Source organism: Molossus molossus, unplaced genomic scaffold, assembly GCF_014108415.1.
Source record: "Molossus molossus isolate mMolMol1 unplaced genomic scaffold, mMolMol1.p scaffold_m16_p_3, whole genome shotgun sequence".
NCBI classification, from domain to species: Eukaryota; Metazoa; Chordata; class Mammalia; order Chiroptera; family Molossidae; genus Molossus; species Molossus molossus.
In genome coordinates, this window is record NW_023425366.1 from 2,293,028 (window position 1) to 2,364,888 (window position 71,861).

Sequence of the window (71,861 nt, forward strand, 5' to 3'; positions counted from 1 at the left end):
CTGGGGAAAATTAGAGGTTTTTCAAATTTTTGTGTTTGTCAGAATGAAGTGGCATATTTGGTAAATGTGTCGATTCCTTGGCCCACCCTAGACCCATCAAATTGGAATGTCAGGCTGTGGCATTTTGATACGCTCCCAGAACACTCTGACGTATGTGGTCCGAGCCTGTCCAAGGCCCTCAGTGTGCAGTAAGCTCTCAGATCATAGGCCATGGCCGCCACAAGAAATAAGTGACATAGAGGCAAAAAAAAAACCCACCCCAAACAAAAACAATAAAAAAGATTAATGAAGCCAAGAGCTGTTTTTTTTAAAAAGATAAATAAGACTGATGAACCTTAAGCCAGACTCACCAAGAAACAAAGAAATGAAATCAGAAATGAAAGAGGTAAAGTAACAACTGACTCCACAGAAATACAAAGGATTGTAAGAAAATACTATGAACAACTATATGCCAACAAGCTGGACAACCTAGGTGAAATGGACAAATTCCTAGAATCATATAAGCTTCCAAAAGTGAATCAGGAAGAATCAGGAAACCTGAATAGGACAATGATAATGGATGGAATTGAAGCAGTAAAACAACAACCACAAAACAAAAACAAAAACAAAAAACAAAAAACAAAAACAAAAAAAACCTCACAGCAAACAAAAGCTCTGGTCCAGATGGCTTGACAGGGGAGTTATACCAAATATTCAAAGAACTAGCACCTATCCTCCTCAAACTATTCCAAAAAATCCAAGAGGAAGGAACTCTTCCAAGCTCTATCTATGAGGTCAGCATTATTCTAATTCTAAAACCAGATGAAGCACTATAAAGAAAGAGAATTACAGGCCAATATCCCTGATGAACATAGATGTTAAAATCTTCAACAACACATTAGCAAATCAAATCCAGCAATGTGTTAAAAGGATCATACACCATGACCAAGTGGGATTTATTCCAGGGATGCAAGGCTGGTACAATATTCACAAACCAATAAATGTGATGCAGCACATAAACAAATTGAAAAATGAAAGTTACATGATCATATCAGTGTATGCAGAAGAAGCATTTGACAAAATCCAACACCCATTTTTGACAAAAACTCTCAGCAAAGTGGGAATAGAAGGATCATATCTCAACATAATAAAGGCCATATATAACAAACCTATAGCCAACATCATACTCAATAGGCAAAAACTGAAAGCATTTCTCCTAAGGACAGGACCAACATAATAAAGGCCATGTATGACAAACTCACAGCCAACATCATACTCAATGGGCAAAAACTACAAGCATTTCTTTTAAGAGCAGGAACAAGACAGGGATGTCTGCTTTCATCACTCTTATTCAGCATAGTACTAGGAGTCCTAGCCACAGCAATCAGATGAGAAGAAGAAATAAAAGACATCCAAACGGGAAAGGAGGAAGTAAAACTGTCATTATTCACGGATGACATGATATTGTACATAGAAAACCCTAAAGACTCTACCAAAAATGACTAGATTTGGTAAGTGAATTCAACAATCTAGAAGGATACAAAATTCGCACCCAGAAAGCAATAGCATTTTTTTTTTTATCCTCACCCAAGGACTTTTTTTTTTTTTTTTTGCATTCATCTTCAGACAGAGAGTGGGGGGGGGGGGGGGAGAGAGAGAGAGAGAGAGAGAGAGAAACATTGATGTGATGTGAAAGAGACACATTGACTGGCTGCCACCGACACAACTCCAACCAGAGCCGGGACAAACTGCAACCGAGGTATGTGCCCTGAGCGGGAACCGAACCCAGGTCTCTCTGGACCGTGGGCCAATGTTCCAACCGCAGAGCCAAACCGGGCAGGGTGCAATGGCATTTTTATACACCGATAGTGAACTATCTGAAAGAGAAACTAAAAAAAAAGAGAAATTCCCTTTTGCCATTGTAACAAGAAAATTAAGATACTTAGGAATAAACTTAACCCACAAGGTAAAAGATCTGTACTCAGAAAACTATAGGACGTTGAAAAAAGATAGAGGAAGATATAAACAAGTGGAAGAATATACTGTGTTCATGGATTGGACATCATTAAAATGTCCATACTACCCAAAGCAATCTATAGATTCAATGCAATCCCCATTAAGATACCAATGGCATATTTCACAGATCTAGAACAAATACTCCAAAAATTTATATGGAATGAAAAAACACCCCAAATAACCGCAGCAATCTTGAGAAAGAAGAATGAAGTAGGAGGCATTACAATACCAGATATCAGGTTATACTACAAAGCCATTGTAATCAAAACAGCCTGGTACTGGCACAAGAACAGGCATATAGATCAATGGAATAGAACAGAAAACTCTGAAATCAACCCAAGCCATTATGCTTAATTAATATTTGACAAAGGTGGCAAGAGCATACAATGAAGTAAAGACAGTCTCTTCAATAAATGATGTTGAGAAAATTGGACAGCTACATGCAAAAAAATAAAATAAAATGAAACTAGACCATCAACTTACATTATACACAAAAGTAAGTTCAAAATGGATAAAAGACGGAAATGTAAGTCATGAAACCATAAAAATCCTAGAAGAAAACGTAGGTAGCAAAACTTCAGACATCTCACATAGCAGAATTTTCACCAATACATTGCCTAGTGCAAGAGAAACAAAGGAAAAAATAAACAAATGGGACTACATCAAATTTAAAAGCTTCTTCACAGCAAAAGAAACTTGCATCAAAATGAAGACGGAACCCACTGTTTGGTTGCCAATGATACATCTGATAAGAGATTAATTTCCAAAATATATAAAGTACTCATACAGTTTAACAAAAGAAAGACAAACAATCCAATTAAAAGATGGGCAGAGGACCTGAATAGACAGTTCTTCAAAAAGGACATACAAATGGCCAAGAGACATATAAAGAAATGCTCAACGTCACTAGTCATCAGAGAGATGCTAGTTAAAATGACTATGAGGTATCACCTCACACCTGTCAGAATGGCCGCCATCAATAAGTGAATAAGCAACAAGTGTTGGTGAGGGTGTGGAGAAAAGGGAACCCTACTACACTGCTGGTGGGATTGCAGACTGGTACCACCCCTATGGAAAACAATATGGTGTTTCCTCAAAAAATTAAAAATTGATCTGCGATCACTCCTAGGAATATATCCTAAGAAGCCTGAAACACCAATCAGAAAGAATATATGTACTCTATGTTCATAGCAGTGCTATTTACAATAGCTAAGATCTGGAAACAGCCCAAGTGTCCATCAGTAGATGAGCGGATAAAAAAACTGTGGTACATGTACACAATGGAGTACTATGCAGCAGGAAGAAGGAAAGACCCCTTACCCTTTGAGATGACATGGAGGGACCTGGACAGTATTATGCTAAGTGAAATAAGCCAGTCAGAGAAAGACAAGTATGACATGATCTCACTTATGTGGAATCGAATAAACAAAATAAACTGATGAATGAAATAGAAACAGAAGCATGGAAATATGGAACAGATTGATGAACATCAGAAGACGGGGGGGCAGGAAGAGATTAACCGAAGAACTGACATGTATATATACATACCCCATGGACACAGACTATGGGGTGGTGAAGGCCTGGGGTGGGATGGGAACCAGGAAGAGGGGGCAGAGGGAGAAAGGGAGGGGGCATCTGTAATACTCCCAGCAATAAAGATTAAATAAATAAATAAGTAAAATAAGGTCACAGTGTGGCCCTTCACTGGGAACATCCCAGAAGGAAGGAGCCAAGATATTTTGACACCAGATTAGAGAGTGAGTCTGAAACTGTCAGTTCCTTAAAAAGGCCTAAATAAGGGGCTTGACCGTTATGCGTCTTCTTGCTCTTCTTGCTCATCTTTAACTTTAAGAAACCATTTCATCATTTATTCAACCCACATACCATGGAAAGGCGAAGGCTCCCCATCACCAGACAGACGGAGGAGCCTGTTGAGGGGGTCCTGACGAATATTCTATTGAATTAGAGAGGGGTCAGTTTAGGGTTAGGTAAAGGAAGTGCCGGGCGATTAGAGAAGCAAAGTAGCAGAATCATTTCCTATGATCCTTGTCTTTCCAGTCTTTCCAAAGTTCCTAGTGAAAAGTCCAACTGTCTTAGCAGTGACTTCTAACATGACTTTTTAAACCTATGTTTCCTTCAGATGTGTAAGCTAATTGTTTAGTCGTTTAGGAAATTGGTGATTTAAAACAAAAACCAAAACCTCTTTGGCCTATAGAAGTAGTTTGTGAGCTGTCTGGTCATCCTGTGAGGCCGGGGTGGGGCAGGCTGCAGGGAGTGGGGTAGACTTCCGGGCAAGGATGTCGATGATGCTCAGCCGTTGCTCTATGAATTAAGCGGATGAAAAAGTGTCATTTGCAGAAGGTGCGGGGGCTGGAGGAATGAGTGAGGCCTGCAATAGACAGACACAGCCTTATTATTTTATGGTATAATTTGTCTTATAGAATAGTAACAGTGTTTTTCAGATATCTGGTCATTTAGAGTTGACAACATGTTTTCATAACTACATTCTCCTTTGATCTGCACAACATCTCTTTGAGAAAGGAATGGTATTTCCATCCCTTATATTTTGCTGAAAAAAATGAATTCATGTTGCCCTGGCCGGTTTGGCTCAGCAGTTAGAGTGACAGCCCGCAGACCAGAGAGTCCCGGGTTCGGTTCCTGCTAAGGGCAGGTACCTTGGTTGCAGTTTGTCCCCGGCTCTGGTTGGGGTCGTGCAGGTGACAACCACTCGATGTTTCTCTCTCTCTTCCTCCCTCTCTCCCTCCCTCTCTATCTGAAGATAAATGCAGAAATGTCCTCAGGTGAGGATAAAAGAAAAAATGATTCTTGTTAATCAGGAAGGCTGGTTGGTGCCTTATACCTGGGCTGATGGTGGAGGTGGGACTCGAACTCAGCTCTTTTGGCCCCGATTTCAGAGCTGATTTTCATACTCGCCTTGCTTCTCATCTTCGATCAGGGCAGTGCCTGGTGCCTCCCAGTGTGGCTTTCTCCCCGGAGGCCGAGGGACACTGGAATTTGACTGGAATTTCTTGCCGATGGGCTTAGACTCAGAGCCTTGATGCGAGCTGTTAGGATCACTTGCCTAACTCCTCACGTTAGAACTTGCCAGAACTGCAGGCAAAGAGGAGAAACAGGCAACTAGGTAGTGAGAGCTCATGTTCCCAAGTCTGGACTAAAGCAAAAAAACACGCACAAATGATTCTGTGTCTACTTCCCGGTCACTGGTCCAGAGCTCTGTGTGTGGTGGCAGTGTTCCCTGAGGGGTGCTCTGAGATAGATCTGGGGTTGGGGTTTGTGGTGGGTGCCCTGGCGTCCTATCCTGTCTTCTCACGCGCCCCCCACTCACCATTCTCATGGGGAATCTTTGCCCCCAAATCATAGGGCCGCCTGCAGGCAAGAACCTAACTCAATCAGGTGCCTTCACTTCATTCTTCTGAGCAATGTAGCTTTTGATAATCGCCTGTAACCCTGAAACTCCTTTACTATGAAAGCATCTTTATTAAGAATTGGAAACTTAGATGGAAGAGTCAGAGAAAGACAAATACCATATGATTTCACTTATATGTGGAATAAAGCACAAAATAAATGAACAAACAAAATTGAAACGGACCCATAGACACAGACAGTGAGCTGGTGGTTGGCAAAGGGGGAGGGTGGGGGGCTGGGTGAAAAAGGTGAAGGGGTTGAGACAGTAACTACAGTACAAGTCTGTAGTTACAACAGTCTCGGGGAGGCAGGGTGCAGCACAGGGAACACAGTCAGCAACACTGTAACGACCATGTGTAGAGCCAGGTGGGTACCAGACTGATCGGGACATCACTGTGTAAGTTGTGTACATGCCCAGCCACTGTGTGTACTCCCGAAACGAATACAAAATAGTATTGCTTGTCAACTGTCATTGAAAAGAAAACTGAGAGAAATGGAGAGAGATTTCTTTTGGGAAAACATTTGCTCCAAGACATAAGATCTTTTTTTTTTTCCTATCCTCACCCGAGGACATTTTTCCATTTTTTGTTCAGATACAGTGAGAGGAAGGGAGAGAGAGAGAGAAACATTGACGTGAAAGGGACACATCGAGTGGCTGCCTCCCGCACGACCCAACCAGGGCCGGGGACAAACTGCAACCGAGGTACGTGCCCTTAGCGGGAACCGAACCCGGGTCTCTCTGGACCGCAGGCCACAGCTCTAACCACTGAGAAAACCGGCCAGGGTGACATAAGATCATTTTTGAAGGATGAAGAAGATCTTCAGAAATGTAGACTGTTGATAATGGAAGTCACGATGTTCCCGTCGGTCCTCCAGACTCCTTACGAGGTGGGGAGGAGACCGGCGTCCGAGCTGTGTGTCAGAGACGTGCCTGAAATCCCAGGGCTCGGGCGTGGTAGAGCTGTTTCTACAAGTCCTGTGCGCTGTTCCCCAGCGTGGGCTCCAGACGCTCCCCAGAGCCTGTGGGGCTGACCTGTGACCCCTGACACCGGGCGGTTTGGCACGTGCGTTTCATCAGGGGCGAGCAGCCACCAGCAGCGCCGGCTTCTCAGGGTGGATTCGATGCTGCCTGACCCGACGCTGAAGGTCCAGGGCCCAAGGCAGTTAGTGGTGCAGTTGCCAACAGGGTGGGCCTCGGTCTCTGCTCAGACGCCACCCTGTCCTCACCTGCTTCTGCTGCCTCGGGCAACCTCGTCACCCCCACCAGGAGGCTCATGGGTGCAGCTCCACCCGACCTGCCCATGGACCGGGCCTCACTCGGCGTCTCCTGGTGGAGACAGGGAACATGGGGCCCGTCTTAAGCATCTCTCTGCAAGCGAGCCTGGGAAATGACGTTTCCGTGCTGACTGAGAATTCAGCTCTGACTCGGCCAGACTGTGCCAGGCCACAGGCAGAACTGCCGTCCGCGTGTCCTCCTGAAAGTAGCAGACTTCCAGACGGCGCCAAACCAAAACCAAAACCAAGCTAAAATCCAGGTCTCATGCACCCGAATGTCTCCATTAGCTTCCGGGGCGTGTTCGCCTGCAAGGCCGTCTTCGTCGCTGAGCTGTCTGTGCCTGTCTGGTGAAGAGGTCCGTGAGGAAGGCATGGGCGCCTGGTACGGTCTTACCCCACCATGAGGGTGTGGGACCTTTCCAGAGCCCTTCCTGCTTTGTCTCTCCAAGAAAACACGCTCGGAATTCGGCTGCAAGCAAGTATCATCTGCAGAGCAAAGTACAAATACCAGTGCGCATTGCCTGTTTGCTTTCCCGCTCGGTGCAATGTTCACGTTTAAGAGAAAGTTATGACAGTATTTTATCTTATTGTTGTAAGTATTACAGCTTTCTGCCCCTTTTCCCCCATTGACACCCTCCCCCCACCAGCCTTCACCCCACTGTTGTGTCCCTTGGTTGTGCATACATGCATATCGCTTCTATGGTGTATCTCTTCCCTCCCCCTTCCTCTGAGCTGTCAGTCTGTTCCCTACTTCCATGTCTCTGGATGTATTTTGCTCATCAGCTCATTTTGTTCATTATATGACATAAATAAGTGAGATCATGTGATACTTGTCATTCTTTGATTGGCTTATTCGCTTAGCATAATACTCTCCAGTTCCCTCCATGTCATTTCAAAGGGTAAGAGCTCTTTCTTTCTTACAGCTGCATAGTACTCCATTGTGTACATGTACCACAGCTTTTTATCTACTCATCTACTGATGGACATTTGGGCTGTTTCCAGATCTTAGCTATTGTGAAAAGTGCTGCTATGAACATGGGGGTGTCTATATTCTTTCTGATTGGTGTTTCAGGCTTCTTAGGATATATTCCTAGAAGTGGGATCACTGGGTTATGGCTATTCCATTTTTAATTTTTAGAGGTAACACCATACTGTTTTCCATAGTGGCTGCACCAGTCTGCATTCCCACCAGCAGTATACTAGAGTCCCCTTTTCTCCACACCCTCTCCAGCACTTGTTTGATGATTTGTTGATGGCGGCCATTCTGACAGGTGTGAGGTGATACCACATAGTCATTTTAATATGCATCTCTCTGATGACCAGTGACGTTGAGCATTTCTTCATATGTCTTGGCCATTTGTATGTCCTCTTTGGGGAGGTGTCTATTCAGTTCCTCTGCCCTTTTTTTTTTAAATTGGGTTGTTTGTCTTCCTTTTGTTGAGTTGTGTGAGCACTCTGTATATTTTGGAAATTAACCCCTCATCTGCTGTATCACTGGCGATGATGTTCTTTCAAACAGTGGGTTCCCTTTTCATTTAGATGCTGGTAAATGCACAGAGTGCACTGCATTGAATCAGGACCTGGTTTTCCTGTTTCTCCCACTGCAGAGGCTCCACGCTCTCCTTTGGATCCCAAGGTGCTGTGTTCCACCCACAGTGCCTCAGACGTGTGTGTTCAGAGTTGTAAAGCGCCCATGTGATCCCCTATGGCCGTTCTTACTCTCAGCTTGACGGCCGATGCGCAGGCGCAGCAAGGTTAGACCCGCCGGTCCCGCACAAAGCAAGCAGCCAGGCGGAGCTTCACACCCTCACCACCAACGTTGTAATGACAATGAACATGACTGTGGTGTCACCTCACACCTGCCAGCTTGTCTTCAGGTTCAGCTTGGTCCTTGCTCCCTCATGCTTCAACTCCCTGCTCCCTGTGGTCGCTGCTGGAGTTCCTGGTAAGACGGTTTCCCACCCCGGCCGGTGCGGTCAGGGACTGAGCGGCGGCCCAGGGACTGAGAGGTCCCGGCTCGATTCCTGGTCAGGGCACAGGCCCGGGTTCGGGCTCCAGGAGGCCGGTTGATGTTTATCTTTGTCATCCTCCATCTCTTTCTCCCTCTCCCTTCCTCTCTCTCTCTCAAAATCAATACAAATATATTTTTTAAGAAGGCTGGTTGTTCTGGGCTCGAGGTGGGGAAAGACAGAGATACAACTAGATAAGAATCCCATAGTGACTGTGCTGGGACAGTTTTTGTTGGTCTTAGAAGGGATTGAAGGTTCCCTCAAAATGAGTTGTTGGGGTTGTGAACTCTGTTGTGCGTATGTTCTTCCCTCTTCTGTGTGCTGTGGTTTACTACTGTTGTGGGTTTGTTACCCTCAGCTGATGTCTCTGTGTGCAGTTGTCATTTATCAGAGACACTGTCGATGTTAGAAATGCAGAGGTGGACCCTGGCCGGTTTGGCTCAGCGGTTAGAGCGTCGGCCTGCGGTCCAGAGAGACCTGGGTTCGGTTCTCGCTAAGGGCATGTACCTTGGTTGCAGTTTGTCCCCAGCCCTAGTTGGTCGTGTGGGTGGCAGCCACTTGATGTGTTCCTTTCACGTCGATGTTTCTCTCTCTGTCTCTCTCCCTCCCACTTTATCTGAACAAAATATTGAAAAATGTCCTCGGGTGAGGATAAAAAAACAAAACAAAACAAACATACAAAAAACAAAAACAAAAAAAGAAACGCAGAGGTGGTTGTTCACGCGTTCCTCTCCACCGTCTTCCTCTCATCACGTGTGGTTTTGACATTCAAAGGCCTTTATTCTTTCTTCCTTAAATTCCTGGGAGAGATCAGAAGGCTCCTACCCTTTTGCTATTTTTATTTATTTACAGTCAACTCTGTGATGATTATATTTTAAAAGTGAAGAACAGCACTGGCTGGTTTTCTCAGTGGTTAGAACGTCGGCCCACAGACCAGAGAGTCCCGGGTTTGGTTCCCACTAAGGGCACGTACCTCAGTTGCAGTTTGTCCCTGGCCCCGGTTGGGGTCATGTGGGTGGCAACCAGTTGATGTGTCTCTGTCACGTCAATGTTTCTACCTCTCTCTCTCTTCCTCCTGCTCTATCTGCAAATAAATGCAAAAATGTCCTTGGGTGAGGATTAAAAAAAACAAAAAAATGAAGAACACCATCAGCTGCTGACCGAGTACTTGATAGATGCTTTCCACCCCTCATCTTATCAATCCTAACAAAGCCCTGTGAAGAAGGTGTTATTAGGTTCATCATGCATCATGAGGACAGGGAGGATCAGAGACACTAAGCTAAGTCCCCAATTCCTTAGGTAGGAGGAGGCAGAGCAGAGGTTCAGATCCAGCCTGTCGGAATCCAGAATCTATAGCAGGACCGAACGGGTGTGCAGGCTGGATCCAGTGCACAAGTGAAAGTTTTATTTGAATGAAATACTGGCCAACAGTCAGAAATCGGGGCCTTGCATTTAAAAGTCTGCATTGCATCTTCTCTATTGAAAAACAATGAGGGCATTGTGCTCAGTGGGCTCACGCATATTCTTGCGTGGCAGCAGGCACCTGGCCCCGGGAAATGGCTGCTTCCCTTGGGGAAGGTGTATGCTCCCAGGTGGAAAGCCCCCCACTGCCGTAGACCTGGGGCGGCATGCTACCTCAGCCACCCGCGTCACCTGTGGGGCCCGTGTGCACACGTGATTTCACAATCCTCATGCTAGCCTCTAGAGATGGTGTATCTCAGGACTGGAATCCTGGCTTCACCATTTGCTAACTATGTGACTTGGACAAATGTCTTAACCCCTCAAGGCATCAATTTGCTCATCTCTCAGATGGGAACAAGAATGGGACCCGGTGACGACTTCTTCCAAGAAGGCCAGTGTCTAGTATTTCGGTCAAGATGGTGGAGTAGGTGGATGCTGTGCTCACTTCCTCCCATGACCACATCAAAGTTACAACTAAATGATAGGTTATCTGAAGACTAGCTGAAGAGAAGTCCCATAACCAAGGATATAAAGAAGAAGCCACGTTGAGACTGGTAGGAAGGGCAGAGATACAAAGTGGGCTGGCCCCACTCATGGTGGTTGAGAATTGGGAGTGATATCTCAGCTTCAGAGGGGCCCCTGAGGAGCAAGGGTCCCAGCCCATGCTGGCCTTCCCAGCCTAGAACACTAGAGCTGGGAGAAGGAACCCATACAACATCTGGCTGTGACAACCAGCAGGGACTCTGTCCAGGTGAGACAGAAGGCTGCTAGAAACCCAGGCATCCTCTCGCAGGCACTCACGCTGGGCTCCAGCAGAGGGACAGCGGCTGGGGGGTCACCAGAGACATACAGGAAGAAACTGAGCTGTGTGGCGTCAAGGTGAGGGCTGGAGGGACAGTGGCCATTGTCCCTATTTGAGCACTCCTCCAAGGTAGCTGGTAGGCGGGGGACATTTCTGTGTTGAGCCCTTCTACCACATGGTCAAATCTAAATCTGTATTAACCTGGTAAACTCCACCCTTTCCACCCTGATAATTCCCTGAGACCCCAACCCACCCAACTCAAGCACCTCCGAGGGATGGCAGCAGCCAGCCAGCTGTGGCCCATATTGCAGTCTTACAATAAACTCTTGAGAAATTCCAGTCAAGCTTGGGGGTGGGGTGGTGGTGCCAGAGACATACAGGGAGAAATGTGAGTTTTATGGCTTCAGGGCAAGGCTGGAGGGATGGCTGCCATTGTCCCCGTGTTGAGCCCTCCTCCCACGTGGCCAAATCTGAATCTGCATTAGCCTGGTGAACTCCACTAGCTCTGCCCCGACAGCTCTCTGAGACCCTCCCTACCACAAAGGTCTGCAGGCCTTGGGTACTTGGCGGCTGGCCCGGGTGTACCCTAAGACTTTTACTGATTGGCCTCATACCCAGCATTGGCGCTAAGTTTGAATTTCTATCAGCCTGGTAAATACCTCTCACCCTATCCCTCCCCAGTAACTACTGGAGGCTGTGCCTCACCCAAACTCATTACCACCTGAGGCTCTTTTAGTGGCTGAGCCTTGTGGCAGATCTCAGGGTACCTGGTGTCTTTTGTTGACCTACCTCAGGTATGGTACATGTGACAGTCAACCTCATTTCACAGTGTGGCCTCTCCCATGTCCATCCTGGTCCAGCATAGGCAGCGACCAACCATGAATCACTTTGTAGCTCCTAACAGGTATCCCCTGGCTGGCCACAGACCGTGTCTGGCTTTAGCCTGCACTGGAGCCCCTTCCTAGGGTCTTCAGAACCAACACACCTGGTGGCTTATCTCAGACCACAGCAGAGCACCACCTGATCAGCTCCACAAGTAGCACGACCAAAGGGTGGTCTCAACTGGTACCGGAGTCCACTGGGGTGAATTCTGCTCCATGGGGTTAGCTCCTGCACAGCAGCTCATAGGCTGTGGTCATGGCCAATCCTCATAGCCACTCAGTCTGTGGGTCAGTCCCACCCACCGACATGCCAACTGCATCAAGGTTGAACTGCATCAGGAGGGAACCCACACAAGGGACACTCCTGCAGTGCCTGGCTCAGGTGATCAAAGAGACTGCACCACTGGGCCCCACAGGACACCTACTACATAAGGCAACCTTGCCAAGACTGAGAGACATAGCAGATCTATCTAATATATAGAAACAAACACAGAGAGGCAGCCAAATGATAAGAAAAGAAACATGTCCTAAATAAAAGAATGAGAGAAATGTACAGAAAAAGAACTAAATACAGTGGAGGCAAGCAATCTACTAGATACAGGGTTAAAAATATTGGTTATAAGAATGCTCAATGAACTTACTGAGAACTTCAACAAAGAGACAGTAGGCATAACAAAGGACACAGAAACCATCAAAAAAGTCAGAAATGAATAATACAATAACTGAAACGAAGAATACACTAGAAGGAATCAAGAGCAGATTAGATAAAAAGAAGGATTGAATCAGTGATTTGGAAGACAAGGTTGCAGAAATCACCCATTTAAAACAGGAAGAAGAAAATGAGAATAGTTTAAGGGACCTCTGGGACAACATCAAACATAACCACATTCCTATCATAGGGGTACCAGAAGGAGAAGAAAGAGAGCAAGGGATTGAGAACCAATTTGAAGAAATAATGACTGGAAACTTCCCTAATTTGGTGAAGGAAATAGGCATACAAGTCCAGGAAGCACAGAGAGACCCAAGCAAGATGAACTCAAAGAGGCCTACACCAAGACACATCACAATTAAAATGGCAAAAGTGAAAGACAAATAAAGAATTTTAAAAGCATCAAAAAGAAAGATAGTTATCTATAAGAAAGCTCCCATAAGACTTTTAGCTGATTTCTCAACAGAAACTTTTCAGGTCAGAAGGGAGTGGGACAAAATATTCAAAGTGATGAAAAGCAAGGACCTATAGCCCTGGATGGGTAGTTCAGTTGGTTAGAACATTATCCTGATATACCAAGATCGTGGGTTGATTCTCAGTCAGAGCATATACAAGAATCAACCAATGGCCCTGACCGGTTTTTCTCAGTGGTTAGAGCATCAGCCCATGGAACAATGAGTTGTGGGTTTGATTCCGGTCAAGGGCATGTACCTCAGTTGTGGTTTGTCCCTGGCTGTGGTCAGGGTCATGCGGTGGCAACCAGTCGATGTTTCTCCCTCTCCCCACCCCCCACTCTATCTGAAGCTAAATAGAAAAAAAAGTGTCCTCAGGTGAGAATTGAAAAAAGAATCAACCAATGCCCTGGCCAGTTTTTCTCAGTGGTTAGAGCATTGGCCTATGGATTGATGGGTCTTGGGTTTGATTCCCCTTCAAGGACATGTGTCTGGGTTGCAGGTTCGATCCCCAGTCCCAGTTGGGATTGTGCAGGTGGGAACCAATCAATTTGTCTTTCTCACATTGATGTTTCTCTCTTCCCCCCTCCCTTCCACTCTCTCTCTCAAGAAAACACACAAAAACAAAAACAAAAAAAACAACAACAAAAAAAACTCAATGGAAAAATATCCTCAGGTGAAGATTAACCAAAAAAAGAAAAAAAAAGAATCAACCAATGAATGAATGAAACAAAAATTGGTCTCTCTCTCTCTCTCTCTCTCCCCCCTTTCCTCTTTCTCTCTTAAAAACAACAACAAAACAAAACAAGGACCTACAACCAAGACTATTCTACCCAGCAAAGCTAGCATTTAAAATTGAAGGAGAAATAAAGAGCTTCCCCAACAAAAAAAGGCTAAAGGAGTTCATCGCCACCAAACCAGTATTACAAGAAATGTTAAAGGGAATTCTTTAAGAAGAAAACCCCCATAAATATAAAAAATAAAATGACAATAACTACACACCTATCACTAATCACTTTAAATGTAAATGGATTAACTGTGCTAATTAAAAGACATAGGCTAGCTGAATAGATAAGAAAATAAGACTCATACATATGCTGTCTACAAGAGACCCACTTCAGATGGAAAGGCACACACAGACTGAAAGTAAAGGGATAGGAAAAGATATTTCATACAAATAGAAAGAAACAGACAGAAAAAGCTGGGGTAGCAATACTTACATCAAAATTGACTTTAAAACAAAGGCCATATTAAGAGACAAAGAAAGAATTGTATAGTAATAAAGTTATCAATCCAACAAGAGGAAATAACCATTGTAAACATTTATGCACTCAGCAGAGGAGTACCTAAATATATAAAGCAAATATTGATGAACAAAAAAGGAGAAATCAGAAGTAATACAGTCATAACAGGGGATGTCCACACCCCACTTTCATCAATGGATACATTTTTCAAACAGAATATTAACAAGGAAACAGCTACCTTAAATGGCACATTGGACCAGATGGATTTAATTAATATTTTTATAGCATTTTGTTCTAAAGCAGCAGAATATCCATTCTTTTCAAGTGCGCATGAAACATTTTCTAGGGTAGAGAACACATTAGGACACAAAACAAGTCTCAATAAATATAAGAAAATTGAAATCCTATCAAGCATCTTCTCTGATCACAATTGCATGAAACTAGAAATCAATTACAAGAAAAAAAATAAACAAACACCTGAAGAATACATAAATACATGAAGGCTAAATAACATGCTACTGAAAAAAAATGAATGGATTAACAATGAGAGCAAGGACGAGATAAAAAGATACCTTGAGACAAATAGAAATAAAAACACAATGACCCCAAAATTTATGGGACATGGCAAAAGCAGTCTTAAGAGGGTAATCAAGAAATAAGAAAAATATCAAATAAACAATCTAAACTTACACCCAAAGAAACTAGAAAAAGAACAAAAAAGACAGCCTAACATGAGTAGGAGGAAGGAAATAATAAAGATCAGAGCCAAAATAAACAAAATAAAGTCTAAAAGGTAGTACGAATGATTAATAAAACCAAGAACTGGTTCTTTGAAAAAATAAACAAGATCAATAAACCTTTAACCAGATCATCAAGAAAACAAGAGAGAGAATCCAAATAAAATCAGAAATAAAAGAGGAGAAATGACAACTGACACCACAGAACTAGAAAGGATTATAAGAAAATACTACAAACAATTACATGACAACAAATTGGACCATCTGGAAGAATTGGATCAATTCCTAGAAACATAAAATCTTCCAAGGCTGAATCAGGAAGAAACAGAAAATGTGAACAGACTGATTACAACCAACAAAATCAAATCAGTAATTTAAAAATTCCTGAAAAACAAAGTCTTGGTCCAGATATATTCACAGGTAAATTTATCAAACATGCGAAGAACAATTAACACCTAACCTTTTCAAACTATTCCCCAACATTCAGTGATAAATGGGATCATTTTTTCGTTTCTCTTTCTGTGTGTTCATTATTGGTATATAAAAATGCCAACATTTTCTGGATGTTGATTTTGTATCCTGCTGCTTTGTCAAATTCATTGATTAAATCTATTAGTTTTTTGATGAAGTCTTTAGGGTTTTCTATGTACAATATCTGTCATTGCAAATAATGACAGTTTCACTTCCTCCTTTCCAATTTGGATGCCTTTTATTTCATTTTATTTTTAAAACTTATCTTTATTGTTGAATGTATTAAGGTGTCTCTCCCTTTTCCCCCATTGACCCCCTCCTCCCCCGTCCTGCGCCCCCTCCTGCTTTCCCCACAATTGTTTGTGCCCATTGGTTGTGCATATATGCATAGAAATTATTTGGTTTATCTCTTCCCGCCCTCCTCACCCTTCCCTTTGAGGTTCATCAGTCTAACAACAAATTTGTACTTCATAATTCCTTCATCGTTTTCACACATCCTCCCAGCTCCCTCCCATTTAGCAAGCAACAAAACGTTCTTTGTATCTATGAGTCTGTTTCTGTTCTGCTTGCCCATTTTTGTAGATTCAACTGTTGACACATATGAATTTATTACCATTTTATTGTTGATATTTTTGTTCTTCTGCTCCTTCAAGAAGACGCTTCACCATTTCATGTAATACTGGTTTGGTGGTGATGAACTCCTTTAGCTTCTTCTTGTCTGGGAAACTCTTTATATGTCCATCAATTCTAAATGATAGCTTTGCAGGATAGAGTAATCTTGGTTGTAGGTCATTGCTTTTCATCGCTTTAAATATCTCTTGCCACCCTTTTCTGGCCTGAAAAGTTTCTTTTGAGAAATCAGCTGACAGTCTTATGGGAGCTCCCTTGTAGGTAACGAACTGCTGTTCTCTTGCTGCTTTTAAGATTCTCTCTTTGTCTTTAACCTTTGGCATATGTGTCTTGGTGTGGACCTCTTTGGGCTCATCTTGTTTGAGACTCTCTATGCTTCCTGGACCTGTATGTCTGTTTCCTTCACCAAGTTAGGGAAGTTTTCTGTCATTATTTTTTCAAATAGGTTTCAATTTCTTGCTCTCTCTCTTCTTTTGGAACCCTCATGATGCAAATGTTGGCACACTTGAAGTTGTCCCAGAGGCTCCTTACGCTGTCCTCATTTTTCTGGATTCTTTTTTCTTGTGCTGTTCTGATTGGGTGTTTGTTGCTTCCTCATATTCCAAATTGATAGTTTGCTTCTTGGCTTCACCTACTCAACTATTGATTCCCTGTAAATTATTCTTTATTTCAGTTAGTGCATCCTTTATTTCTGACTGGTCCTTTTTTATGTTGTTGATGTTCTCACTAAGTTCCTTGGAGGTCTCCTTAAGTTCCTTGAGGTCCTCACTAAGTGCCTTGAGCATCCTTATAACAGGTGTTTTGAACTCTGCATCTAATTGATTGCTTATTTCCATTTTGTTTGGTTCTTTACCTGAAATTTTGTTCTGTTCTTTCATATGGGACATGTTTCTTTGTCTCCTCATTTTGGCTGCTTTCCTGTGTTTGTTTCTATGTGTTAGGTAGAGTTGCTATGTCTCCAGGGCTTCACAGGGGCCTATTGTAGTAGGTGTCCTGTAGGGTCCAGTGGCACGGCCTCCCTAATCACCCCGGCTGGGCCCTCAAGGTGCACCCCTCATGAGGAATGTCCACCCTTCTGTTGTAACTGAGCGTTGATTGCTGTTGGTATATCAGTGGGAGGGATTCACTCAGGCTGATCAGCTGCAAGGACTGGCTGTGCCCACTGACCACTGGCCTCTGACTCTCTTGGAGGATCAGCTGTGCAGGGCCCACCACACAGCAAGACTTACTTCAGCAGGGCTCTGGTACCCACTGAGTTCACTTCTTGAGTGTATCACTTGTGGAGGTGGTTGGGTGATGGTGCTTTGCTATGGTCTGAAGCTGTCCACTGGGTGGGCTGGCTCTGGGGCAAGGTCAGCCACTGCCTGTGTGCTACCCAGGGCCACCAGGCATAAGCTACAGAGTGATCTGCAGATGGCTGCTTCTTGTGCTGGGCTTGGAGGTGCCCAGGAAAAGCCAAGTTGTGAACCAAGGCTGGCTGCTTCTAGGGCCAGGCCAGGGGCCACTTAATGAGAGGTATGGGGCTCACTGAGACCAGATGCTGCTTGTTTGAAAGATTTTAGGAGAATCTAAAGCAGGATCCAAGACAGGCCAATCCTATGGTAAAGCTATTGGAAACAGCTAGGGTGGGCCTGAAAGTTGGATGAGGCAGGGCCTCAGGGAGTCACCTGGGTGAGGCAAACAGTATGAGCCAGATTGCTGGAGTCCCGAATATGGCGGCTGCCTGCCAACCTCATGGGGCAAGGGCTCACCAAAGGAACAAGGCCTCCCACAGCACGTCTGTCCAGGAGAAAACTACCCCTCCATCTCTCACCCCAATGCCAAACAACTCAGTTCTTCCCTCTATGTCTCTGGTGCCTTTCAAGCTGCCTCACCCATGCTGGAGCCTGGAGGGAGCGAGTCCCAGTAAGTCTGTGTGCGGGCCCTTTAAGAGGAATTTCTGGGGCTTCAGAAGCCTCAGTTCCCACTGGTTTTTACAGCCAGAAGTGATGGGGATTCTCTTCCTGGCACTGGAACCCTGAGCTGGGGAGCCTGGTGTGGGACAGGGACCCCTCACTCGCCAGGGAAGACCTTCACAGCTGAGGTGTCCTCCTGATTTTATATATCACAGGTGGGTGTGGGACCAACCCATCTGCACCTCCACCCCTCCTACCTGTCTCCATGTGGCTGCTTATTTAATTTTGTAGCTGTAGGATTTCCACTCAGCTTGATTTCAGGCAGTTCTGAAGGATACTTGTTCTGTCATTTAGTTGTAATTTTGATGTGGTTGTGGGAGGAGGTGATAGCGCATTTACTTACATGACATTTTGACCAGAAGTCCTCAGGTTTTTGGATGCCTTTTATTTTTTCTTCTTGTCTGATTGCTGAGGCTAAGACTTCTATAGTATGTTGAATAAGAATGGTGAAAGTGGACATCCCTGTCTTGTTCTTATTCTTAAGGGAAATGCTTTTAGTTTTTGCCCATTGAGAATCAAAGGAAAAAATTAATAAATGAAACTACATCGAACTGAAAAGCTTCTGCACAGCAAAAGAAGCAAACATCAAAATGGAAAGGGAGCACACTGTATGAAAGAACATAATTGCCAATGATACATCAGATAAAAGGTTAATTTCCAAAATATATAGAGTGCTCATACAACTCAACAAAAGAAAGACAAAGAACCCAATTAAAAAATGGGCAGAGGACTTAAATAGAAACCTCTCCAAACAGGACATACAAATGGCCAAGACATATGAAAAAATGTTCAATGCCACTAATCATTAGAGAGATGTAAATTAAAACAACAATGAGGTATCACCTCACACCTGTCAGAATGACCGCCATCACCAAATCATCAAACAACAAGTGCTGGCGAGGGTGTGGAGAAAAGGGGACCCTAGCACACTGCTGGTGGGAATGCAGACTGGTGCAGCCACTAAAGAAAACATTATGGTGTTTCCTTAAAAAAATTAAAAATTGATCTGCCCTTTGACCCAGTGAGCTTCTAGGAATATATCTTAAGAAGCTCGAAACACAAATTAGAAAGAATATATGCACCCCTATATTTACAGTAGCACTTTTCACAATAGCTAAGATCTGAAAATAGCCCAAGTGTCCATCAGTAGATGAGTGGATGAAAAAACTGTGGTACATGAACACAATGGAGTACTATGCAGCTGTAAGAAAGAAAGATCTCTTATCCTTTGAGATGACATGGAGGGACCTGGAGAATATTATGCTAAGTGAAATAAACCAATCAGAGAAAAACAAATATCACATGATCTCACTTATTTGTGGAATATAATGAACAAAATAAGCTGATGAACCAAGTAGACCCAGAGACTTGGAAGCAGGGATCAGACTGACAAACCTCAGAGAAAGGGGGAGGGGAGGAAGAGATAAACCAAAGAACTAATATGCATATATGCATAACCAATGGACATAGAAACAATACTATGAAGGGGGAGTGGAAGGGGGCAGGAGTGGGTAGGAGGGTGTCAGTGGGGAAACATCTGTAACAAAAATAAATTAATTAATTTTTAAAAACCAGATTGCAAAAATGTAAAAAAAAGAAAAATTTAAGAGGAGGAAAGGCTTTCAAGCTTATTATATAAGGCCACCATTTCCCTGATTCCAAAATTAGACAAAGACATTACAAAATGAAACAAACTTATAGGCCAATATCCCTGATGAACACAGATGCAAAAATCCTAAACAAAATATTAGCAAATTGGCCCTGGCCGGTTTGGCTCAGCGGTTAGAGCGTCGGCCTGCGGTCTGGAGAGACCCGGGTTCGGTTCCCGCTAAGGGCACGTACTTCGGTTGCAGTTTGTCCCCGGCCCTGGTTGGTTGTGCGGGTGGCAGCCACTCGATGTGTTCCTTTCACGTCGATATTTCTCTCTCTCTCTCTGTTCCTCTCTCTCCCTCCCTCTCTACCTGAACAAAAAAATGGAAAAATGTCCTCCGGTGAGGATAAAAAAAAAAAAAGAAAAAAAAAAAAAAAATATTAGCAAATTGGATATAGCAATAAGTTAAAAAGATCATATACCATGATCAAGTGGGATGTATTCTGGGCATGCAAGGTTGGTATAATATTTTCAAATCAATAAATGTGCAACACCACATAAACAAAATGAAGGATAAAAACCACATGATCATATCAACAGATGCAGAAAAAGCATTTGATAAAATTTAGCACTGATTTATGATAAAAACTCCCAGCAAAGCGCGAATAGAGGGAACATACCGCAACATAATAAAGGCCATGTATGACAAACCCACAGCCAACATCATACTCAATGGGCAAAAACTACAAGGATTTCTCTTAAGGTCAGGAACAAGGCAGGGATGTCTACTTTCACCATTCTTATTTAACATAGTACTGGAAGTCCTAGTCACAGCAATCAGACAAGAAGAAGAAATAAAAGGGATCCAAATTGGAAAGGAAGAAGTAAAACTGTCATTATTTGCAGATGACATGATACTGTATATAAAGAACCCTAAAGATTTTACACACACACACACACACACACACACACACACACAAAACTACTGGAACTGATAAGTGAATTAAGAAAATAGCAGGATATAACATAAACATTCAGAAATCTATTGCATTTTATGCACCTATAGTGAACTACCAGAAAGAGAAACTAAGAAAACAATCCCACTCACAATTACATCAAAAAATAAAACAAGCTAGAAATAAATTTAACCAAGGAGGTAAAGGACCTGTATTCAAAATCCCTATCAAAATACCAATGGCATTTTTCACAGAAGCAGAACAAATAATCCTAAAATTTATATGGCACACACACAAAACAAAAACAAACAAACAAACAAACAAAAAACAACCAAATAGCCACAGCAATCTTGAGAAAGAAGAGCAAAATTGGAAGTATTACACTATCTGATATCAAACTATACTACAAAGCCATAGTAATCAAAACAGCATGGTATTGGCATGAAAACAGACACATAGATCAATGAGACTGGATAGAGAGCCCAGAAATAAACCCACGCCTATGTGGCCAATTAATATATGACAATGGAGGCAAGAATATACAATGGGATAAACAGAGTCTATTCAATAAATGGTGTTGAGAAAATTGGGCAGATAGATTAAAAAAAAAAACTAGACCACCTTCTTACATCATTTACAGAATTAAAGTAAAAATAGATGAAATCTTTAAACATAAGACCTGAAACCACAAAATTGCACTTTCAGAGGCTGACCTGACCATGAAGTGGCGTCTGTAAGCCTCTGCCTCACCTTCCAGAGGGTGAGAATCTTGGAGATCAGCTGGCCGAGCATCACGGTTCTCAGAAGAGGCCAAGACCAGAGAGCCCTGCGGCTGCCCACGGCAGGTCTCTGACTGGCCACGTTCCCATCCTCACTGGGTTGCACATTTACTAAACAACGGTGGGTTTCTGTTTATTTCGACAGGTGGGGGGTTCTTGGAGTCCAACATGTGGCTGGCGTGGGGCCCTCCTCACTCCCCTTTAAGCTTAGCTTTTCTGCCCCACAGACCTTGCTTAACAACGTTTGAAGAGGGCTGTTCTCTCTCCCCAGGGCGACCCTGGCCCTGCGGCCCCCATGAAGACCCTGCTTCCCGGCCGTCATGTTTTCCTTCGCTGTGACTCGCCCGAGGTCTGGTTCCCTACTGGCTCACTTGTTGCCTTGGGCTGGTTGCCTGCGGTAGTTTCTAGTGATACTCTGATGCTGCCAGGAGGTGAGGGGAAGGGCCCCGAACGGGCTTGGTCACTGGACAGGCAGACTTGGTGATGGAGGGGCCTTCTTTCTCCCTGGGGGAGTTGTGGGTCAGCAGAAGCTGCTGACAACTTTTTCCAGAGTGGAGTAACCCAGAGACAGCGCCCGCAGCCTGTCACCTCTCTTGTGGTTCCTGTTTTGGTCCCTAAAGGACATTCTCAGCCGCGTCTCGCTGGGAATACAGCGACATCCATGACACTCTTCGATCTGTGTGCTCAGAATTGTTTTAGAAAGAACGTCTCGGAAGAGGGCTGGGAGGAAGGAAGAGAGGGTCTTAAAAAATATCCCTTTCAAAATATTTGCTCTCTTCTAAGTATTGAAAAGGCACACTATAACCCTCTCTTTCCCCAAGTGATCTCATAGCTATTTATTGAGGGGGGGTGGGGGGAGGACAGGGGAGGGGGATACCAAATGTTTATTTACTTTTCTAAAGGAGCGTCTTTGCTGCGATGATTCCTGGCACTATCATTTTCCTCTGGCTACAGGGGCGCGGAGACAGAGCGACACCCCAGAGACATGCCTGGGGTCAGAACAATCCCCCCGTCCTGAAGGGGGCTTGCAACATTCTTTATCCCCCTGCAAACGTCCTTGAGCTCTGGAGACGGAAGCGAGAGCGTTTTCACTCCTCATGCAAAACAACCATCTAAACATAATAGATGACATCAGCTTGGGCTTTTCAATTCCTGGATGGCAGCGGCTGCGGATCCCGCCGTCCTCCTGGGTTGCATAAACTGAAACAAGACGGCCTGGCAGGGGCCGAGCTGCTGCCCCGAGGAAACCGGTGACGGAGGCCCGCGGGCCACCGCGGTATAAAACGCACACACGTGGAGGCTGTGCCGCCACTTGGGACGGCTGGCTGCTGCCACCAGCAGAGACCACCCGGAGGAGCCGCGCCCCAGCCGGGAAGCATGCGGACCAGCCTGCTGCTGCTGGCCGCCCTCCTGGCCCCTGCGCACGCGGGGCCGGCCTGGAGCGCCAAGTACGCGGTGGACTGCCCCCAGCGCTGTGACAGCCGGCGGTGCGCGGGCGGCCTGAGCTGCCGGCGGAGGGTGATGGACGACTGTGGGTGCTGCTGGGTGTGCGCCGCCGAGCGCGGAGCCACCTGCTACCGCACCGTCGCGGGCGTGGACGGCATGAAGTGCGGCCCGGGGCTGCGGTGTCAGTTTTACAGGGAGGAGGATGAGTTTGGTGACGAGTTTGGTATCTGCAAAGGTAAAGAGTGACGCTCGCCTCTCCCCGCCCAGGGCACACGGAGGGTCTGCGCTAGCGTGGGCGGCGAGGCCCCGTCCCCCCTGTGAGAGAGGGCTGTGCAGGTGGGGTAGGGACCCGGCAGGTGTTGTCAGAGGGACAGAGGGTCACTCTGCAAACAGCAGCCCAGCCCGGTGGGCGAGGAAGCACAGCGTTTCACTCGTTCTATTTGGGAGATTTTTTTGCAAAGTTACATTGGAAGATTGTGCTGCCTGTTCTGGAAAACTTTTGGAATTTGACAGGTAATCTGTGTGGGTGCCCGGGGCTCTCTTTTCTAAACACAGTGGCTTCGGAGGTTGGCACTAGGTCCCGTCGCAGGGCTGTCTAGCCCTGGCTTAGTGATTCTTTGATTTTGAAAGGATCCCCAGGATGGAGGGCATCTCTCAAGGTTAAATACTTTTTTTTAAAACATGATGCACTTTGAGAAACAGGTAGGCTTAAGTCATCTCATAAAACGACTCATGTTCTGGGAAGAGTGTACCCTGAAGTGTGAATCAACCCTCCTTCCACCTTATTAAGGTTTTTGGTCCCTAGGAAAATAGCAGAGGTGTAAAACAAGCACACATAACAGCAAAGAAAAAGAAAAATGGGATGTCTGTGAAGAATGAGGTCTTTCAGACTTAAAGAAAGCATGTATTAGGTTAAAATTACAGCTAAATAATGCTGTTAAGCATGTGTAGAATTGATTTCAAACTTACTGATTATAGTTTAAAACATTGAGAACCAGTTGAATGATCATTTTAAAGTACTCTATAGGGACACCTCATGCTGTCGTCATTGAGAGCTATTGCTAAGGTGTAACATCAGTTTATAATACGAGGAAGCTTTTAAAGTTATTAAAGGGACTGGGGGGTTTCTGAATGACTCTTATATTTAGGCACTTAATCCACTTGTATGCTTTTATGTCTGGGAATCATGCAGTGAGAACTAACTCATTAACTCTCCTACCTTGTAGACAAATACCTCACCAACCAGTCGCCTTTTAATGCGTAACACATACTACAGGTTAGGAAACACATGCTTGAACTTTTAGGAGAATTTTGGTTTTGTAGCTCAGTTTATTTTTGCTATAACTAGGAAAGGGCAGACTGTTGAGGAAACAGTTTCCCTGGTGAACATTCGCAAACGTGTCCTTCAGCCGTGTAGGGTCCGCACTCTCCGTCACTGACAGGGCGCGTCCGCCGGGGACACAGCACTTGGTCAGGATGCAAGTGGGAAGCGGTCAGCACAGCCACCCTCGGGGTCGGCCAGTCGGGCAGCGACTGCCTTTCCTCTTGGCACAGAGCGCCCTGTGCGAACCAGCAGGCGGGGGTAAGCACGTGGGCGGCGGCCCCCGGGTCCGAGCAGCCTGTATTCCCCGGCACCAGGTTGCTGGGAACAAGATCTGTTGGAGCCAGTGTGGGGACTGCTCTCCTTGGCTCCTTCAGACGGCCCCCATCGCGTGGGACGCCCCCTCTGCGGAGCCCGTGAGCCTGTGAGCGCCGCAGTCCCCGAGAGAGGCACTTCATTTTGCCTCCCAGGCTCCCGGCGCAGCCTTTTTAGGAGCACCCCTGTGGAAACTGGATGGTAGCTGCACATCAGGTGTCTTCTAAACATCCGCGTATTTGGCATCGTGCTGCCCAGACACGAATCAGTGAGCCAGGACATATTTACTGAACACCTGCTGCGTCTGCCCAGGGCATACAACAGAAGTATAAACGAGAATGTGGGTAACGTCTTAGTTTCCGGCGTCGCTGGAGACAGAGTCAAATCCCGACCCTGGGTGCTTCCCTTTGAGGGGCCTTTTCAGCATCTCCTTGAGGGACTGTCCTTCCCAGCAGAGGGCCCCCCAGTCTGACGGGCACTGGAAACAGCGTACCTACCTACATCTCTTTTGCAAATATGTTTCGTTTCTCTCTCTCTGTCGGTCTGTGGGGGGTAGATTGGCACAGACACAGATCCTCACAACTTGTTTCTCTGCCCACGTGTGACGGTCCATGTACAAGGATGTTCTCAGGCGAGAAAATGCATATTCTGCACCTAGTATGCTTGGCTCTGTTACATGCTGTTTGTCTCATCAAAACCACACACTTAATTCATGAATTGGTCCTCTTTTTCTCTGTTGTGCATGCTTCAGTCTGAGTGTGAAATCCCTGGCTCTCTGAGTGTTCAGGTTTGGTAGATGCTACATAAATTCTCAGCTGGATTGTTCATTTAGTGCAGCCCCCCCCCCCCCCCCCGGGCTTTTTTAGTGCCCCGGGGAGTTAGGTCAGCTGGTCTGCATTTCCACACAATCCGTCGACAGGGTTGGAGCAGACTGAGGGCTGATGTCCTGGTGGAGAGCCGGGTGTGGCCCTCTTGGCCCCTGGCTATTTGAAAGCGCTTTGCTATACACTGACAACAGTAAGCTGTCTGGGAACACAGTGGACTCGGAGAAGCACCCCATCTTTTACACGCTCAGGGGCTGATGCACGCATCTGTTCGACGGCCCACCTGCGCTGTCACAGAGGTGCCCATGAGAACCGCCCTGGCGTCCAGGCAGGATGAAGGCTGGCTCAAGGGTGTGGGTTACATGCAGCTGTGTTCCGCTGAACGTCAAGCAGGACTCAACAGTTCACTGGGGAAACACTGGTTAATTAAAATTATATAGGTTTCAAGTGTAATAATACAACACTTGAATGTTGTTCTATAATACAACATCTGTATAAGGTATTGTGTGTTCACCAACCACAGTCTAGTCTCCTTCCATCACCATTTATCCCCCCTTTACCCTCTTCTGCCTGGCACACCCCTTCGATCTGGTCGTCACCAGGCTGCTGTCTACGAGTTGCTGCTGCTGCTGTTGTTGCTTAATCCCTTCACCTGTTTCACCCAGTGCTGCAACCTGCACGCACAGCTGTCAGTGTGTTCTCTGTGTCTATGAGTCTGTTTCCATTTTGTTTGTTTATTTATTTTGTTCATTAAATTCCACATTTGTGACTTCAAGTTTCAACTTTCAAACTCTGTGGTTTTCTTTGGCGAACGGGGCTTTGTCTTATGGTCAAGATTCAGGAGGCTTGTTCGGCCCCGAGGCTGTGCTCACAGGGAGTGAGGGTGCGGCTGGTGCACAGAGCTTCTTCTCTGACCTGCCTTTGCCTTCAGACTGCCCCTACGGCACCTTCGGGACGGACTGCAAAGGGACCTGCAGCTGCCAGCTGGGCATCTGCGACAGGGTGACCGGCGAGTGCGTGACGTTCCCCTTGTTCCAGCACCCAGGAGCCAAGTCCGCCGGCGGAGCTGACCTGCGGGCAGGTAAGCCTTGAGTCCGGGCAAACTGCCGGTAGCCTCGTTTTCCCGTCGGATAATTGCAAAGGCTGACACGTGGGCTAAGGTGCTGATCTGGGTGACTTAGTTTCCTTTACTTTACCCGGGGGAAGTGGGTGCTGTTGAGTCAGGTTGCTGCTGCTGTTTTTACAAAAGATCTTATTAATAATTTTGAAGATTATATAATTTCTCATAAAATGTACCCAGTTTTTATGGAGGATAAATAAGGTCAATTACCCCCCCCCCAAAAAAACCCAAAACCTATACTGAAGAAAAAATAAAGCATGCAAAATTCTTTAAATTCTTCAGTGATCTGCTCCATATACGTGCTAGACAAAGACACTTCTCCCAACTTCACGTAGAAAAAGTGCTCCGAGGAATTTATTGGACGAGGTTTAAGAGCCAAGACAGAAAATATAAAACATTTTTTAACCAAATGGAAGCATTTAAATGGAATAATTCCAGGCATGTGTTTTTTATGGCCTTTGGAGAGGATGAGAGATTGTATCTATGACTGAAATTGGGGATTATCGCTGATCCTTTGGGTGAAATGGTAGCCATGCTTGCACAAGCTCGTTAGCCCGGGAGCATTTCTTACACAGGCTGTGTGAATGTGAGAACACAGAGCCTGGAAGATGGGGAACACACTCCTTCAGTTCCCTTGTTCAATAAGTGGCCAGCACAGAAAAGCTTCATTAAATTAAACATTGTTCATTTAAAACAACATGTAGCCACAGCAACTTCTTATATATAAATACTTGACAATCCAAATCCATTTTATTTAGGCTTTTTCCTGGTCCTTTGCAGTTCAAATTAATTAAGAATGGAAATATTTGGCAAATGTGTTCATCTCCAGCCCCACCTCCTCTTACACGCTGTGGGCACAGTTCTGTGCATCAAGATAAAGGGGAAATGCTCACCTAGTGGGTGAGCAACTGTGTGAATATTTGATCTGGAAAGCGAGGTCATTATTAACATTTTAAATACTCATGAATTGTCCCTCTAGTCCTTGAAAAGCAAAAGGAAGGAAGGTTGCATTTTTTTTTTTTATCCTCACCCGAGGACATTTTTCCATTTTTTGTTCAGATAGAGCGGGAGGGAGAGAGAGGAACAGAGAGAGAGAAACATCGATGTGAAGGGACACAACGAGTGGCTGCCACCTGCACGACCAACCAGGGCCGGGGACAAACTGCAACCGAGGTACGTGCCCTTAGCGGGAACTGAACCCTGGTCTCTGTGGACTGCAGGCTGACGCTCTAACCACTGAACAAACCGGCCAGGGCGGAAAGTTGCATTTTAAGACCTAAATTATTTTTTATTGAGGAGACCTTCACCTAACATAAAATTAACCATTTTAAAGTGACTAGTTAGGTGGCATCTAGTATAGTCTCAAGGCTGAACAGCCTCCACCTCTAAATAGTTCCAGAAGGTTTTCCTCAGCCCCAAGTAAAACCGCAGCTCCAGTAAGCAGTTGCCCCGACTCCTCACATCCCTCCTCACCCCACAGCCACCAAGCTGCGCCCCGAGACCAGATTCTGAAAGATTTGAGGCATTGACTGCGGGTTTCACACCCAGGGTACAGCTAAGGCTGAAACTGCTCACAAATTTCTTTTCTCCTATTTGTGGGCTTAAAACCAAGGCTGGAAAGAACTGGAGAAACAACTTTCTTCTCCTTCTCCACTCATTTAAGGTGGAACCTAAGCTTTTCCACCAAGAGAGAACTGAAGCCCTGGTGAACCTCTGCTGGTGTTCGGGGTGAGCGTGGGAGGCCCCTCCTTCTTTGGAGGGGCCCCGATGAGTCTCACCCCCATCCCCTCACCCGCCTCCCCCCAGGACCCTGTGCGGGCTCCTGCCCAGTCGCTTGCAGACTGCGGGTATCGATCGTGACCGCTGCAGGGACAGATGCCTTGGAAACAGATACTCTGCTGGAGGAAGTGACATCATAGGGCACACAAAAAAGATTTCTCTCCCCAAATTAGGTACCAAGATTCTTATTAGACGTTTATGAAAAAAGCCTGTTCTGACCCGAGGTGTGTCCTCGCGGTAGTAAGGGAGCGAGGAGAGGAGCTGCGGCGTGATCTCGAGCCCCTTAGGGGGCTCAGCCCCGCCCCGAGCGCGGACACCCCGGAGGCGGGCGGGGCGCGGACACCCGGGAGGCGGGCGGGGCGGACACCTCGGAGGCGGGTGGCGGAGGCGGGTGGCGCGCGGACAACCTGGAGGTGACACCCCGGAGGCGGGCGGGGCGCGGACACCCCGGAGGCGGGCGGGGCGCGGACACCCCGGAGGCGGGTGGGGCGGACACCCCGGAGGCGGGCGGCGCGCGGACACCCCGGAGGCGGGTGGGGCGCGGACACCCTGGAGGCGGGCGGGGCGGACACCCCGGAGGCGGGCGCAGCCGTTCAGCTGTGCGTCTCCACGCGGGACTCTGCGGGGTTCCCGCGCTGCGGTTCACAGGAAGGGTTTGGGGCCACGGTCCTGCCGGGCTCTCATCACCTCTGCACAGGCCTGTTTGGGCCCGGCCTTTATACATGGCTCCAGGTTCATCAGCACAGGGGCCCCCGGAGGTCGCTCCACACCTGATTGTCTTCTCTGACTTTGTACCTGTTAGTGTTGGCAGGCCAGCTTCCTGGCAGCCCCTCTCCGGTTGTTTCTCTCTCTCTAAGTCTCTCTCGCGAGCTTTCCAAGACAGGGAACTCACAAGCAACCGTTTTGGGGGAGGGGGAGGGAGAGGGGTGGTAAGGTGTGCATGCTCCAGGTGTTCACACACAGGGTCCCAGGTCGCCCTGGTCCTGCAGCATCCAGTCCACCGGCCGCTGCTGGAGCAGACCCCTGGCTCCTCCCGGGAAATGCGCACTGTAGGAAATTCTAATTATTACAAACTCTTTTTCTTACGGAGTGCAAGAACTCTCTCTATGAAAGTTTGCCCTATGGTCTGCCTTCTGAACCACACCAAGAACCTAAATGCCAGAGAGAGGGAACATCTCGCTTAGAGACCTGTGCTGACAGCATTTGCTCATCCTGTGTGTTCATTAAATGCCTATATGTTCCAGGCACTGGTGTAGCAGCCAACAGAACACAGTTTCTGCTTCCCGGGGCTGATATTCTAGGGGCGGAGTGAGATTATGCAGAAAAAAGGGGGGGGGGGGACATGCATGTACAAGATCATGTCTGGGGATGGCAGGCGTGTGAAGAGAAACGATTCAAGGGGGTGCTATCTGAACCCACTCAAGATCTCATTGTAAATCCATGTACACGGAAACAGGACGGACGGGACCTGGCTTTGGAGTTACAAGCAGCTGTACCTGATTCGCATTCCTCTGTTTCAGAGCACGGCGTGGGGTCTGGAGACGGCAATGCTGTGACCGGAGACCTCGGGAAAGAGAACGCGGCCCGGTCTCCCGTGAGGAAATGGTTAAATCCACGCTGACCTCGGTGGGCTTGCCAAGAGAAGACCATTTTAATGATCATCCAACACACAGCCAACATTTTAGGAATTGTTTAGATGATAGTACATGGACATGTAATTTTTAGAGACCAAGTATGATTCATGGTGGGTCAGGAAAAAAAAAAGCAGGCTACTAACAATCCATAAAATGCACATGACTGAACACTTAGATATTTGTTAAATATTTGAATGCATGTAGATGTGTTAAATAAGTCTTTATAGCAATGCAGAAGAACTCAAAATGCAATGTATGTAGGCAGGTCAGCCAAAGAGAAGGGCAAAGCTGAAGGCCACAGAGACTCCCCGGTTCCTTGACTCGCCTGTGCACTAACTCGGATCCCCGGGGGAGGAAGAGGTCAGAGGTCGGAGCCAGAGAAGGTGGGGGCGGGGCAGGCAGTATGACAGTTAGGTATCCCTTGTCCTGGTGTCAATAGAACTTAACTGTGCTGCTTTTTACTTTGGGAAAAATAAAAACAAACAATCCCTGAAGGCAGTGGTATGTGGGGAGCTTGTGGGAGTTGGACTAGCAGCCTCGGACCGAAGCGAGATTCAAAGCAGCACTTCCCGGGGGTCGTATCTGAAGGGTGGTTGTGGGCAGACCTGGGTTCCCAGAACGCCCCTCAGACTGACGGAGTTGGGAAGTATTTTGCCCATTTTCGGGAGGTGTGAAGGTAAATATTTATATATTTTTGTAAACACTCGTTAGTACAAGGCACCCTCCGTGCCTATATGTATCACTCTCTGGGGAAAACGAACATCACCTGGTTTGTTTCAAACGGCTAGAACGCAGGTGTGACTCTATCAGATTCTCAAAGATCCAAGGTGTGGAAACTTTGTTATTAATAATTATGGTAATAAATAGTATAGCAATAAAGCATAAGAGAAACCTATAAAATGCAGTCACTGGATTTATGAAATGTCAAAAATTGAGCAACAGAGAGAATTTATTTAACAGTAAGTGCAGTGACTTCAATGAGTTTCTAATGTAAAGGAGAAGATTGCGTTGGGGGAGGTTTGGGAAAGAGCCGAGCAGCAGGCATGTCAGCCTTCTGTTCCCCCTTTAACCGGGGTCGATGAGCCGGGTTCGAACCCTGGGGAGGACCTCAGCGTCAACAGCTCTGCTGTACGAGACTGTACTAGGAAATATTTGCAGAAGTATTTTATTTGGAATAAAGACTTATTTAAGAACTATTTCAATATTTACCTATATTTTATTCTCAAAGTTTGCCAACAGAGTTGTAGACGTGTGTGTCGAAGGGGTTTGAATGTAAACTGAATAAGCTGTTAGAATTTGTTTTGAAAGGACAAGTTTATGATTGTTCAATAATAATAATAAAAACAAAAGACAGCTGTCCCAAGTCCATTTATGATTTCGTTCAGTTGTTGAAAGTTATTTAAACGGTCTGTTCCATGAATAAGAACTCCTTTATTCATATTAAGGGGCAAGTTTGTCAACTGAATTTCCTGCTACAGAGAAGCATCTTGTGTCAAAATGTGAGACTAGAATATTTATTTCTTCGCCTTACACTTTTGGTCGACTTGTGCCTTATATCTTCCTAACAATTGTGTCCCAGTGTATCAACCCATACTACAGAGGCGAAAAAAGAAAACAAAAACAGATGTACACTTCTGTTGGCGTTTGAAAGTGGTTTTGCTTTGAAAGCAGACGGACCTTTCAGTGCCGGACACAGCAGACACGCGGCGTTGGGGCTTGAGACCAGCCTACCCTGGAAGAGCACGCGTTCACCCAGCCTGCTGGGGAAATGAGGACCACGTTCTAAGTGAATTGATACAGCACAGAAGAAATGTGTATCTGTATTAGGGAAAATATCCAGTGGGCCTGACTTACTCTTTTTCTTTTTTAAAGAAATGATGTAAAATGAAATGTTACTACTAATAGGAATAGAAAGCAATAAAATCTTTGCTTTCACCCATGTGCAATGAAGCTCTCAGGGAGTGAGGTTACTTAAAAATCTGCTGCCTTGGCCAGAAGCCTGGGCCACCGTGCAAATGCCCCTGGGGTGGTGTGGACAGTGGAACACGAGCTAGACGAGGAGGTACTTACTCTGTTCCCAGCGCTGCAGCAGCACCTGTGACTGGGAGCCATGGAGTCAAACCAAGTGGGCTCATCTTCTCCCAGTGGCCAGTGCGTTTCCAGCTGCCAGCTTCAGGCCAAGGGGGCTTCTGTGCCCTTTGCCCCAAGTGCTCGCACCTGTCTGTCCCGAAGGGTTCTGCAGTCTTCCTGCTCTTCACAGCAGTGGTCTCTAAAATGTTTGCATTCTGCACACTTTTTGATTGCAACATTTTTGAGCATGCAGTTTTAAACTATATACATAGCATAGCTTTAATACGCTATGTTCTTTGTACAACACTCGAACTAGAAACTTTTAAAGGGATAAGAAATAAGTATAAATAGTAGTTCTGAGATTCTCTTTCTGAACCCTAATGGACCATTCTGGGAAACAGCAGAAAAGCAAATGAAAATGTCAAGGTCAGTGGTCTCCAGGGAGGCCCAACCTCATCTGATACTGAAGAGAAGCAAGCTGGCATGTATTCCATATAATAAATACTTCTGGAATGGATAGAGGGGTAGATAGGTGGGTAGAGGAGGGATGAGAAGAGGGATGGATGAAATGGGATGGAAGGGTGGGTGGATGGATGGATGGATGGATGGGATGGAAGGGTGGATAGATGGATGAATGGATGGATGGGTGGGTGGATGGATGGGAAGAGGGATGAATAGATGAATGGATGGAAGAGGGATGGATGGGATGGATGGATGGATGGATGGATGGGAAGAGGGATGGATGGATGGATGGATGGATGGATGGATGGATGGAAGAGGGATGAATGGGATGGGATGGAAGGGTGGATAGATGGATGGATGGATGGATGGATGGATGGATGGATGGATGGAAAGAGGGATGGATGGATGGATGGATGGATGGATGGATGGAAGAGGGATGAATGGGATGGGATGGAAGGGTGGATAGATGGATGGATGGATGGATGGATGGATGGATGGATGGATGGGAAGAGGGATGGATGGATGGATGGATGGATGGATGGATGGAAGAGGGATGAATGGGATGGGATGGAAGGGTGGATAGACAGATGGACGGATGGATGGATGGAAGAATGGATGGAAGAGGGATAACTAGATGGATGGATGAAACAAATGACAGGCCTTCTGTCTCTAGCAGAAGAGTAGCCACTAAGAGAGCTTTCATCCGCCAGCTCCCCGTCTCCCTGATGGCCGTTTGTCCTGCCTATTGGGATAGGAGGTGACTGAAAAACCGGCGAGCATAGGTAGAGTTAGTAGTGCTGTCCAGAGCAGCAGAGAAAGGGATGCTTCTCCCTCAGGCCCTGGGGACATCACCAGTGGTATCAGAGTGATTACGGTAATTTCCGTGATAGGCAGATTGGGTTGTCGTGTGTGTGTGTGTGTGTGTGTGTGTGTGAGAGAGAGAGAGAGAGAGAGCAGTTTGGGAGGACTGTTGCTTCCATCTTGCATTTTATTCCTTCCCTATACCCTGAGTTCCCTAGGGGTGAAGGACCCTCAGTGCGCCTACATAAAGATGTAGTCCATCAGCACATGGATATTTAGGAGAGAACTCATTATTGCTGATCACCCAGCCACTCATGCAGGTCCTTCAGCAGAGGCCTGGCTGTAAGGGAGGGCATGTTATAGAACAGTGGTCTCAGAGCTTGGTGAACATCTGAGTCACCTGGGCGCCTTGCTGGAACACACCTTGTGATTCGGTGATTCTCCATCGCAACAGGTTCCCAGGTGAGGCAGGTGCTGCTGGTCCAGGGGCCACACTGGGAGAAGCACAGATCTAGGGAACCCCAGATTTGCCTAGAAGGGAGGTAAACTGAGGGGTGATGAAACCAAGCATTGCTGACCTTATGAAAGAACGCACTGCAACATTTCTCAACCTGCGGTTCATTCCATGTTGTTGTTGTTGGAAGAAACTATCTACGCAGCTAATGCAGCTAAATGTCAGGGAAACTTGAAGCTAAACTGTGAGGCCTTTGGGGACAAGGAGAAGAAGACCATCAGAGGAGGATGGAGGGGGAGACCCAGAGCCTCTGAGAGTACTTGAGGAGCCTGTGGTCTCATAGAAAGAGAGACTTTCAAGAAGAGTGACCAGGGGCGCCATGTGTATGGGGAGAAATACACACATACAAAAATGGTTGCAACGTTTCACAGTACTTAGAAATTGTAAGTAATCCAAAAAAACGGTTGATAAGGTATTGGTTAAAGAAATGACAAGGTAGCCAAGAGCTGACTATGATTTGGGCCCTGAAATGGATGAGGTGTGTGTAGAGTGACTGGTGTAGACCGTGCTCCCCCTGCTCAGAGGGTGGCGCTGTGCCGGAAGCCGTCGGGGGTTGTGGCTGCCACGGAGCGCACCTGGACTTTCTCACCCACACCAAGTAAGGTACAGACGCCTCCATCTTCACGACTCCCTTCCACCCAGTTTGAGAGCAGCTGCCTTTTAAAGTGACACCTCTGCTGAGTTTCCCCTCGAACATTCACTTTAGTGTCCCCAGAAACAGCAACCCTCTTTTTGCATTGCTAGGCTCAGTCTGCACGATGTTTAAGTGAGGAGACACAGTGCAGCTGACTCTTGGTATGTTTTGCCGCAAGTGGTTGAAATGCAGGTGTGCAGGTGATCTCAGGGAGCCTGCCTGCAGCCTTCAGGGTGCAAGGGGTGCAAACAGTCACGTTGTCCAGACAACGGAGGTGCAGCGCTGTCGGGGAGACGCTCAGTGCGGGCGCCCTGGGTGTTCCCACTGCATTGTCCGCTTTAGAAGCTACGGCGCCACCTGGGCGATCGTATTTTGTGTGTGTGTGGGGAAACATATCTATATCTATATCTATATATCTATATCTATATCTATATCTATATCTATGTCTATGTCTATGTCTATGTCTATGTCTATGTCTATATCATCTATATCTATATCTATATCTATATATCTATATCTATATCTATATCTATGTCTATGTCTATGTCTATGTCTATGTCTATGTCTATGTCTATGTCTATGTCTATATCATCTATATCTATATCTATATCTATCTAGATAGATATATATACAAATTATATATATAATTATATATAATATATATAAAGAGATGTTAATGCTTATCTTATTCTTTATATGTTTAGCTATTTTATAAAAATTTTTCAGTTAGTTTAATAATTGGGGAAAAGAATAAAGTTCCCTCCACTTTTGAAATTGTAAATTGCAGCAAATTTAGACAAATGAGTGGTTTGCTGCATAAACAGTGACTTAGAAACATAACCCTATATTCCAGTAGTTTCCGAGACGTTCTTCGCCCTCTTGGCACTTTGTTAGGCATGGAAACAGATTTCAAACCAAGTAAAGGTCAAGAATTGTGGTTTCTCATGAGTACTGGAGAGGCCACAAGGGACGGTTGTGCACAGCACACTGCTCCTCTGGACACGTTTTTGGTCCCACAGAAGCAAAGCCCGTGACTCCCTAGGAAGGACGGAGAAATGCACCCTAAGTGCATATTGTAAATTACGATATGTCTTCTGCGCCTATGCCCAGAAATGCTGGCTGCTTGAGAGGGTGGCCAGGCCACCAGGGTTTTAGAAGTATTTCCTGGCACCTGTGAAGTTGGTAAATATTTCCTGTTTTTGTTGTGTCTGGAGAAAACAGGAATTAACATCTTGGAAGTGATTATTCAAAAACCATCGGGAATGACCTCTGCATAGGCAGTTCCCAGTATCAGCTTCATTTTCTTAAAAATCTATCATAACATGTTTCTCTTAAGGGAAAAATGCAATTGTCATAATCACGTGACAATTATTGAGTGGTGGATGGTCACCCTGATGGCCAGGAGGACCGGCACCTGTGCAGGTCATGGGCCGTGCACCACGCATAGAGCATTAACATCAATCCGATTGCGGTATAAACCTTCAAAAGTAAGCAAAGCTGAGAAAGTGAGCAATACACATCCTTCTGATGGCTCTATGCTCACTATACATTGAAAAAGTTGGAAAAAAAAAGTTGATGACCTTAAGTACTGTGGAGGGACCCTAGAGTCTGTGAGTCCGAGGGAGCCAGGATAACCTCCCTGCGACATTCACTAGCTGCTGACTCCAGCTGTCGCGTAGCCACGCTGCCCCTCGGCGTCCTCCGGGTAAAGTGGGGGCAATGGCTAGGAGCAGGGTCGTCAGGAGCGCACATGTTCAGTGTGCGCTATTTTATGTTATCACTGTGTCACACATATATAGGTACATGTGGATACAGATAGGTATAGGTATAGGTATAGGTATAGGTATAGGTATAGGTGTAGGTGTAGGTATAGGTATAGGTATAGATATAGATATAGATATAGATATAGATATAGATATAGATATAGATATAGATATAAAGATATAGATATATAGATAGATATAGATAGATATAGATATAAATATAGATATAGATAGATATAAGTATAGATATAGATATAGATATAGATATAGATAGATAGATAGATAGATAGATAGATACAGATACAGATATACATATAGATATACTGAGCTTTCCAATAATGGCAGATAATTGAAGTGTCATGATACAAGCCAACCTCATTTTTTTTTTTGTATTTCAGGTGTCCAGTAATGGCAGGAAGACTGAAATACTTAAACTGTTTTACGTTACACTAAGAAGACTAAGTGAAGGCTCCAAAGAACATCGATGGGCTCCGTAACAAAGCTGAAGCTGTCCGTGAGAGGTAAATAGCGATGCGTCAAATTCAACGAACATCATTTGAACCGCTCTCACAATTCTACAAAAGAAACGACTATTTTTAAAGAACAAATAAGCGTTCTATTTAAATCTGCAAACAATAATTAGCATGTTCCCAAAAAGGAAAAAAGAAGCACAATGCTCCCGGAGAATGCAAGGGAACCCTGAGAGCACACTTCCCCGCGCTATTTTTAGCGTCTATTCCTGCCTTTTATTTTGGGCCGCGGCGCTTCCTCTGCAGTTTCCCCTTAACCGTTCATACCTTTCTTTCTTATATAAGCATTTTAAGCTGCCTTTTTTTTCCACCTTCAAAGGAAACTAGGAAACTCAAGGGATGTTGGCCAGTTCAGAAACCCCTGCTGGTCTTGGCAGCGTTCTTGGTCTGAAAACAACCTAGAAAAGCCAGGGTCACAGTGGCCGTCTAATCGTTTAATGAATCAGAGCTGCGGAGGGAACTGAGCCCGGAGACCAGTAGACGCTGAACACCTTCTTCGTGAACCTGCTTCATGCCGTGCAGAAGCTGGGGCATGAGAAGGCAGACTCTGTTTCCATACATGTATACAGGAGCAAAGTCCAGTGGGAAGAAGCAGGCAGGCGGTCCAGTAAGTCTGGCCGGGGCCAGGCCACCTCGTGTCCACGAGCCGTGGGCAGCGTGCGGGAGGAGCGCCCCCCTCAGAGCCAGAGATGCAAGTTGCGCCCCCATCTTTGCAAAGCCCAGAAACCGGGGAGCCGGACAAACACAGCTGAGACCCACAGGCCCACAACCGCAGGGTGCGCGTGGGTTTGTGGTTCTTCGGTCACAAACAAAACGAGACAGTGAACAAGCGTCAGTGAGAATGTCATGTGCTGGTAGAACACGAGGTGCCTCCCCAAATGGAAGAACAGAAACCCCGCGAGTCCACAGGCTGGGAGGTCCCGGTGCCGGGCACACGGGCGTCCACCTGGAGTCCCGCCGCCGGGGAAGAGGCAGCCCTCGGTCACATTCCTGCCTCTTCGAAACCCTTTTCTGGGGTGCTCCTCTCACACCCTGGGGCCCACTTTAGTGACCAGCTCAGCTGTGACCAATGTTCTTCCCTTGCGGGCGGGTTACCTGTTTGGATGTAGCCACAGCGCCGGGAGCCCAGTCTGGCCAGCGCTGCCTGGCACCGGCCACGCTGTGTAAGATGACAAGGCCCATACCCCGCAGGGCTCGGGTTGGCAGGAAGGGGAGCCCTGGGTAACCAAGGAACTCGCCAGGTGTTGGTGAGTTAGGAAGCTGGGGCCGCCCTAGGTCACCGGTGCTGTTGGTGCTTTTGAGCGAAGCATGGGGTGTGCATTCAGGGTCTGCGGCAGCTGAGGCTTCTCAGTGAATGGAGCAGGGACCTCGATGGGATCAGCGGGGGGTCAAGAGCTGTGGTGATGGGACACCGTCACTACTTGACCCGGTTAGCTGTCTCGTGGGCTGACCATCGATTTTTTTTTTTCTTTTCTTAAATGACTTTACTTGGTGTCAAAGGCAAAAACATTATTCACAACTGCTTTAAGAAAAAATTCTCACCCTGGCCAGTTGGGCTCAGCGGTTAGAGTGTTGGCCTGCGGTCCAGAGAGACCTGGGTTCGGTTCCCGCGAAGGGCACGTACCTCGGTTGCGGTTCGTCCCCGGCCCTGGTTGGGTCGTGCGGGTGGCAGCCACTCGATGTGTCCCTTTCACGTCGATGTTTCTCTCTCTCTCTCTCCCTCTGTCTCCATCCCACTCTGTCTGAACAAAAAATGGGAAAATGTCCTCGGGTGAGGATAAAAAAAAACGACAACAACAAAATAAAACTCTTTGTTCTTCATCTTGAAATATAGTTTTAGAAAACCTTTTCCATTGCAATTCGACCCAAATGGCTGCAACTGAGCTGGAACAGGACAATCCTGTGCAGAGAGAACGATGACGAAAACGTGATAAAACATTAGCATTTGGGGACTCCGGGTGAAGGGCACGTGGAAACGATTTTCTATTCTTGAAACTTTCTCAAAAGTCTGAAATTAAGTCACAGTCGACGTGGAAGCAGTGATTATGGGTATTTGATGAGCCTTCCCCTGCGGCTTCCTTCCTGTCTCGTCCTCGTTGTCTTCACAAGTAGGTCAGTATGCCGCCTATCAAAGCCCTGGGAAAGCTGCCACTCTTAGGCAACGTGCCCAGGATGGCGACGCCCCTTGCTGCCAAGGCCCTGCAAAGCCCCCCCTCCCCCCCTGAGTCTGCAGGGAGCGCAACCCCAGCTGCAACAGGACAGGCCAAGGCTGCCATCGAGCGACCGGGACACCTGGTTTTCACAGGAGGAAGCACAGTGGGGCCTGCAAGGCCCAAGTCTAGACTGGTCCTGACGCCTACAGCAAGCAAAAGGCCTTGACGGGAGGGAGCATCCCTGCCCAAATGAGATGGTTTGTCAGGGAGCTGGTGGGAGGAGTTTTCCAGGGTAGATACAAGGTTCCCCTTAATCCGATATCATGGTCACTCGCTGCCAAGTATCACATCTGGTAAACATTGTCTTCTGCTTTATTTCCCAAGGAATAAATAAATAATAGATCCAGCAAGTCCATGTCTGGGTATGCATCCAAAGAAAACGAAAGCAACTAGCTTGAAGAGCTATCTGCACCCTCAGGTTTAGTGCAGCATTATTTACAAAGGCTGAGATGTGGAAACAGCCTTGGTGTCCATCGATGGACGAAGAATAAAGAAGGTATCGTGATGCATGTACACAATGGACCGTGACTCAGCCATAACGAAGGGACTCTTGCCATTGTGACAACATGAATGGACCTAGATGGTACTGTGCTGAGTGCAATGAGTCAGACAGAGAAAGAAAGATGCTGAATGATTTCTCTTACAGGTGGACTCTACACAACACAACGAAACGAAATAAGCAATCACACAGAGCAGAGGTGGGGGCAGGGAGTGGGCAAAACAGCTGAAGGTGGTCAAAAGGTACACACTTCCAGTTATAAAAATGAATGAGTCATGGTGATGTCATGTACAGCATGATGACTGTTAACCATACCGTACTGCATATTTAGAAGTTGCTAAGCCCAGGTCAGTTTGGCTCAGAGATTAGAGCGTCGGCCCGTGGACCGAAGAGTCTCAGGTTCTATTCCAGTCAAGGGTACGTACCTCGGTTGCCTTCATCGGGGTCATGCAGGAGGCAACCAAGACACAGCAATGTTTCTCTCTCTCTTCCCCCCTCCCACTCTATCTGAAGATAAATGGAAAAATATCCTTGGGTGAGGATTTAAAACAAAACAAAAACAAACAGAAAAGTTGCTAAGATTGTGGGTCTTTTTTTTTTTAATCCTCACCCGAGGACATTTTTCCATTTTTTGTTCAGGTAGAGTGGGGAGAGAGAGGAAGAGAGAGAGAGAGAGAAACATCGATGTGAAAGGGACACATCGAGTGGCTGCCACCCGCACAACCGACCAGGGCCAGGGACAAACTGCAACCGAGGTACATGCCCTTAGCAGGAACCGAACCCGGGTCTCTCAGGACCGCAGGCCGACGCTCTAACTGCTGAGCCAAACTGGCCAGGACAGACTGTGGGTCTTAAATGTTCTTATTACAAGAAAAAAATTTTGTAACTATGTTCAGCAACAAATGTTCTCTGGACTTACTGTGGTGACTGCTTTGCCATGTACACAGATATTGATTCATTAGATTGTACACCTGAAACTAATATATATCAATTATGCCTCAATAAAAAAATAATGAACTGTGTTTATCTACTTGTTCCTATTCCAATGAGGTGAACATCCCGTTCTCACAGAAATACTCGAATTGCTAGGAGACTGTCAGTACCGTTGCCTACGTCCACTGTCACAGGCTGGTGGCACGCACAGAGACTGGCCTGGTACGCCAGGGATATGATTCTGCAGATCGGGATAGATTCTGACTGCTTGATGGGCGAAAACCCCAGTGGGAAAGCCCGGCCAGGTGTTATCAGCCTTCTAGGGTCTGTTTTCTTTCCCTGAGCGCGGCCCTCATTCAGTTTGTGTTTTGAAGTGGGCGGGAGGGGGGAGCGGGTTTCCTGGGGAAGACCGCGTGTGAGCCCTTCGGGGGGGATCTTCTCAGACGCCTCGGGTCCTGCCAGACGGGAGCCGGAATGCGTGTGGCTTTGGGACTTCTTCTTTGGGGACGTTTTATGTGTGTCTTTTGGAAGGACACTCCTTGGGTACGATGAAGTGAATCCCAGGCTTTCTGTTGTGGGAAAAGTTTTCCCCTAATGGCTGGAAAACATGGGCTTGTTATTCTGAAAAAGGAGATCACATCCTCATTCCACACAAACAATGTGACCCAGGCCTGGAGCCCGGCCAAGGTTTTCTATGAATAGAACTGAGCAGAGGCGCAGCTCTGGGTTGCAGGGCAGTCCCCGAGGCCGGGTCCCCAAAGGAAACTGTTCACCTGCTCCTCGAAGGTGGCGCTTAGGAGAGTCCCTCTGTCCTGCACGTCCCCGGACCAGGGCGACCCTGTCGGCATTACACGCTGTCCACACACCTGCGGTGGTGCTGGCTCCTGCCACCCAAGGGACATGTGCTTCAGAGCTGTCTTTCCAGAAGACAGACAGACACACAGACAGTAATGAGACGCCCTTAGAGCAGCAGCGGCTGCTGAACAGGGACGTGCCTCTTGTCTGGCTCATGCTGGACTCTGCAAACGCCACACTATTGCCTGAGCTTGTTTGATTACAAGGAGCAGAAACCCAATCAAAGGGACTTAGGCAAACAACGACACGGGTGTGAGGCTCTGTCAACGATGCAAGTGTGACCGGCCCTGCGGGAGCTGGGGAGCTATCTGGAATAGAGACCAGTCTTCTTCCCTCTGTGGTCGGTGATCTTGTGACTCTGCTCCTGACCTTGTTTGACTCCTGATGCCTGGAGCACCTCCTTTCTGGCTTCTCCCGCTTAACCGCACTATCCACAGTAACAATAGGGTACCAGGAGCAGCTTCCTGAGGCTTTATTCTGCACGAGCCCCGTTCTGAGAGCTTTACATGCAGTAGTTTGTTTCGTCCTCACAACAACCCCAGGAGGCTGCGCACCCATTTCCAGGTGCGCACGCTGAGGACCACCCAGCTCGTGCGGCAGAGACAGGCCTCACACTCAGGCAGCTGGCTTTGTTTGGGCTCCTCCGACGCTTTGGCTCACACAGATATTGTCATATTTTGGCAGTGATTCCTTCCCCAACCCTGTCTAAACTTTTTACTTATAGAGTTCCATTAGCTGGCCACAAGACAGTCTCTCAGTATATCTGTATCGAGTTTTCTTTTCAATTTTTATTCATTTATTTTTGGTACAGATGTTTCTTCTCCCCCCGCCCCAGACACCCTCCTCCTCATCCCACCAAGAACTGTTTGTCTGTGTCCATTGGTTATGCATACGTGCGTATAAGTTATTTGGTTTGTCTCATCCACCCCCTACCCTCCTCCTCTGAGGTTTGTCAGTCTGAACCGTACTCCTTTCTATGTCCCTGGGTCTATTTTGTTCATCAGCTTATTTTGTTGATTATATTCCACAAATAAGTGAGATCATGTGGTACTTGTCTTTCTCTGTTTGGCTTATTTCACTTAGCATAATGCTCTCCAGGTCCCTCCATGTCATCTCAACGGATAAGAGATCTTTCTTTCTTACAGCTGCATAGTACTCCATTGTGTATATGTACTACAGCTTTTTTATCCACTCACTTGGGCTGTTTCCAGATCTTAGCTATTGTGAATAGTGCTGGTATGAACATGGGGGTACATATATTCTTTCTGATTGGTGTTTCAGGCTTCTTAGGATATATTCCTAGAAGTGGGATCACTGGGTCAAATCGCAGATCAATTTTTAAGTTTTTGAGGAAACACCATATTGTTTTCCATAGTGGCTGCACCAGTCTGCATTCCCACCAGCAGTGTACTAGAGTCCCCTTTTCTCCACACCCTCACCAGCACTTGTTGTTTGATGACTTGTTGATGGCGGCCATTCTGACAGGTGTGAGATGATACCTCATAGTTGTTTTGATTTGCATCTCTCTGATGGTTAGTAACGCTGAGCATTTTTTGTGCAGAAGCTTTTTAGTTTGATGTAGACCCACGTGTTCATTTTTTCCTTTGTTTCTCTTGCCTTAGGTGTTGTATCAGTGAAAATTCTGCTGTGTGTGATGTCCGAAATTTTGTTACCTCCATTTTCTTCTAGGATTTTTATGGATTCACGGGTCACATTTAAGTCTTTTATCCATTTTAAGTTTATTCTTTTGTATGGTGTAAGTTAATGGTCTAGTTTCAGTTTTTGGCATGTAGCTGTCCAATTTTCCCAACACCATTTATTGAAGAGGCTGTCTTTACTCCATTGTATGCTCTTGCCACCTTTGTCAAATATTAATTGAGCATAATGTCTTGGGTCAATTTCTGGGTTCTATATTCTGTTCCACTGGTCTATATGCCTGTTCTTGTGCCAGTACCAGGCTGTTTTGATTGCAATGGCTTTGTAGTATAACCTGATATCTGGTATTGTGATCCCTCCTACTTTGTTCTTCTTTTCAAGGTTGCTGTGGCTATTTGGGGTCTTTTGGCGTTCCATATGAACTTTTGAAGTATTTGTTCTAGTTCTGTGAGATATGTCATCGGTATTTTGATGAGGATTGCATTGAATCAACAGATTGCTTTGTGTAGTATGAACTTTTTTTTTTTTTTTTTTTTTAATCTTTAACCATTCAGATTTATTTTTAAAAGGAGAGGAAAGTTCTCTTGATTTATAAGAGCAAAGGCAACAGTCAGCCATTTCTTTGGCTAAGTCATGCAATCCTTGAGTCTAATTTAAGTTACTTTGGTAGGATTTAAAGGAATAAGACAGCCCTGGCCGGTTTGGCTCAGCAGTTAGAGCGTCGGCCTGCGGTCCAGAGAGACCCGGGTTCGGTTCCCGCTAAGGGCACGTACCTCGGTTGCAGTTTGTCCCCGGCCTTGGTCGGTCATGTGGGTGGCAGCCACTCGATGTGTTCCTTTCACATCGATGTTTCTCTCTCTCTCTCTCTCTCTGTTTCTCTCTCTCCCTCCCACTCCACCTGAACAAAAAATGGAAAAATGTCCTCGGGTGAGGATAAAAAACAAAAAACAAAAAACAAATAAAGGAATAAGACATATGTGAATAAAATGGTATTAGATCTGTATAATTCTGAATCATAAAATAGAGATTAAGATGGTAATATTGGTTTCTCAAGTGCTGGTATTCAAACTTTAAAAATCAATCAAGAGAAAAGATTAGTGGTGTTTCTTTGGTACTAAAAATGTAAAGCTAAAACCAAATTGTTCTATTTTCACAGATTTAAGATACAAAGGATGATATTTAAAGACATTAAAAATGGCTATTAAATTCTCTTTAGTTTGTAAAGAATCTCCTATGAAGTGCACTTAGAAGAAATCCCTGAGTACATTAACTACTCTATTAGTATTTTCCTTCATAAACAAAGATGGACAATTTAAAGCTTTGCAAAACATAAAACATAATACTTAGCAATAGCAGTATCTGTGTATAAGGTTCCCTGCACAGTGCTTGTAAATTAGGTCAACAAATGCTTAATAGTAGAAACAACAGATTCACAAAATTAAAATGATATTTGAACACACTAACCGTTCCTAGGTAATTCCAAAAACCATTCTTTTATACTCTTTCTATTTTGTGTTAACCATTCAATATTCTTTTCCACTGTTTCCAGCACTTGCTGCCTAGGTTTTTCTCCTGCTCCAGCTTCTGGATATTTTTTTAAAAAACTCTCCATTGCCAGAGCTGGAGTTCAGTGTTGAACGGCTCTGCTATAGTGACAACCTGACCAAGGTATCTGTCACTGAATGTGAATCTTGGGCTCCGGCAGAGGGAGAGCAAATGGACTGGAACTGTGTGGGGACACTCAGGATTTGGAGGATGCTCAGAGCTTTTGCTGAGTTGCAGCCACGCAGGACGGTGGCCATCTTATTCCTTCCCAGGGCTCTGGGGAGGGGCAGCAGCCCCTCCCTTGAAGATCAGTATGGACATTTTAATGATGTTAATTCTTCCAATCCATGAACAAGGTATGTGCTTCCACTTTTTAATGTCTTCCTCTATTTCTTTTTTCAATGTCCTTTAGTTTTCTGCAAATAGGTCCTTCACTACTTTGGTTAAATTTATTCCTAGGTATCTTAATTTTTTTTGCTGTAATAGTAAATGGGATTTTTTTTCAGTTTCTCTTTCTGTGAGTTCATTATTGGTCTATAAGAATGCTGTTGCTTTCTTGATTTTAATTTTGTATCCTGCTACCTTGCCAAATTTGTTTATTAAATCTAGTAGATTTTTGATGGAGTGTTTAGGGTTTTCTGTGTACAATATCATATCATCTGCGAATAATGAGAGTTTCACTTCCTCTTTTCCAATTTGGATCCCTTTTATTTTTTCTTCATGTCTGATTGCTATGGCTAAGACTTCCAGTACTATGTTAAATAAGAGTGGTGAAAGTGGACATTTCTGTCTTGTTCCTGTTCGTAAAGGAAATGCTTGTGGTTTTTGCCCATTGAGTACGATGTTGGCTGTAGATCTTTCATATCTGGACTTTATTATGTCTAGATATGATCCCTCTATTCCCAGATTGCTGAGTGTTTTTATCAGAAATGGGTGCTGAATTTTGTTGAACACTTTTTCAGCATCTATTGATATGATCACATGGTTTTTATCTTTCATTTTGTTTATGTGGTGTATCACATTTATTGATTTGTGAATACTGTACCAGCCTTGCATCCCTGGGATGAATCCCTCTTGGTCATGGTGAATAATTTTTTTAATGTATTGCTGGATCTGATTTGCTAATATTTTGTTAAGGATTTGGCATCTATGTTCATCAGGAATATTGGCCTGTAGTTTTCTTTCTTTGTAGTGTCTTTATCTGGTTTTGGAATTAGAATTATGCTGGCTTCATAAAACAAGTTTGGAAGTCTTCCTTTTTCTTGAATTTTTTGGAATAGCTTGAGGAGAATGGGTGTCAGTTCTTTGAATGTTTGGTAAAACTCCCCCGTGAAGTCGTCCACGCCTGGGCTTTTGTTTGCTGGGAGAGCCTTGATTACATCTTCGATTTCCTTAGTTGTTATTGGTCTGTTCAAATTTTCTTTTCCCGGTTCACTTTTGGGAGACTATATGTAATTGTTCATAGTATTGGTTAATGCTCCTTTGTATTTCTGTGGTGTCAGTTGTTATTTCTCCCCTTTCATTTCTTATTTTGTTTATTTGGGTCCCCTCTCTTTGCTTCTTGGTGAGTCTAGCTAAGGGTCCATCAATCTTGTTTATCTTTTTGAAAAACCAGCTCTTTGTTTCAATGATCTTTTGAATTGTGTTTTTGGTCTCTATGTCGTTTATTTCTGCTCTAATCTTTACTATTTCTTTCCTTCTACTTGCTCTGGAGTTTTCTTTTTGTTTGCTCTCTAGTTCTTTAAGTTGTGAGGGTAGATAGTCAATTAGAAATTTTTCTTGTTTCTTGAGGTAGGCCTGTAGTGCTATGAACTTCCCCCTCAGGACTGCTTTCGCTGCGTCCCAAAAATTTTGTGTTGTGTGTTCATTTTCATTGGTTTCCAGGAAGTTTTTAATTTCTTCCTTGATCTCCTTGGTAACCCATTCATTGTTTTTAAAACATACTATTTAGCCTCCATGTGTTCAAATGTCTTTGCATGTTTTTGTTGGAATTGATTTCTAGTTTCATGGCATTGTGCTCTGAGAAGATGCTTGATTTGATTTCAATCTTCTTGAACTTGTAGAGATTTAGTTTTTGTCCTAAAATGTGGTCTAACTTTGAGAATGTCCCATGTGCACTTGAAAAGAATGTGAATTCTGCAGTTTTGGGGTGTAATTCTCTGTAGCTATCTATTAAATCCATTTGATCTAGTGCATCATTTAGAGTTTCAGTTTCTTTGTTAATTTTTTGTCTAGAGTATCTATCCAGTGATGTCAGAGAAGTGTTGAACTCTCCTGCTATGATTGTATTGCTGTTGATATCTCCTTTGAAGTCCTCCAGAAGATTTTTAATATATTTTGGTGCTCCTATATTGGGTACATATATGTTTACCAAGGTTATATCTTCCTATTGGATAGATCCTTTCGATATTATGTAGTGGCCTTCTGTGTCTCTAGTTATGGCCTTCATTTTGAAATCTATCTTATCAGATATGAGTATTGCTACCCCGGCATTTTTTTCCTTTCTGTTTGCTTGGAAGATTTTTTCTGTCTCTTTACGTTTAACCGATGTGAGTCTTTTGTTGTGAGGTCGGTCTCTTGTAAACAACATATAGATGAGTCATGCTCTCTTAGCCAATCAGCTACTCTTTGTCTTTTGATCAGAGTGTTCAATCCATTTATATTTAAGGTTACTATTGATATGTAGTTATTTATTGCCATTTTTGTTTATTGTGGTTATAGTTTTCTAACTATTTCTTCTACTAATTATAGCAGTCCTTTTAACATTTCTTGCAGTGCTGGTTTGGTGCTAATATATTCCTTTAGCCCTTTTTTGTCTGGGAAGCTCTTTATTTGACCTTCTATTTTGAATGATAGCCTTGCTGGGTAGAGTAGTCTTGGACTCAGATCCTTGTTTTTCATGACCTTGATTACTTCATGCCATTCCCTTCTGGCCTGAAGTGTTTCTGTTGAGAAGTCAGCTGATAGCCTTATGGGGGTTCCTTTGTCGGTAACCTGTTGCTTATCTCTTGCTGCCTTTAGGATTTTCTCTTTGTCTCTAATTTTTGGCATTTTAATTATTATGTGTCTTGGTGTGGGCCTGTTTGGCTTCTTCTTACTTGGGGCTCTCTGTGCTTCTTGAACTTGAATGCCTTTTTTCTTCACCAAGTTAAGGAAGTTTTCTGTTACTATTTCTTCAAATATATTCTCTAACCCTTGCTCATTTTCTTCTTCTGGAACTCCTATGATGTGAATATTGTTATATTTACAGGTGTCCCACAGTTCTCTTAAACTGTCTTCCTGTTTTTTGACTGTTTTTCTTTTTGGTGTTCTGACTTGGTTGGTTTTCAATGTTTCTATATCTTTACTCATGGTGTTGATGTCCTACTCATGCTGTTGAGCTTCATCATGATCATGGCTCTGAACTCTACCTCTGTTAATTTGCTTAGCTGCATTTCATTGATCTCATCCTCAGTAAATTTCTCTTGTTCTTTCATTTGGGATTTGTTTTTTTGTTTCACCATTTTGGCTATCTCAGTGGGTTTTGGAGCCTGCCAAATTTTCCCTGTGAGTGTTGATGTTTCCCTGTTTGTGGCTCCCTCTACTGGGTTTGGATGAGTATGGGAGAACCCATGTTAAATACTACTGTCAAGTCTTACTTTCTGGGGTAGATTTGCAAGCCCAGGAAAGGTTCAGTTATCCTCAAGCTTTTTGCCTAGATGCTATTAGTCTCAGTTACTCGATGAGCCTCGGGTTGGAGTCCTCAACTGAATGAAAAACTCCCTCAGGTGTTCAGGGTAAGAGGATTTCCAGAGGGTGGGGCAGATGCTGGGTGTTAATGAGTCTCAATTTGCATTTCTCTGCCCCAGCTGGGTGGTGTTACATTTCTGAGGGAGGGGGTTGTTGCTTCTCCCCGGGGCTCTGGGAAGGGGCTCTTTGAGTAATATGTCTACTGTTCTGTGAGGGAGTGATTCAGCAAAAAAACTGCCAGTGCCCTCCAAATCTCGAATCTCTCCACACAGTTCCAGACCAGTTCGCCCTCCCCTGCCAGAGCCCAAGGTAAGTGGCTGTAGCTAATTTAGTGCTCTGTCCAGACCCTCTGTGCTGTGAAGCCCACTTGGGATTTTAACCCCGAGGGAGCTGTTCACAGCTAAAACAACTGCTGTCTGTGGGCTCCCAGCCTACCCTCTTGCGCCTCCACAGATCCTACTGGGCTTGATTCAGTGTCCTATTTTCCTGTCCCTGGTTATATGGGTCCTCGCCAGCTGCTTTTCTGTTGCTTTTTCCTAATGATTTGTCTTTATTTTAGTTGTAATTCCAGTTTGGTCCTGGGAGATGGTCTGTGTAGCTTCCATTCCCTCTGCCACGAGTTTGGAATCTCAGTATCAAGTTTTGAGAGAAAAAATTGGCTTGGCCACAGGCCAACCAGTTCTTCTTCTATAGAAAATGCATCTACCACAGCTCTTTCACCAGTGTATGCAAGTTCTCCTGTGGTGGCAAGGGATAGAAACCCAGAATAACATCATTCAAGTAAGAAAGGGATGCACTGGCTCTCCTAACTGGGAATTCCAGAGAGTGGTCTGGCTTACTCTAGGGGCTACACTTATGTCATCAGGGTTCTGTCTCACTCCCCACATCTCAGGAACAAGGGCCTGGCACTGCCTATCTGGTCTCATGACTGCACAACTTTCTCAAGAGCTACGGCCAAAGAGTCCTAGGAAGTGCCCTGGTGGGATAGTTTGAGTGACCTGGCCAATGTTGGGAGAGAGGACATAAGAATCCTCCATAGGGAAGAAAGATGGAAAGACACCAAAGAAAGATGGAAAAGAGATGCAGCAGACACAATACCTTCTGGTTGCAGAGCTCTAGCTCACCCAATCAACTGTACCTGGGAGCGAGATGGGACACAGTTCACATGGTGCCAATGAATTTGGGACCCAAAGGGCTGCAGGAAGAGGAAAAGTCTCTGATAAGAAGGGATGGGAGAGCAAATGTGGAAAAGTATGTCCAAGACCAGCTGGCATTGGCATATCCAAATAGGTGAGTTCTGGGAAGTATACTGTGGCACCTGACCTTAGGAGAAGGAAACACTTAGTGCCAGGAGATGAATCTGGCCCATGTTGCACAACTAACTAGGAGATGGCATTGAAAAGCAGCTCCCTCTCTCTGTGTTGCAGTGTCCTCGCCTGTAAACTAAGGGGCTTGGTTAATCTCTAGGCAGTGCTTTCAAATACTGCAGAATTCTATTATATATTTATACATAATTATATTATTCTATCTTAAAGATCTTGAATTATACTTTGTTCCTCTGGGTGATAGTGATCCTCTCATTACTTAAGGTGCTCGAGAGTAGAAAGTCCAGGGAGGATGTGTGCAGAGACCCAGGAATACACTGCATCGGTTGCTTCCCCTGTAACACAATCTGAAGGGAGCAGAGCCGTTATCTGCCCCCACATTCCTCCTCCATCTAGCAAAGTGCCTGAAACGCCAGCACTTGTTTTGGTTTGGGTTAGAGACCCAAGTAACTTCCCACTGCTTATCTAGCTTTCTCTAATCACACTGGCTTTTAGTGCATCTTGTTCTCTTGCCTATAGCATTCCCATGACCTCCATCCTTTGCTGAGTTAGCTCTTGGTCAGTCTTCAAATTTTAATTTAACATCTACTTTTTAAGGAAACTCCCTGGATTTCTAGACTTGGCTGGATTCTTCTCTGTTAGGCTCTCCGAGCCCCTTGTTCTTTCTCTGCAGCCTCTATGAGGGTTGCAATTAGCTATCAACTAGGCACACACTAGATCTTTTCATGGGACTCTGAGCTCTATGAGGATAGAAACTGTATCTCATTGTTTTTGATCACCATTATCTCTAAGAAGTAGCACAATGCTTCGCACAGAATAGGAACTCAATAAGTATTTGTTAAATTTTCGTTTTAAGGTAGCTTGTTTCATCAGGGAAAATTGTATATAGCAAAGCTTCCCTTCCAGGCATTTCTCTTCAGTTTGTGTTTTCCAAGTGTGGCCCATGATTGACTAAGAGCAGGGAACTCAAGCGGTGACAAGCACTTAGCCTCGAGGCTCATGGGGGTCCCCACACAGTGGGGCCGCCACTGCTACCTGTTTGCGATCTTTTGTCCCGAGTTGGTGTCTTTCTGCTGCGCGTCTGCCTGGAGGGGGAGCCTATGTGTAAGTCAGCAGCTGGGAGGAACCACCTGCACCATTTATCTGCCCAGTGGGTGTCTGTTTGCAATTTGCATTAAACCACCAGAAAGTGTCTTTTGCCAACCCGAGCTCCACATTGCCAGGGTGCAGGCCTATTACTTAACTTGGATAAACTATAAAAAAGATAAAAATACTTCTGGGCAAAAAAATCAAGGAGGAAGTGAAGTACAGTGTCTTGAGTTTGAGGGGAAGAAAATAAATCAAAAGGAAATTCCATAGGCAGTTAATCAGAGCGCAGGTCCCTGGGACTTCGTTAATCCGAAGGGGGAAAACGCCAAACGGAAACGGCTCTTAGATGTAAAGGCAGCGCCTGAGGTGGCAGGGAAATGGCCGAGGAGCCCATTGATATCTGCTCGTTATGCACAGAGCTGCGTGGCGTCTCTTGGGTACTGCGCTAGCTCACCACTGTACCCATGGGCTCTCGGCAGACAATAGACAGGAACCAGAGACAAGGCACCACAATTCCACCAGGACTGCTTCGATTTAATTTTAGGCCAAGTAAAAGAAACTCTACAGGGACTGCCCAAAGTGTCCACGTAGTAAAAATAGAAAAATTCCTTTGTACAGAGGACTTGGGACAGCGAGAAAGGTTGGCCTTGAATTGTTATTCAGATGTGTCACCATCCTGGACAGTAGGCAGGTTCCGCAAAGACAGCAGAGGTCGTGGCGTGTCCTTGACAAGCCTGATCCAAAATTTCACAAACATTAGGAGAGCAATAGGGCGTGGGCTGGGGGGCACCCTCAACAGCAGATTTGCCTGTCAGTCATACTCTGCTTGATCATCTGCAGTCCGTGTTCAATCGTACCGGATCTGGACAAAAGTAGTACCGAGTCGTCTTTAGCAAGAGTCCAGAAGAGGGACAGGGAATGTGTTGTCAGCCACAGGAAAGAAAGCAGTGATCCTGGGAAGAAAATTTCTTTGTGAAAAAGAAACAGGTGCCATTGGCTCCGAATTCTGCTGCGAGACGGAGTTTGCTGAGTCAGCACACTGCAAGCGGGCGGTGGGAAACGGGAAAAGGCATCACTACTGGAATGCGTTATCTAGTCGACCGGTTTGGGGTCCTCCAACCACGGGCCTGTTAGAACCTTACGAACACAACTGTGGACCACACTCCTGGAAAGTGACAGGGTGAAGCGGTAATCCGTTAGCTCCCATCCCCCCTTAGTCAAAGGACACCCCTTGGGGTGAACTCCCTCATGCATCCACCTTCACAGTGATGGAGAAGCTGAAGTGAGAGGCCGTGAAGTGAGAGGTACTCAGCGTGGATATGAGGGGCAGCACCCAAAGTGAGGCTTGTCCAAGACTCTGTGGAATGGTTGCCTCCTCCAGGGCCGAAATAAAGGAGGATGCAGAGGATTTGAGATGGCACACAAGGTATTTGGTATATACCCTGAGTTTGAATGTGCAGAGAAGACACCTTCAACTGTCTATGCCTCAGATGCAGGTTAACTGGATTAAAAGAGAGGGCCACTTGGATGGATTTGATCACTCAGCTTACACACTTAGAGCTTGTTGTCTTCTATTTGAGTGATCAGAGCCTCCGGTAATGTACACCCTTTAAGCAGGAGAATGGAGGATTCAGGCTGAGTATAAGAAAGGAAGGCAATTGTGGTGGCTAGGTATTGCCAAAATAAAATCAAAACCACGTGGAACATTCGCTTTCTCTGGTTAATCCTAGCATTGGCTTGCCCAAAGGAAAGGTTTGATTGCGAAGTGAGAAGAATTCCTCTGCACGAGGAAGGAAAGGAATGTATTTGTTTCTCTGGAGGGAGAGAGAGGAGGTCATTTGATTTCAGCTCAATGATACTGCGCTGCTTCGTCAACTGTCTATGGAGACTGCTACCTCTCATTTTGGAAATAGAGATATCAGTAAGTTAAAATAGGCAATTAAAACAATATTCTATTTTATTTCAGATGGACAGGGCTGGAGAGAAGAACAGAGGACTCATTAAAATGGAGAGAGGCTGAGATCAGGTAAGGTGGAGGTGCATAGAGTTCAAACCGACTGGTGGGTTAGATGGGGGGATATTTCAAGGACCATGATGAATATGATTTAATTTGCAGTCATTTGTGCTGCTGCATTGTAAATGTGTTCCCTGTCACCTCCAAACAAACCCAACATCTCCAGGAACATCTACTATGTTCTCAAATCCCTAGGGTGAGTGATGTTTTACAATGTGGACCTCAGAGAAGAAGCTAATTTTATGACTGGGTTAATGCAGTGGAACCAGAATCAATATCCTCAAAAGCAGGGGAGACCACAAAAACAAGAGCCACCTGTGAAATCTAAGACATCTTGAGGATAGCATTATGATTCTACAGGCTAGGGAATTTGGGGGTTCTAGCCTCCTCCTAATCTTGGTAAACTGATGCCCTGAAGTTCTCCTCTTGTGCTTGTGATAAAGAAGCAATAACCTTACATCTTTAAGTATCATGCCATTTAACTATAACTCCATTTATCCTTCTACTGGTCACCTACCAGTTCCTCTCAAGCACTGATGATTTGGGCTCTTGGCTCATAGGCTTCCTTTAAATTGTCATCCTGGGCCACGTTAGAGACACGTGGACAAGCCATCCAACACCAGGGCCTCTCAGCTCTACCACCCCCTCCTTTACTGTGCCTTCTCCTCTTCTCTTTACCCACTATACTCACAGTCTACTTCAGACCATCATCACTCATAACTGCTCTCCCTTCAAAATCACTAATTCAGACATCCTGCTGTCTAACTAGCTTGCCTTCCTTTCAATCTGTTTGTCCAATTACTCACACCAACAACACTTAAGCTGCACAACTTTAATCTCAAACGCGTCAGCCTTTCCATGTCTCCACTTCCTTCCTGATTCATCTGGAATTTCATGGCACATTAATTAAAGAGGAAAAAAAGCTCATGCAGATTCCTCAAACTTTCTTGGACCTCTGACTTTCTGCTTCATTCGTTTGCCAAAATCCTAATACAAGAAAAAACTAGCTCTCCTTCAAAAAACTAATTCTCCTTCAGACCATCATTTGAGTGATCAACTACTACTTGAGATTCGTAAGTACATAGACGTAGGTATTGGTTTTAAGGACACAGTCACACGACTAAGCCGCCTATACTAGATGTCTAAATACCCTGGCATTCGGTCATTAATTACATCCAAAATGATCTGTGCATCTCCCTTCCGTGGTTCAGCTTCCACCACCTTTGATACAGAGCGTAGTCTCCACTCTGTGCATGCCTTCTCTCCCCTGCGGCGCCGTGGTTCAGCTTCACCACCTTTGATACAGAGCGTAGTCTCCACTCTGTGCATGCCCTATCTCCCCTGCGGCACCGTGGTTCAGCTTCACCACCTTTGATACAGACTGTAGTCTCCACTCTGCATCCCTTCTCTCCCCTGCGGCACCGTGGTTCAGCTTCACCACCTTTGATACAGACTGTAGTCTCCACTCTGCATCCCTTCTCTCCCCTGCGGCGCCATGGTTCAGCTTCCACCACCTTTGATACAGACTGTAGTCTCCACTCTGCATTTCTTCTCTCCCCTGCGGCGCCGTGGTTCAGCTTCCACCACCTTTGATACAGACTGTAGTCTCCACTCTGCATTTCTTCTCTCCCCTGCGGCGCCGTGGTTCAGCTTCCACCACCTTTGATACAGACCATAGAAACAGCTCCAACTGGTTTGACTGCCTCCCATATCTGGCCCGTCCATCTGCTCTTCATTTCTACCAAACGTACAACAGGTTGCATTATTTCTTCTGCTAATTAAAGTCTGCAAGGACTCACAGTATGTGAAAAACTCTTAGCAAACTTTACATTCAGTCCCCCAAAAGCCTTTCCAGACTGACCTCTTACTTGTCTTCCTCACTTAGTTAAAAAAAAAAAAAAAAAAAAAAGATTTTAGAGTCAGAGAGGAAGGGAGGGGGGAGAGAGAGAGACATCGATTTGTGTTTCACTTATTTACTCATTCATTGGTTGTTTTTCATATGTGCTGACTGGACGTCAAGCCTGAAAACCTGGAGTGTATCAGGATGGCACTCCCTCCCGCTGTGCCAGCGGGCCAGGCCCTCACACACTTCTCGGTCTGGCCACACCACGTGGTTCTGTGTCCCTGGAGTACACACTGTGCCCTCACATCCTTCTCACTGCTCACATTGCTTTCTATAAAATAAAGCCCCTTCTCACGTATCCTCTCAGCAGTTCGCACCCTACGTAACCTTCAAAACATGTGTTCCTATGTGTATGTGTGTGTGTTTTTATAGACACATTTCTATGTTTTTGTGCATATGCATATATGTTCAATGTGTGCTGTTGCTAAATGTTTAATAATAGGCTTTCTGGGAGAGAAAAGGACCCGATCTGTAGGGCTTGCTGATTTCTGTGGCATGAACATCCCACTACGGCCAGTTGAAGCCACCAGCGTGAAGTGTGAACGAGGGGCTGGGGAGAGGCATCTTCCTGCCGGTCTGGAGCGCGGGCGCCGCCTGCAGCCACTCGCATGACCATTTATAGGTACATACATGCACATGCCACTCGCGACCATTTATATGTACATACATGCACATGCCACTCGCAACCGTTTATATGTACATACATGTACATGCCACTTGAGACCATTTATACATGCATACACGCCACACACGACCATTCATACGTACATACATGCACATGCCACACACGACCATTCATACGTACATACATGCACATGCCACTAGTGACCATTTATATGTACATGCATGTACATGCCACTTGCGACCATTTATATGTACATACATGCCACACACGACCATTTATACGTACATGCATGCACATGCCACTCGCGACCATTTATACGTGCATGCATGCACATGCCACTTGCGACCATTTATACGTACATACATGTACATGCCACTTGAGACCATTTATACATACATACATGCCACACACGACCATTTATACACACATACATGCCACACACGTCCATTCACACGTACATACATGCACGTGCCACACACGACCATTCATACGTATATACATGCACATGCCACACACGACCGGTCATACGTACATGCATGCACATGCCGCACGTGACCATTTCACGTGACCGTTCATACGTACATGCATGCACGTGCCGCACGTGACCGTTCATACGTACATGCATGCGCATGCCGCACCTGCGTGTCCGTGTCTGCGTTTATGACGTGTGTACTCGTACGTTACTTCCAATACTCTGACGACTCATTTTCCAGCAGCTCAAAGACCCAGAACATGACCTTCGACCTCTGAGCTGGAACAATGAAAGGCCACCGCCCACCGACTTCCGCCGCGCCCTCCGACTTCCGCCCGAGGCGCATGACTTCCGCTCGCTCCACTTCCGCCCGAGCAGAGGCCGGTTCCCCGCGGCAGCGTCGTCCGCAGGCCCCGCCGCCCGAGGGAGCAGACAGCGCAGCCCAGAGCGAGGCCACCCGCCACCGCCCCGCAGCCACCATGCCCCGCGGTCGGAGGAGCAAGCTCCGCGCGCGCGAGAGGCGCCAGCGCCTGCGGGCCGAGGCCCGCGCCCGCGCCCAGGCCGAGGCCGGAGCCCCCGCAGCGGCCGTTGGGGGCCCGCCGCCCGGCCCGGGGCCCGCGCCCGGCTCCGGGCCGGCCGCCAAGGCGCGGGGGCACGTGCAGAGGAGCCGGGGCGCGCGCGCGGCCGAGGGCGCGGGCCAGGAGCTGCTGGCGCAGAAGGCCGCCGTGCTGGTGGAGCACCTGCTGCTGCAGTACAAGCGGAAGGAGCCCATCCGCCGCGCCGACATGCTCAGGGTGGTGCACAAGCGCTACCGCAAGGACTTCCCCGAGGTGCTGCGCCGGGCCGCCGAGCGCATGGACCTCTTCTTCGGCCTGGAGCTGAAGGAGGTCAAGCCCAACGGCAACTCCTACATCCTGGTCAACACGCAGGGCGACGCGGGCGACGGGCCGAGCGGCTGGAGCTTCCCGAAGAAGGGCGTCCTGATGCCCCTCCTGAGCGTCATCTTCCTGAACGGCAACCGCGCCTCCGAGGAGGAGATCTGGGGGTTCCTGAACACGCTGGGCATCTACGACGGGAAGAGCGACTTCATTTTCGGGGAGCCGAGGAAGCTCATCACCCAGGATCTGGTGCAGGAGAAGTACCTGCTGTACCAGCAGGTGCCCGGCAGCGACCCGCCACGCTTCGAGTTCCTGTGGGGCCCGAGAGCCCAGGCCGAGACCAGCAAGATGAAAGTCCTGGAGTTCCTGGCCAAGCTCAACGACACCGTCCCCAGCGCCTTCGCGCCCCATTATGAAGAGGCGTTGAAAGAGGAGGAAGAGCGCGCCCAGACCAGAGCCCGAGCTGCGCCCGCGCCTGGCGCCCCTCCCAAGGCCGGTGGGCGCCCCAGGGCCACGCCCGGCCGCCACCCTCGCCCTCTGTGAGGCCGCCGCCGAGTCGTCCCTCCTTTGGCTGAAAGGCCTGTTAAACCGTTTCCTGAGATGCAAGATACCTGTTGGCTTTAAAAAAAAGAAAGAAAAAAGAAAAAAAAAGCATCATCTAAGTAGGACTTTAGCTTCCTTCCTTCAAAATAAGAGACAGAAAGAGACAAGAGAGGAGAGAGAGGATCGTATATCTTGTTTATCTTTCTGCATTAAAATATTTTACTTTGGTTTTCATCCTCTTCATTAAAGGTAACATAAACCAAAATATAACTGCCTGCTTTAATTTGGGTGGCGGCGGAGGGTCGGGGGGTGAGGGCGGTGTCCAGCTCTGGTTTTCATTTTTTACCCATTAGATTTATGTATGTCGGGTCTTTTGTAAGATACCAGTGGAGCATGACCTAAAGGTAAAATGACTGAAGAGTCATAGGAATTCTGGAAAATCTTTGAACAGCCTAGCCAGACACAAGAGTTAAATTGTGTTTTTTTTTTAAAAAAAAAGCCCCGGCCAGTTTGGCTCAGTGGTTAGACGTGGTTAGACGTTAGAGCATCAGCCCAAGGACCGGAGAGTTACTGGTTTGGTTCCTGCTTAGGGCACGTACCTCGGTTGCAGTTTGTCCCTTGCCCAGTTGGGGTCGTGTGGGTGGCAACCACTCACTGTGTCTCTCTCACGTGATGTTTCTCTATCTCTTCCTCCCTCTCTCCCTCCTGCTCTATCTGAAGATAAATACAAAAATGTCCTTGGGTGAGGATAAAAACAAAAACTAAAAGCAAAGCTTGAATATTCCAGGCTGGATACAAGGCTTTTTCCTTTATAATGTTCAGTGTAGTGTATATATTAGCTGGCTGTAAATGGTACTTCTATGTATTAAGGTGTTAAGTCAGGCACCCTTATTTAAACAAGTAGCTTTGCAAATATGAAAGCTAAACAGAAGTGCCATGTGTAGTGATTTCTCTGCAGACATTCACTACTTCCTGGACTTCAGCCATGACTATGTGTGTACTTATGGTTTGGAATGTTGACCATTTAACAGGAAGTTGTGGTGCTGTGCTATCCCTGTTCAGAAAGCCTCCCTATGCCCCATTGCTTGGAGCAAAGTTTCCCCAAACCGCTTCCTGCCCATGTACCATGGGACCCAGCAGTGCCACAAAGGATAGATGTGCTGAGATATTGATGCCCTTGGCCTATGGGGAGCTCCAGGCGATGGTCTCCAGCCAAAGGAGACCCATCCATTTACTCCAGTCTGCTGTACAAACATGGCTATTTTCATGTGTGCCATGACATCAGAGGCCCTGGCCCTGACTGCGTGGTCTAAACTCGATGCATGGCATTCAAGGCCTTATAATCTTGCCCATGCTCTTCCAGTCCCACTTAGAATGCCCTTTTCCCTCTTCTGCATGATGGATCTGTTGTGGTCTTTTGAAAGCTCCAGCCAGTGCCCCTGCTTCACGAAATCATAAGAAATCTCCCCAGCCCACATGGCCTTCCTCCTCTGTGCTTCCTGAGAAGGCTGCTTGTTACCTCTGCACTTCCTTATGTTATAGTTACCTGTGTGCTTGTCTTATCATCCCTCCAGTGTGCAAACAACTCAAGCACGGAGACCACTTTTTTTTTTTTTTTTTTGGTGGTACATCCCCCTAGCGGGAACCGAACCTGGGACTCTCTGGTCCGCAGGCCGACGCTCAACCGCTGAGCCAAACTGGCCAGGGTGAGACCACTTGTTCATCACTGCTTCCCACCCAGTGCTTGCTGGGTCTTCTGCTGTCTCTCTCAGCCTGCCGGGGGTTGGAAAAACGCAGTGAACTACAAGCACACACCTGGTAGGAGTGAGGGGGAGCACTGCAAGAGAGCAAAATGCTGCTGATCTCTGGGTGCAGCCCAGTTTATTTGCAAAGTGGTTCCCCAGGTTACATGCTGATTTAAGTAATTATTTCCTTGAGATGGCGCCTCTGCTGACCATACAGCCAAGCTCTGTTTTTCCGCTCTTTATGGCAAAGAGACAACAAAGATGTAAAATAACAAAACCATTAGCACCTGGGCTTCCATGGCCCATTAGCCTCTGGGGTGGTCTTCCAACCTATTGACATGCAAACCTTACCTATTCACATGCAAACAAAACATTCCTTCCAAACTGGGTGGTCTTCCTGCCCTCCAGGCAAACCTGTCTGTCTACCCACACTTTGATCCTAGGCTGGCCAGGTCTCGAGAATGCATATCAAAAGGTTACATTTTGTTCATCCACAGACACACACACACACACACACACACCCCACCCCTGCCTGCAGTCTTGCATATGCTTGTTAAAGTGAATTGACTGTGCAAATATGAGAGAGGAGATGGCTTGTGTTTATTGCATACCCATCACATGCCAAGCACCATGCTGGCATGTTAGGTGGGACAGTGTGAGCAGTCCTCACAATAGCCCTCGTAAGGTAGGCCATCTGCAGACAAAGCAACTGAGGAACAGAAGTTTCGTGACCTGCCAACGATCGGTTTCTCACTAGGAAACAACTGTTGGACCCGCAGAGTAACGCCCTGTTCAGGTGTTCAACAGGAAACGGCTCTCTGTGGGTTTCCAGGCTTTGCCGGCACCCTGACCACGTGAACCCCCAGGTGGGGAGAAACAGCAGGAGCTCGCTGGAAGCCTGGTCCGAGGTTTGTCACATGAACTGCCTTGGCTGGTTGAGCCCTGGCATGAGTTCCACTCCATGAACTTAAAAATCAATCATTCTTTCATCAACAAGGAAATCCTTCTCCCTAGTATCAAATCTGAGACGACTAGGTACAAAAGCCACAGAACAAAAGTCATTTTTCTCTTTGCTTGGAAAAGAGTCTCCCAGTGAAAATTACATGAAAAATAGAACCAGCAGTGTATACATTATAAACACTGTATTTGGAGAAAGGGTTCCCATCCGTTCTTTCTCATTACAGCATGATTTTTGTTTATTCTGTTATGCTTACATTTATATGACTTTTTATTGAATGGAGTTTTGAAAACAATACCCAGACTAGGATGACCTAAATAACTGGATTATATCAATTAGATTACATTTGTTTCTAATAAGAAACGTTAGTGTACAATGTTCAGTGGCCCTGACTGGCCAAGACTTGTGCAGTCCTGGACAACATTTTAATGTTGAATGTTGATTTTCCTGTCTGTAAAACAAGGTGGAAATGCTAATATAGGATCCTAGAGTTAACAATGAGTTGACAAGTCCAGATTTTCTTGAACTTTCTATACATCGCAAGAATCGGTGAGTCAGCGTCTCCTTCCTATGACTCCCAGGTGCTATGGCCTTCTGAGCCATGCGTTCCACTACTCACACCATACTGTCACATCTGTCACCCCATGGAGACTTGACAGCAACCTTGAGGCGAAGGTATTCTCAGGAGTGTCCTCCTCTGTTGGAAATGAGAAGTTGTTGCTCAGAAAGAAATGGCTTGTCCAAGGTCATGGGCTCAGGATAAGTGACAGATCCAGGACTCAAAATATGAGCCAAACACTTGTTCCAGTTATTTAAGGAATCAACAGGCTGGAGGAGAGTAGGTGGGGAGATGGGTAAGAAAAATTGAGAAACTCAAGGAAGTAGCTTGGTGCTAAGGGCAAACATCATAAAGGGAATTTTTTTTTTTAAATCCTCATCTGAGGACATTTTTCCATTTTTTATTCAGATAGAGCAGGAGGGAGAGAGAGAAACATTGACGTGAAAGGGACACATTGAGTGGCCGCCACCCGCAATGACCCAGCCAGGGCCGGGGACAAACTGCAGCCAAGGTACGTGCCCTCAGCGGGAACCGAACCCAGGTCTCTGTGGACTGCAGGCCGACGCTCTAACCACTGAGCCAAACTGGCCAGGGCCATAAAGGGAATTTTTAAACAACTGACCTTTTCTATATTTACATACTTGGATGTCCATCTAAACCTACATTGAAGTCCACATTTTAGATATGTTTGTGTTGATTTTTAAAGAGAGAGGGTGGGAAGGGAGATAGAAACATTGATAGGCTGTCTCCTGCACCCCCCCCCCACCCCCCAACTGAGGATTGAGTCGGAAACCTGAGCATGTGCCCTGACTGGGAATCAACCTGCGACCTCTTGATGCGCGCGTCAATGCTCCACCACCGAGCCACACGGGCAGGGCTTACGTCCACATTTTAAAGGAGGGGGGAAGGAACACAGATGAGGTCAGGTGGATTGTCAGTGGGCCACAGTAAGCACTATTGCCCCAGGACACAGTATTGTCTCACTATCTTTGTTTATATTCCTGACTCATTTTCCAGGTTTACCAAACCTGTATACTCCATTAGCTTGTTTTTGAAATGAACAAAACCTGAGGGGCCCAGAAAAATGTGGAGAGGAGATGGTGGCTTTAAGGAGGCCACTTTCTCCCTGGCCGGTTTGGCTCAGCGGTTAGAGTGTTGGTCTGCAGTCTGGAGAGACCTGGGTTCTGTTCCTGCTAAGGGCATGTACCTCAGTTGCAGTCCCCCCCTCCCCCCGTTGGTCGTGTGGGTGGCAACCGCTGGATGTTTCCCTTTCACAAAGATGTTTCTCTTTCTCTCTCCCTCCCACTCTATCTGAACAAAGTATCGAAAAATGTCCTCGGGTGAGGATAAAAAAAAAAAAGGCCACTTTTATTGCAGGAAAAACAAAGTGAAAAGTTTTCAAACCTAAGGAAAATTCAGAAGCAATTTATATTAGTAAATGTTCATCTTGAAAGGTATTAACTTTCTATTTATTGGATTTGAATGCAAGTTGAACCTCATCTTAGATGGCTGTCCAATAGAATGTTGTTTAATGACAGAAATGTTCAATAATCTACGTCCATATGAGAACCTCTCACTGCATGTGGCTGTTGAGTACTTGACATATGGCTAGTGACAAAGAAACTGAATTTTTACTGTTGCATAATTCTAATGGATTTAACTGTAAAGAGCCGCCTGTGGCTGGTGGCCACTGTGTTGAACAGTGACGTCCCATCTGCAGATGTCAGTCTGCCGCTCCTGGTGGAAGCATATTGACAGAGAAAAGAGGATTTATAGAACAGCTGTGTGCTCCTGAGTGCCTTCGAGGATGAGAACTCACGCTTCGATTAAAATGAGCGCCACAATTATGACGTACGTCTAAGTGACGATGAGACTGAAAATCTTGGGCACATGTCATATCTTTCCAACTTTTGTAAAGTCTCAATTCAGTAATTAAGTGATTACAGTTTTCTCCTTTAATTGGCATGAACCCTTCAGCTCCTGAGAGTTCTAATCTGTACCGGTGAGACTTTGTTATTCAGCAGATGAAAAATCGAACTTTGGATTCCTCTGTGTCAGAGCTCAGAGAGATCAATGATTTCTCATCGATAAATCTCATTTTCTATTTTGGGACAGGCTCTTTCCAGCCTGGAATTTCCTCCGCACAATGTAACACACATGCAGCACGATCCTGTCTGAAGCAGTGGGAAAAGCCGGGAGAACAAATGAGTGGTAACCAATTGTCTGTCTGGACAATTCCTGCCGGCGTGCAGAACCCCTGAAGAAACACGCTGAGGTCCCCAGATGATATCCCATGACTGTGATCATTGTCACGTGCCTGTTTATTTTTCCCTTGAGAAACCGAATGAGTCAAAAAAAAAGATCACAACTAAACAAAAGCATATCAATAACAGGAAACCGTTGGTGAGAAATGCCCTGACGTTCCTGTAAATCCACGTCACTGGACTCCCCAGGGACAAAGGTGCATGAACTGCATGGGTAAATAATTATGATTTAATACGGAGACCTTGCAATGCTGTTTATAGTAAAACAACAAAAAAGAATTGTTTCTGGAGGCACAAATAAGCAAATAATAGAAACACATATCAATATAATCAGGAAGTGGTGACGTTATGTCTAGGTCAGCTACTGAAAACAATCTGTATCAAAGTATCTCCTTAGCAATTGCAGGCGGCACAAGATAGAACCTTAGAAGAAAGAGAATCTCTCATCCACAGCGTGATTGGAAATATCGAAGACAATGGGATCTTCACCCTGGAGAATTTTGGAAAAGGTTTCTGCATCAGGACACCTCTCTGTTCACAGGGTTTTATTCCCGCGGATGACGAGAGAGAACAACAGTGTGTCCCTGTGGGTCTTACGGGGTTCCCAGCCGGGGAGCAAGGCCAGTCTGTGAACGCCTGTCCCAGCCAAGGCAAGAAACAGGAGCTTGTGCTTCAGCTGCGCAGTCACATCCACATGTCAGGGCCTTTTCTGCTCTTTTTATTATAAAGAATGGGTTTTAAATGTTTATAAATTGATCTTTATTGTTGAAAGTGTTACAGATGCCTCCCTCCCCCTTTTACCCCCATTGACACAGTGAAGGCCTGGGTGAGGGGCGGGAGCAGGGTGAAGGGGGCCAATAATGTTTTTTTTTAAATGAAATTGGGAAACCATAGCCCCCCACCCCCCCGAATCTACTTAGTGTAAAAAGCATTAAGTCTGCAGACTACTAGTCTGCAGAGACAGTTGTCCTGGGGATTGGGGGCTGGTGGCAAGGAGGGAGAGAGTGGGGAGCAGGAGAGCCCACACAAATTCTCACTGGGAACCTCTGCTTTTCTGGGGTGATAGCGTAGGACTCTGGAAGTCACTCTCAGGACCCGGCAACTGCTAACATTCGCCCAGGTCTTCAGCCGGAGCCGGCCTCCCTGTGATAGACTGACCACTCTTCCTCCAGTTCCTCAAAGGTCCCAGCCGGCCTCCCTGTGATAGACTGACCACTCTTCATCCAGTTCCTCAAAGGTCCCAGCCGGGCAGAGTGATGAGCCCCAGTGAAATCGGCGGCGTTTGGGTCCGGGTTCGTTGTCTCCCCAAATCGAAGAACGGGGTAAGTGAAAGGAAAGTTCATTTGAAAGACAGACAGCCTCTCGCAGCAGGGAGGGGCCCAAGCGGGTTGCCGGTGAGGCTCTGTTGTCTAGGGATAGATATGTGCCTTGCTGGCCTCTGATTGTCCTTTCAAGAACTTCTGCCTTAGCAATACCCATCCATACTTTTTTTATTTTTTATTTTTAGTGGTACGTGCCCCTAGCGGGAACCGAACCCGGGAGTCTCTGGTCCACAGGCCGACGCTCCAGTGCTGAGCCAAACTGGCCAGGGCACCACCCATCCATTTTAAAGTTTGTGTTTCCCACCTGAGTGGGATCAGGTCATCTACGGGGCCTTAGTGGCTTCCCTGTTTTGATCATTTCAACTTCCCCCAGACTCTCAGTGAGGAGGAGAGGGAACGCCCTTGGAGCACCCCCGTGCTTGCTTTTGGTTTCTCCGCCAAGTCCAACCTTGGTTTCCTATAACCCTTTCTAGGGCGACCTGGCTTTCTGCAATGGGAGCACACGCTAGTTTGGCAGCAGAACTCACCCAGCAATCCTGTTGCCTTGCCTGACACCAGCCTTTCCAGGTTTGTCGTTATGTAACTGACCTGTGCTCCTTCTAGGAGCCTCTGATTTGCATTTCTCTAAGTGGGGGCTGGGAGTTTCAAGCCTTGGAGCACAATTTTTCATGTTGATTTTAGTTTTATTTTGAGATCCTTAGAGTCTAAATAAACCTGCACATACACTGTGTACTGGGTCGCCCGCCTGCGTGCTAAGCTCCAAGGCATCTCGCCCTTCCCCACGCGCCCCCTCTTCCCATGGTCCCGCCCCTCTCTGCCCCACCTGCCTCTGTCTCCTCACAAAGATGTCCAACCCTAATCCCTAACATGGGAAAACATGACCTTCCAGGACAGAATATGCATTGAGATGCGATTCAGTTAAAGAATCTGAGCTGGGGAAGTTGCCCTGGATGACGCAAATGGACCCAGCGTGACAAAAAGGCTCCCGATGAGCACTGGCGAAGGAAGCCTGGCGGTGGAGGCGGAGAGATTTGAAGGTGCTGGGGGCTGCTGGCTTTGAAGGCGCACGGGACCAGAGCCAAGGACCCCGCCCTGAAAAAGCCAGCGATTCTCCCCAGACCCTCCAGAAGGAGCAAGACCTGCCTGATCTTAGTTCAGTGAGACTCACTTTGGATCTCTGACCTTCAAAACTGTAAGTTGATAAATTGTGTTGTTTTAGCCACTAAATTTGTGACAATTGCCTACGGCAGCAACAGGAAACCAATATAGAGCCAAACTGCTTTTGTGTCCAGTGGCAGTCTTTGATCTGTAAAATTCTCAGCTGTAAACTCTTTTTTAAATTAATTAATTAATTTCCTTTTTTATCCTCAACCAAGGACATTTTTGCATTTATCTTCAGATAGAGCGGAAGGGAGAGACGGGGGAAGAGAAAGAAAGAAACATCCATGTGAGAGAGACACATCGAATGGTTGCCACCCACACAACCCCAACCGGGGCCAGGGACAAACTGCAACCAAGGTATGTGCCCTTTGCGGGAACCGAACCTGGGACACTCTGGTCTTTAGGCTGACGCACTAACCACTGAGCAACTGGCCAAGGCTATACTCTTTTTTTTAAAATTCTCACCGAAGGACATTTTTCCATTGGTTTTCAGATACAGTGAGAGGATAAGGGGAGGGCGAGGGAGAGAGAGAGAAACATCGATGTGAGAGAGACACATTGATTGGTTGCCTCCTGCACAACCCTGGCTGGGGCCAGGGGTTGCATCTGAAACCCAGGAACATGCCCTTGACTAGGAATCAAACCCACAACTCTTTGATCCATGGGCTGACGCTATAACCACTGAGCCAAACTGGTCAGGGCACAGTTGTATAGTTTTATTTTTATTTTTTTATCATCACCTGAGGACATTTTTCCATATTTTGTTCAGATAGAGTAGGAGGAAGAGAGAGAGAGAGAGAGAGAGAAACATTGACGTGAAAGGGACACATCAAGTGGCTCCCACCCGCACGACCAACCAGGGCCGGGGACAGACTGCAACCGAGGTACGTGCCCTTAGTGGGAACCAAACCCGGGTCTCTCTGGGCCGCAGGTTGACGCTCTAACTGCTGAGCTAAACCGGCCAGGGCAATGTAGTCTTAATGTTAGACTGCTAGCCTGCGTGTTAGAATCACATTGGATGAAAAAATCTAGAGGCCAAGGCTCCATTCCCAGGACTGGATTTAGTAGGCCTGCCGTGGAGACAGTAGGCTTCTAATGTTCAGCTGAGGATGAGAACCCCGTTGTCAGAGCCCTGCCTCCTTTGTATGTTCTCTTGGCTGTTGGAGCTCGGGGAACATACTTTTCATCCACATAAATTAAAGCATCATCATTTTACTATTGCTGAGGCAGTAAAAAGTGTGAAAAGATTTTTAACGTTACGCTTGGTTTCTGTCCCCATCTGAACACGGTACATCCCCTGGGAGTTGAGGCCTCCCCACTCTCCATGTCTTCCATGCTCTCTGGTCTCGGTCACTACGCAGCCCGGAGGCCTTACAGCACTTCTGACTGTGCAGAGAGAGCCGAGTGACAGACTCACACAGGGCGGAGTCTTGGGGTCAGGGAGCGGTGCACAGAAGAGACCTCACTCTCCCTGAGAGCGAGATGGAATTACTGCTCGTGCAACCTGCGGCCCTGCTTCCAGTGAAAAGCGTGGCAGGAAGAGACTTGCACTGGTACCAGGCAAACTGTGCTCTCATCTTGGCCCCGCCCTGACTTGAACACCAGCCCCTCCCCCACCCCCTGCTGTCCACTGGCACTCAGCTGAGCACTTCACATAGGGACGGTCTCATTTAATGATCTTAACTACCTTGGGGAAAAGGGTTCCACCGTGACCCATTTTACCCTGATACAGCTTAGATTCTAAAGTTGTGAAAATGGAAATCTAGAAGGTGTGAGGACCCAAGGCCACGTAACCGGAGGGTGGGGAAGACGGCGCTGGCTGAGCCTGTGATGCAGGCCTTGTTCTCGTTTGGGGGTGGCGTCTGCGCACAGCTGACAAGTTACCCCAACAATCAGAGGGTCTTAGCTTTTGCTGGTTTTTGTTCTCTGTTTCATTGACATAACACGCCCCAATTCCGTGCGGGAGTAATGAGGAAAGAACTGTGTCCCGCGGAAGAGCCTGTGGCAGAGGCTATCGGCCCACGGACAGAGCCGAGGAGACGCGACTAGAAGTGACGATGCCCCATCGGCCTAGCCAGCTGTGAGTCTTCTTTCCTCTTCCCGTGGGAGTACGAGCGGCTGATACCCTAGAGGGAGGGACCACAGAGGGAAGGCTCCTGGGCTTTGAAGGCCCATGCGGAGGCCACCGGCTGGTCAGGACTTGCATCCTCTAGACCTGTGAGACCACCAGTCTCTGTTGTTTCAGCCACCTGATTTGGGGGAATTTCATAGGCAGCTCTGGAAAACTAATTCAGCCTCCCTGCACGGTCCCATACATTCATCTCAGCGTAAGAACCGGCTTCAAGCTGCCCAGTCATGACCTTCGCCAGGGCAGCGACGGTTCCAGGTCACTCACGACAGGAAATCTCTGCATCCTTGGTTGCCAAAGGATTTTCGGGCTGGTTAGGAGTAGATTTGCCAGGCAGAATCGAAGAAAAGTGAGATGCCTCCCAAATGTAGCCCCAGCCCGAGGGCAGCAGACAGCTCCGGAAGGACAGTGGACACGCCGAGGGAAAGGGGGCTCCGATCCACCCAGTCATTTGAAACATGTCCGGGACAGTCCTCTGACCGTGAGCAATCAGACAGACGAAAGCGGGGTAACTGATGCCACCTCCTTGTCTGGCACTCGAACCCGCTGGTTAGGCACACCCCAGGTCGGGTTCAGCAGACAAGTTGAGGTTCTGTTTCAGCGTCCGCTTCCCGAGGAAACCATTTACTGCTGACCATTCTGCTGTCTGTGATTACAGGTGAAGAAAACGAGACTTCGGGAGATTACTAACTTGAACTAGGTCATTACGTGGTAAATAATAACACGGTGCTGGGCTCCTTCTGGGCCTTCTTTTCCAGACAGAGTCTCCTCTGCTCTTAATGCTGGGGTTTTCCCGGCTGAGTCCGTGGGTGTCTCCTCGGTCTACACTCACTCCGGCATCTCGTCTTGTGACTTCACAACCGCCCATATGCAACGAAGCCTATTTCTAACCCAGACTTCTTTCTAAGAATAGGCGGCAGCCCTGGCCGGTTCGGCTCAGCGGTTGGAGCGTTGGCCTGTGGTCCAGAGAGTCCTGGGTTCAGTCCCCGCTAGGGGCACGTACCAGAAAAAAAAAAAAAAAAGAATAGAGGGCAGTCTCACCCCCTTAGATTCTTACATCCAGCTGCCTGCCTAGAACCAACTACGTACTGGATTTCCGATCGATCTCTTGAACCTACCACGTCTAAACCCGAACTCCTGGCTTTACCCCAGGCTCATGGGGCCCAGGCTGGAGAACAGAAACAGTGCTACACCCTGTTCAGTGCAGGGGCATCGCCCAGGTGTCGGATATCTGTACAGGGAGCGGGGTGGTCTGGGGGCGATAAAGGAAAAGGGTGATCGCAGCTGCCTCTCCGGCCCACAGCTCACAGCCGGCACTGTTGCCGCTGCTGCTGTGGGAGGGTCGCTGGGTCGGGGCCGTGCTGCGGGCAGTCGGCGCCCTCTGTGTGGGTTGCTGGCTTCTGCACCCACCCCTGCCCCTCGCACCTCAGCAACCGCCAGCGCGGTCATGTGGGTGCTTCTGGCCCAGAACTACAAGGCGGCAAGTGTGCAGCCGAGAGAGTTCACCACCCGGACCCCTCTAACCTGCTCCGTTCCCAGTCTCCCCACCTCAGCTGAGGGGAATGCCACCTGGTCACACCCCAAATTTTGCTGATACTTTTTACTTCTTTTTTTTAAATCTTCACCCAAGGACATTTTTGCATTTATCTTCAGATAGAGTGGGGGGAGGGAGAGAGAGAGAGAAACATCGATGTGAGAGAGACACATCGAGTGGTTGCCACCCACAGGACCCCAACCGGGGCCGGGGACAAACTGCAACCGAGGTACATGTCCTTAGTGGGAACCGAACCTGGGTCTCTCTGGTGTGCGGGCTGACGCTCTAACCGCTGAGCAAACTCAGGGTGTTTGATCCGGGGCCACACAGGACACTAAGGATAGGAGGAAGCCCCTGCAGAGGATAGCAGGGCGGGCGCCCCGATGTGGACATGAGGGACAGGACTGTCCCCTGCGGCGGCAGGCGACCCGAGAGGTGGGTGAGAGCGTGGGGCGGGGCAGTGTCTGCGTCAGTTGTCTCTCCCTATTACCTGGGACAAAGGTGAAAGAACAGAGGTCAGATCTGAGTTGTTCGGGGGAGGGGGAGGATGAGGAAGGGAAAAGTTAGCAGAGGTGGAGATGACATTTCTCGAAGACAGAGCTGAGGGGAGGTTTCAGCGCTGAAGACTCTGGGTCCGGCAGCCCAGGAGCCAGAAGGAAGCTGAGAACAGGCTTCACTCCTGGTCTGGACCTGCCCTGCCCTTTCTGGTCCTTCTGGATTTTGGAGATTCTATCAGCATCATGAGAAAGTGGGGCTGCGCGTGAGGTGGAGTTTCACGAAGGCTCTGTCCGAGCCCCCCTGGGATGACCTTGCTCAGACGGTCACCCTTCGGCGGTCTCCGGACTCCTCACTCGTGAGCTTGCTGGTCCCGCAGTTCTCTCCAGGGGGTTGTTTGGGACTTGTCGGTGTGGGGGTGGGGCCAAGCGTCTGAGCCCCAGCTGCTTAGCATTCACGCCCCACTTTTCCCTCACCCAGCTCTTAAGCTTCGGGGTGACTTGGGCCCTACGAATGTTTTTTTCCCCATCAAGGTTGCAGTGTTTTTGTGCTGATCCGTCTACATTTTACTGTGCCTTTCCCTTCCTTTCCCCTGTGCCTGTCTTAAGATTCCACCCAAAGCCGCCCAGGCCTCCATGAGCTCCTCCCTACAATGTAGCCGTGGCTCCTAAGTCCCCGCTGCCTTCCGCCCTCTCCTCCACCTGCCCTTCCGTCCATCGCCGATTCACCTGTCCCTGCAGGGCTCGCCCGCTCCACTTCCTGCTCCCACTCGTCCAGCGGTCCAGGGGAAACCGACTCGAGCACAGATTCCCAAGCCTAGAAACCAAGATGTTGCTTACAATGCGGCCCAGCCCAGCCCCAGCCAGCGTCCCCACCCTGCCCACTGCTCGGTCGCGTCGGTGGCTGCAGCCTGCCTGCGGGCTGCTCGTCCCCAGTCTGCAGACTTTGTCGGTCAGCCGACGCTTTTCCTAAGCCACTGACTGTGGTTCACATCTAGACGGGAAGGCATCTCCCACCGGAGGGTGTGTTTCCAGCCTCTTCGGAAACACTGAAGCCCTGCAGGCCACGATCAGCTGCATGTGGGCAGTGGGTACACTGCAGTGGTCCTGAGGACTGCTGTGGGCCCAGGCCCTACCCACTCACGTCATTTATCTGCGTGCGGAGCCTGCACGGGCACGTTGGCCCAGCTCTAAAGAGGCCCCACCCCCACCCCACTGCGTACTCCTTTCTCCAGGGAGCCCCGACTTTCTGACCAGGTGCTGTCAGTGCCCAGCCCACATCCCCTTGGACTCACCGTTCCCTTAACCCTCAGGGACTTTCTACTGAAATCACTTGAGACTCTGCCATGATCAGCCTGGGGAGGGGAGCGGAATACCAGACTCGAGGCCTCAAGAGCAGCCCACAAGCAATTACAATGGAGACAAATGGAAAATACTCTCGCTTCTCCACCCTGGAGCGAGGGAGCCCCTGTGGTGTGCTCAACGCCATGTCCCAGAGGTCTCTGGTGGGAGAAAGCAAGGGACAGAGGGACCTGCTCATGTGACATGACGTCTTTCCTTCCCTTCCCCCACTGCCCTCTCCTCCACGAGGCTTCCTGGTGTCACCTCCCTAACTGTCTGCCGTATTCGAGTCCGTGTCTCAGGCCGGCTTCCGGAGCCCCCAGCTAAAGCACCACCACCCCACGCTTTGCTGGAGCACCCCACTTCCCCTTACCCCGCAGTGTCCTCCCATTTCCACAGGTGCTTCCTTGGTCACGGACGTTCTTCTGACCCCTCTCCCACCCGGACCTACGTCCCGTTTCCTTCTCCGAACCCCACAAGCACTCAGCTCAGCATCTTTCTCAGGGCTCTTACACTTTGCAGATTTCGATCTGCATCCTCGTAACTTGCTTCAAAATCCTACTGATCCGCCTCACCCTTCTCTCGTGCGGCTTCCAGGGAGTGGTCAGCTCTGTGGGGGCTGGGATTCACTTTCTTTCAGGGACAAGCTCACTGGGCCTCTCCTCACACCCATACTGATGGGGAGCTCGGGATACTGAAAATGTTTTTAGCTTCAGGTGTGTATTAATAGGCTGGGTAACTGACGCCTGTGGAAAGCTGTTGTTCCGGGGACTGGACTGTGTGACTAGATCTGCCCTGGGTTCAGGGCACCCACTGGCCATCTGACCTGTGCCCCAGGAGGACTGCACGCCACCAAGAACAAGTCTGAGCCACTGTGCTGGGGGAGGGAATGCCCACGCCCACGCCCACGCCCAGGAGGCAGGTAAGGAGCCACGTCCGCAGGTGAGGGATGCTGGGGAAGGCAGGTGTGCAGCTCTGCTCTGATCACCCTCTACCCCTGGATTCTAAAAGGTCTGAGCTGGTGGAGGGCACATCCGCAAGGCAAGGTCAACGTAGTGCAAAACGGCTTTATTGCATGTGCCTGGGTGCAGGTGGGCTGAGCCCAGAAAAAGGGGAGTCAGCCCTAAATAACAGGTGGGGTGTAGGTTATCTACTCTGCTTCTAGCCTGGGGCAGTTTCTGCTGACGTCCTCTGCCTGGCCCATTGTCCACTTTGCAGTTGGACTGGTCTGGTATCTCCTCCTGCATCTGTTGGGTGCTGCATTCTTGTGGGTCATCCAGAGAGTTCGTGCTCAACAGAGGGCTGAGCAAAGGTCACGCAAGCAACACAGTTTCTGCCTCTTGCAAGCTTTTACCTTTACCCCTTAAAACATTACTAACCCTGCCTGACTGATGTGGCTCAGTGGTTGAGCGTCGACCCTGCACCGAGAGGTTGCTGGTTTGATTTCCCGTCAGGGCACATGCCCAGGTTGTGGGCCCGGTCCACAGTGG

General features: G+C 47.0%; 2 protein-coding genes across 2 annotated transcripts; both read left to right on the forward strand.

Moving 5' to 3' along the window:
• Nucleotides 1-22,750: 22,750 nt before the first annotated feature.
• Nucleotides 22,751-29,799, forward strand: ESM1 (endothelial cell specific molecule 1). Its single transcript, XM_036278803.1, has 3 exons — nt 22,751-23,054; nt 26,211-26,360; nt 29,699-29,799. The coding sequence occupies exons 1-3, from the start codon at nt 22,751-22,753 to the stop codon at nt 29,797-29,799; spliced, it is 555 nt and encodes a 184-aa protein (XP_036134696.1).
• Nucleotides 29,800-55,923: 26,124 nt separating this feature from the next.
• Nucleotides 55,924-56,865, forward strand: LOC118641525 (melanoma-associated antigen B4-like). Its single transcript, XM_036278804.1, has one exon. It carries the CDS (start codon nt 55,924-55,926, stop codon nt 56,863-56,865), a length of 942 nt encoding a protein of 313 aa, XP_036134697.1.
• The last annotated feature ends 14,996 nt before the right edge of the window (nt 56,866-71,861 follow it).

Excerpts from the sequence above, each read along its gene's own strand:
- ESM1 (XM_036278803.1), top strand. The coding sequence starts at position 22,751 with ATGCGGACCAGCCTGCTGCTGCTGGCCGCCCTCCTGGCCCCTGCGCAC. Across the intron at positions 23,055-26,210 it reads CGAGTTTGGTATCTGCAAAG|ACTGCCCCTACGGCACCTTC; the intron begins GTAAAGAGTGAC and ends CTTTGCCTTCAG. Across the intron at positions 26,361-29,698 it reads CGGAGCTGACCTGCGGGCAG|AGCACGGCGTGGGGTCTGGA; the intron begins GTAAGCCTTGAG and ends CCTCTGTTTCAG.
- LOC118641525 (XM_036278804.1), top strand. The coding sequence starts at position 55,924 with ATGCCCCGCGGTCGGAGGAGCAAGCTCCGCGCGCGCGAGAGGCGCCAG.